The following is a 61,416-nucleotide window of genomic DNA, read 5'->3' on the forward strand; positions in this document are numbered from 1 at the left end:
ATTGAGGGGGAGTGTTAGTTCGGCTGATATTTTGTTATCCTCTTGTAAGGGTTGGGTATTAAGTCTTTAGTTAATAGGCCTTAGTTATTGGGCCTATTTTTATGTAGTGTCTTATTTGACTGGGTGTCCCATCACTAATCAGGGGCATCCTGGTCCTTTTATGTAACTTTATGTACTGTTATTATATAAGTGAACAAGGTTGGCTGATGAACAGTGCCCATTCGAACATTTCTTCCTTTCTCCTCTTCTCTTCCTCTTCTCTTCCTCTTCTCTTCCTCTTCTTCTTCCTCTTCTTCTTCTCTACTCACTTGACAGGTTCAGTTCGGCAAACAAGTTTGACCACAGGGAATGGGTTTGTGTGTAAGCTAGCAGGATTGACCGAAATGGAATCTTTTCGGATGAAGGGGTAAATTAGGGTACTTTCAGTTAAAAATTGGTAGGGTGGGGTTTCCGAATGTTCTGGTCAAATGGTGAGGTCGGATGGGCCCAACTAGGCCCGGATCGGGTAAATTTGTAATCAAGTCAATCAGGTGCCTTAAAATGGAATCTTGGTGTGATTAAAGGGTAAACAGAGGTATTTTGGGATGGGATTCCACATGTAGGGGTTTTCTTGTATTCTGGGGGTGATTGGAAAGGTTTGGTTGGTTTAGAAGTGTTCAGATCAAGTGGATATGGGTTGGGGTACAAGAATGGTTGAAATGGAATCTTTGTTTGATGGACGAGTGAACAGAGGAATCTTGAGTTCAAATTTCATGGGTAGGTGTTTTGGGAGGTCTCGGGTCTGATGGTTGTGTCTGATCTAATGGTTGAGGTGTAAGTAAGGATCAATCAGGGCCATCGAATAGGTATTCGGTAGGTTTAACGATGGATCTGATGCTCTTGGGGTGAAATTCAGGTTTTTTGGGTTTTTTGGTGTTTCGGATAGGTTGGATGGGTTTGATCGGGTGTTTGGGGAATTGGAGGCTTAGGGGGCAAACCGAGCAAAAATCGGGTGTTGACATTCTTGTAATAGAATGACAACATCCTATCTCTAGTTTGCTAATTTCCACTGGCTATAACGGAGGGTTTCTCTTATTGTAGAACAACAGTGTCCTTTCTAGTTCGCCATTCTCTTGAATTAAATTAATCTTTACAATTGAAAAGAACGGTGGACTTCTCTTCTAATAAAACAGTGACTTCCTCTCTCCAGTTCGTTGTTTTTCTTCAAGGTTCGACTATGATGTAGAAAAGATATGATATCTGAAAAACTTTTAACCAGTAAACTGGAATCATAAACATAGTAGCCAATCAAGTGTTATTTATCAAAATTCATGGGTGGATTTTGATTGGTCAAAACTCTTCCCATACCATATCTTTTTCGCATCATAGATTTTCCCATACCATATCTTTTTCGCACCATAGATGCCTGTCAACTAAACCTTGTTTACTTTGAAGTTTTTCGATATCAAATTTAAGAGAGGAGTTAGGATGTGGGTTTGAGTATTTTTTTGTGTTATATGGGTTGGGGGTTAAGTATCAAACTTGACGTAAAGGTTTGAGTGTTTTTTTTTTTTCGTTATTCTAATTTGGTTATGGAAATTTTTGTTTGAAGAACATTGGAGGGATTGGAATGTGGGTTTTTTTCTTTTTCCTTTTTATGTCAGGTGACTCCTTATCACATTTATCGTAGTGTCTTTTTCTTTATTCCAAGTATCAACATTCACCATTAATCGGTTGCTTAAAAGAAATCGGTAGCAATTTTGCAATTTTAAGATTATATTACTTTGTTTTTTTTTCTGTCAAGTTTGACAAAATTTGTATTATATTTCACAATGAATTACCAAAAAAAAGTATTATATTTCACAATTTGATTAAAATTGTGTGATGTTCATGACTAAAAAAGGGTGATTATCCTTTTCTTAAAAGAGCTATATTCCAAATTCTCTTTTTTGCATCACTAAAAAAAAGCTAAAAAGGCCTCGTCAGAAATTGGACCATATCAAGCTATGACTAATACCAATTTTGAGGAAACAGAATAACAAAGCTCTTCTCACATTTTCCAAGGGTTATGCTCCCAATTGTATTCATAAAACTTGCTTGATGAATTTCATTTATGTCTATAGTTAGGGGTGCTTATGGCTCCGTTAATAAATCTGTGGGTTTTTTATAGAACTGAACTGGTATTATTGGTTTTTGGAAAATCGGTAACCGAAATCGAGTTGAAATCAGTCAATTAATCAGTTGACCGGTTCCATTAATCGTCGCTTTTTTGGTTTTTCAATATTATATAAATATATATAAAATATTATATTTTAATTAATAAACAATATGCCATATATTATAAATATATATTTATATATATAATGCATATTTATTAATTTATAATATATATAATATACATAAATATATATAAAATATATGTATACCAGTCGGTTCAGTTAACCACCAGTTTTCTATATTGGTTAAACCAAACCAAACCAATCGGTTCAGTTAACCAATTTTTTTATTTTTATTTTTATTTATTCTTTTACTCACCCCTATCTATAGTGAATGGTACCAATTAGGGAGAGTAGCGTTTCATCGGTTTCCTTTTTTAATGATCTTATACCTTACCTTGAATCAATAGCTTGTGTATTTCTTTTAATCTTTATCGTTTTTGTTTTTTTTTACTCTTAATACTTTGTGCTATTTCAAAGTTTCTATATACTTAACCTTCCATCTCTTTTTTGTTTTCAGGCGGCATGCTTTGGACTTTGGACTTTGGATTTTGTCTAATACTTTGTGCTATTTCAAAGTTTCTATATACTCCATGAAAATTTTGTATATGGATTAATTATAGAATGTCTAATTTATTTTTTGGTTTTCTTGAATACTCTTAAATGGTTTTCACTGTGCTGATGTGCCTTTGGACTCCATAGTTGATGACTGAATTCTATTGATGCAAAAATAAGTCAATCAAGACTTGTTTGAAAGCCGAAAACAAGGAAAATCCATTAGCAATTTCTGTGCAACTTCTTCACTATACAACTAAGGTTGACTTCAGCAAAATCAACAATACGGGGACCTTGCATATTGAAGTTTATCTCCAATCTGTTAGGCCTAACGTAAGTGAACTGAGAATCAAACAGTTTTGCAAAGTCATTGTTTTCTTCTGCATTTAATCAGGATAAAATTTGGATTCACGAATTTGTTAATTTGCTGGTTAGTATAAGAAATCTTATTAAAACCTTTTCGATCAGCCTGAGCTAGGCAACTATGATCCAATTGGCAGTGGACTTGCTGATTAATTTAAACATTTCTCTAAGATCAGAGAGAGAGAGAGACAAACCTTACTCTATTAAAAAAATATTTAGAATGGAAACACTTTACTTACAGAAAAGAGACAATCACATGATGACTATTTGAAAGTTTGTTTGCTGGATTAAACATTGAGAAAGCAGCTGCAATGACAATGGTTTCATGATCAACTTAAGAATCAATATTATACATAACAATATTTAAAAACATTAGGGCTTTTCATAAGAAGACCCAACCCGATCAAACCGACCAACCCAACCCGAGTCGGCCGGGTTTTCTTCAGTACTGGTTGGTTTTGGGTTGTAAAAGGATCTTAGTTTTTATAGTCTTTTACACCAAATAGACAACCAATTACAATTAGAATTAGGTGTCTTTTTTTACTTAGATTAGAAGGTTTCTTGAAATATACAAATTTCATTCTTCTTTCTCTAATACAGTTTGACTTTCTATTTTCTTGATAACTTGATTGGGGGGTGCTCCTGCTTCACAAAGTTATTGGCCTATTTTCTCTTAATTTATGTGTTTTCTTTGTTGGATGATGTTGCTAGCTACTTCTCTGATGCCCAATCTACCAATTTATTACCATGGTTGAACTTAGAGTCGAAACCGACCCAAACCAACCCAACCTGATTCAAACCGACTAGATCGGTTTTGCTTAACACAGAATCGGTTTCGATTTCAATTTCAAGTAACCCGATCAAATCGGATCAATTGGAAAATTCTCAATAAGCCGATCCAACCCGACCCATGAACAGTCCTAAAAGACATGAAGGTCACAAAAAAGAACAAAGTCAAGAGAATCATTGTTCGTTTGGATTGTTGTGCCCGTTGTATGATTGTATCCCGTCCACTACAGCTTCTAATCCCGCACATCATGTCAGCTCATTGTGTCTTGATTTCCTATGAACCATCTCTGGTAGTGAAACAAAGCTTTCTTAATTAAAAGGACCACACCATGCAAAATAGTCACATCCACTAAAACTTGCACCTACTTGTCAGAGAAAAAACAACACAGTTTAAATTATATTCAATGGAATCAATTGTAAGCGTTGGAGATAATGCTGCTTTAGAACAGTCAATGGGTGACATCCACAAGTCTGTCCAATGAACTCTACAATACAATGTCTATTATTCATACAATTTTGTATGTGAAATTTGGAGTGCTTCGAAACAAGGTTTCAACTATCGGAAACATAAGGTGTATTGGAAATATAATTTTAAGAGATGTATCAGGGTATGGTTTGGATATGGACAAAAAATCAAGATACACATAAATATAGTAAAAAATTCAAATAAATATTAAAAAATATATTACTAACTATATTTACATATTTTATATGATTATAAATAAATCATTTATATGTAAAAAAACCATAATTTAATGGTTTATATAAAGTGTGACATATCGAGACACAATTAATAATCGTTGAAAACTAATAGAAAAACTAAAATGTAAAAAAAATTAAAATGTGAATGTTAATTTTCAAAAACCAATATAATTAATCTTAATATTTACTAGTATATAAATTTTAATAATTAATTCTAGCATTTATTAATAGAAACTTCGCACTCATTAAGAAAAGTGAAAAATTACTTAAAATTAAAAATACATAAAATAATAGCAAATAAATATGTGTGGCTCATTGGCGAACTTGTGGTTGTTAAAATCAAGTGACCAAGGTTCAAATATTGCAATATCTAAAATTTGAAGTTTTATACTAACAAAACAAAATTAATGATAGGGGATCATTAATTACAGGAATTAATGAGAGAATTTGAATCAGGCGATAAAATTCAAATTTAAATTTAAATTTGCCTTGGAGTAATTGGCTAATTAATGAAAGAGATATTAGACTTAAATGAACAACATTAATGAGAGATCCGGTATTAAATATGGATTAACGATATAGATTCGAACTATATTAGACTGTTTCAGATACAAAAAGTAACTGAATGAATGATTTATACATGTCCTGAGTCAACTTGACTAAGGATGTTTATTGTAGCCATGGTCCCTCAACATAGTAGGACTAAAGCTCACATTTGAAGCAAATAAAGTTGTGTTAACTAAAAACAATGTATTTGTTGGAAATGGATATAATGTTGGTGGACTGTTTGTACTTCTAATATTATTATGAATAAGAATGCTTCTTCTTCTACTTATATTAGTAGGCTTGCTTCCTCTATGGGTATAGAGCCATAGGAGGAAATCACTATATACCATTACATGCATATGAGGGGGGTTAGGGGTGCTTTTCACACACACGTGCTGAGCTGTGGTAGGGTGTGGGTGTGGATGTGGATGTGTACATGTGCACATCACCTTAACATTTTACCCTTTTGACCATCCGGTTTGTAATCGGTTTGACCGATTAAAATTTAATTTTCCTTTTAAACGTTTTCTTCTTCGTGTCTCTTTGAACAAGTGCTCTATCTGAAAGGACACATTTGTGTCCATTCGAGTGACAGAGTAGGGGTGAGCATTATTTAGTTAAAATCAAAAATTTCAGTTTTGGTTTTCACAATTATAAATCTGATTAACTAAAAAAATCAAATTAAAATTCATTATATAATATAATATGCTATATGTTTATATATTAGTATATTATAATGAAATTCGGTTTTAACTGAAATAACTGAAAAGCGAATTGAAAATTTCAGTTTTCTTGTAATTCATTTTCGGTTCAATTTTAAAAATTTCGATTTATTCAAAAAACCCAATAAACTGAATGCTCACCCCTATGACTATGACTAAGAGCACTCTATAAATAGAGTGTTGGTCAAACAAGTGATACATATATGTGTCCATCCACTCATAGTTTATTAGGTTGTAACTCATAAGACATCTTGGAGGGAGATTCAAAATTTCTAGAATCTCACCTCCCTCCCCTTTGCTTTGGCTTTTTGTTTTTTCCCTCTTCTCTCCTCTTGCATGTAGGTGAAGAGCTCTTATCCCACATTGTCTAGGAAAAAAATAGCTTTGAGTATATTAGTAGACTTGTCTCATTTATGAGTAGGGACCCATACGAAGAAAGCAATATATACCACTACATGCATGTGAGGGGGTTGGGGGGTGTTTTTCTCACATGCGCACTCCAAGTTGGGTTTGGGAAGTGTTGACTAACATTTTTTCAAAAACAGTTCTGCAACTCTTATGCATTTCGGGTATGGAAAGCATTGATTGATAAGTTCCATTCTGACTTCTATTTATTATTTGTGCACCAAGAGATCTTATCATTGTTGGAATCAAATGGCAAATGAATGAAGGTGGGGAAATAAACAAAACCAAATTGTATATTTGACTTTCATGCTCAAGTTTTAAATTCACCTCCAAATCTATGGATCTTAAGATCTTCACAAGTTTGATGAATCCATTGCTTGAGCTTTGAGACACTGAACATGATCAAAGCTAGCATTTTAGCAATGATCAATAGGGGTTACTAGAATTTTATGATATTGTTTATGAAATTGGCATCTCCAACAAAGGCCAATATATCCTGTCAATATATTTTTGGAGATCACATCAGCACCCCACATGCATATCTCAACATGCATTGACATTGGGAGATGTTCTCAACACACAGTTGGAATGTGATGTGGTGTCACAAGTGAACTCTTCATCATGCCCTCAAGTGTTGTCCACCATGTCTGCAACACATTTTCAATGTGTCATGAGTGTGTCTTGGGTGGGGCTGCTATCTATGTATTTTGTAAGAGGGGGAATGACAATGACATTATTGTGATTATGTAGCATAATTTTTCAACATTTTGATGTTTCCTTCTATCACTCCTCCAAAAGCTTAACTTATTCTTTGAGGGAAAGTAAGTTGTCAAATATGCTAAGAACATGTGAAAGTTAAGCATGAGGTCCCCTCAATACTAAATTGTGTACTTGTGCTTGCCACTATTTTAGCAATACAAAAAACCTTTTGACTAATTTGTATGCCTTTTTTGTTGCATTTTTGTGTATTATTGTTTATTTTCGTAAGCTTATTCGACCCAATCAAGCGTTGCACAGGGCCTCGTAACTAGCCCCGTGACACTAGGGCACCAATGGGAAATTATTTTTTTTGGTTCATTATAGTGGTGGAGAGAGAAGTATAGAGGAGTGAAAGAATAGAGAAGGGAGAGAAGGATAATTTTGGAAATTTAAAATGTTTCGAGGTGTACATGCTCAAGATAACTTTTGGACAAGTGTGGATTTTTTAAAGTTGGAGGTATTTGATGGTTACATTTAAAAGTTGAGGTTCTTTTTAAGTGTTGTGTCATGGACCCACTAATGGGCCCACTTATTGAATGTGGTTTGAACTAGAAGAGCAACGTAGTAGGTGTTTTCGGTTAGTTGTTGGGCCATGCATGCAGTGGAGAGCCACGTGGGCCTATTTGTGAAATTTGTTATTAGTTTGTTGCTTATTTTATGGGTCAGTTAGGCTGCGTTTGGAAGGAGTGTAAATGCAAATTTAGGCACGGCAAAATATTGCACCTCTGGTTGAGGTGCATGCAATTGTGGATCAAATTTTACTTTCAATTTACACTCTTCTTGTTGGGCAACCACGATGCAAAACAAGGGTGTTAATTTGTGACTGTTTGGATATTTTATAAGGATGCAAATTAATGTTGCATTATAAGAAGCCAAATAGCCACTATCCCAGAATTTCAAGAACCCAACTCGATGGGTGCATTTTATTGTTCTCGTGATGAATTTATGCATTCAAAATACAAGGAAACAAGTTGAAGTGATCTCCAAAATCTCATAATGTCTCTCAGATGGGCTCCAAAACAGTAAATTAAATTTAATATTATGAACATACATCTTCTTAGTTGCAGTTTCTCTGAATGCTTATCCGTGTAGTCCAGTCTTATTACTGCACAATTAGTAAACAAACGGGAAAACAAGAAAGCAGAGACACACAAAAAGGCAAGATTTGAAATAGTTTCTTAATGCCTCCCTCCATCCATAGATGGACTCTTATCAAAAACTTCATTTTGATCTCAACTGGAATTATGATCCCAGCTTCCCCTGCTAGCTTCTGAAGAACAAAGTTTATCTGATAAACCATAATTTGACCACATGGTCCACATCTATATAAGAAGTATGTATTATGTTTACAGGAAAACTCTTCCTTGGTCTGTATTGGGTTCTCTCCATCTTTGATGAATCATGTTTAAATACACAGCCTGGTCACAGGTTTGGATAACTATATTTCGATGGCAATTTGAATCTGACACATGAGTTACCACCATAAATAAATGAAGCAATCCTGCTGATTAGCTAAAAACCGGCTGAAGCCTCTGGAGAAAGACCAGAGATACGTTGAAGGGAAAAAGACATCAGTTACCACCATAAATAATTTGATTACTGAAAACCAAAAGGAAAAAGAAAGACCAGAAATTAAGAAAATTGGGTCTAGGAGACTTGAGCCAGTAATATGTCAATAGGGTACGCAATTAGTTTTTGAAAGAAATCAGGTACAGGAGAAATCTTGCAGCAGTATTTGAAAAATGAAAATCAGCTACAGGAGAAATCTTACTTTCACTTTTAGAGATACGTTGAAGGGGATCTAAAAACGATGTTGGTCAGGAGCTTTGAACAGGAAAAAAACTAAATAAAAGAACAAAATAACACTAGATCAATATCTGTTCAGTAAATCGGATGGAGAAATGAAAAGGATCGTTGTTCTCTCACTTGCTTAAATGCAGACCTCAATGCAAAATTCAACAGAGAAGAGGTTCATTGTTCAGATCTCAAACGCTGTTCAGATCTCAACGCAGACTTGAACGCTGAGGCTCAAACTCTCAAGGCTGTTGGTGATGTTTTGAACTACTCATATCTCAAATCTGAGAATAACAGTCGTTGCTCAGATCTCAGAGTGCCGTGCTAGTGGAAGAGCATAGATTCCTCTTCTATTTCCCTCGATGAAATAGGGCATGATTTTTTACTTCGAAAAAATCGATGTAGTTTTCCACCACTAAATCGATGTAAATCATCCATCGGGTGTTTACAAATTTCCATCGATAATAGAAGCTTTTTTACACTGTTTTCAAACACACACAATTTTGGACCGAAGTGCAATAATGCACTGAACCGGAATTTACACTCCTTCCAAACGCAGCCTTAATAGTGAAAGAGTGTCAGGATAAATCACGTAAAGGTAATGGATTATGGGTAATTGTACGAGTCTAAGAGTTGATCGGAGGAGGTCTCTTATCACCCTCGAAGTAGATGGAATTTACGTTACATTCCTATTTGGGTATTTAGCACTACTCCCATAGTGTATAGGGTATTTATATATAGTTTATCTATTTAAATATTTTATATTTATATCATGAAGTTTTTCCTGAATTATCAGTCAATTTTATTAAGAGTACCAATACAAATTTAAACTCAATAAAAATTGAGTTTAAAGATATTTTTAAAATAAATTCACAAGATATCCTGTTGGATTTTAATCTTATAAGAGATTAAATTCAATGGGTTTGATTGATCAATTACAAGAGAAATTGTACTTGCACACTTGATTGAAAAATCTGTTTTTCTCTTATAAATATCTGGTTTTGAACTTGTCCCACATTGGATAATTATAAGGTTTGTTTTTAGTATTTCAATAGGAGCTGATTTACACTCCTTAGAATTAGTAGAGGAGAGTATGGGGATTCGATTGCGTGCGCACGCGTGTGCGTGCGTGTTGTGGCGCAATGAGGCGCTTTAGAGGCGCACTTTGCGCGCACCCACGTGGCTCACGATGGGTGGCTTTTGGTTTTGGTGCGTTTCTGACCATTGATCACCGTTGATATCAACGGTCACGATTCAAGCATTGTGACTGTTCAAGGTGCCTTCTCTAAATCATCACCTACCTTTTCCTCATACATCTTCACAAATTATTTAAGGAGCATGAATCAAACACCAAAACACACAATATCGAAGATTTACTATCTTTCTCTCTCTTAATTCGGTCTGCTATAGTCTCACAGAATGTTTCTTTGGAGACTCTTCAACTTTGCTGGTTGCAGATTCTCGCCCAAGGCTCTGTTGTATCCTGGGAACGAGTTTGCTTGTAACTCAACAGCAAACTCAATGAAACTGAATGGGGGCAAATAATGTTCTAAAGACAGTGTCTTCAGACGCGCCTCAGAGCTTCTCCTCCAAACTTATAGTGACCCCATCTAGCCCAACAGTTTTTAGAACGTTATTCTACAATGAAGGCGGAAGCAAGCATGACTTCGATCAAGTTGATGAACCAAGATCTTGTTCAACTAGACCAGTTCGATGGAGCAAATTTTAGCCGATGGCAAGACAAGATGATCTTCTTTCTGACCACACTGAAGCTATACTATCTGCTGGACCCGAATCTGCAATCACTTCCTAAACCCACTGACAAAGACTCAAAGAAACTAAAGAAGGAAAGAGCAAAACGAGAAAATGACTCACTTCTATGTCGATGACACATAATGAATGCTTTATCAGACCGGCTCTACAACTTCTACAAGGAACTTACATCTCCAAAAGAAATATGGAAGGCCCTAGAATTCAAATACAAGGAGCAAGAAGCATATACAAATAAGTATCTTATTGTAGAATACTTTGACTTCACCATGAACGACCATAAACCCATACTAGAGCAAGTTCATGAACTACAGTTGATAGTCAATAAAATTCGATCCCTTAACATCATCCTTCCTGAATCTTTCCAAGTGGGAGCAATCATTGTCAAACTTCCACCATCTTGGAAGGATTACAGGAAGAAGCTTTTGCACAAGGCTGAAAAACTTACCTTGGAGCAAATTCAACAACACCTTCGTATTGAAGAAGAGTCTCGGTTTAGAGATAGTAGGGGTAAGTCCCTGGCCGGTATGCTGAACTCTAAGGTCAATTTTGTGGAAAACGGATCGAAGAAGACTAACCCTACATTATAAATAAAGAAAAATGATGAGAACTTCAAGAAGAGCAACAATAAGAAATGATCCCGCTATGTTTGTGGAAAGAATGGGCACTATGCTCGAGTCTACCGACATCGGAAAGGCGGAACCAAGTCTGCAAACATGGTAGAAGACAATTCTCATGGCCATGATTACTGAAATCAACATGGCAGAATCGTCTTCTGGATAGTAGTTTGATTCAGGCACCACAATTCATTTTTGCAAGGACAAGTCCTTGTTCAAGACATATGAAGAAGTAACTGATGGTCAGGAGGTATAAATGGGAAACCAAATATATGCCAAAGTTGCTGAAAGAGGCAGCGTAGAGTTGAACTTCACCTCCGGAAAGACACTGACTCTCCTAAATGTTCTCCATGTTCTTGACATTAGAAAGAACTTGGTCTCAATAAATCTTGTTTGTAAGAGGGGACTCAAAGTTGTCTTTGAGTCTGACAAACTAATCCTATCCAAGAATATGATGTTTGTTGGAAAAGGATATGATTGTAATGGTATATTCAAATTAAGTATTAATGAAGGAAAAGTTTCTGTTTATATTATTTATTCTTTCTCTTTATGGCATGATAGATTAGTACACTTGAATTTTAAATCCATAAAGAACATGAGCAAACTTGGCATAATTACTTACAGTACTGAATCAACTGAAAAATGTGAAATATGTGTAAAATCTAAAATGGCTAAGAAACATTTCCCTAGTGTTGAGAGAAATTCTCAACTTCTGGAACTAATCCATTCTGACATCTGTGAACTTAATGGTGTACTAAATAGAGAAGGTAAGAGATACTTCATAACATTTATAAATGACTTTTCTAGGTAAATATATGTTTGCCTTATGAGAATTAAGGATGAAGCCTTTGACATGTTTAAACTATATAAGACTGAAGTTGAAAATCAACTAGAAAAAAAAAATTAAAATCCTTAGAAGTGATATGGGTGTTGAATATTTTAAAAATGAGTTTAATTTTTTCTGTGGAGAATTTGGAATAATACATCAGTGTTCTGCTCCCTATACCCCTCAACAGAATGACTTGGCTGAAAGGAAAAGTAGAACACTTACAGAAATTATAAACTGCATATTGTTAAAAGCTAATGCACCCTTAAACCTGTGGGGGGAAGCACTCATAACAGCTTGACATTTACATAACAGAATTGTTTCTAGAGTTAATAACAAATACCCATATGAATTATGGACAGGAAAAAAGCCTAATTTAGCATATCTAAAAGTGTGGGGGTGCTTAGCATATTATAGAGTTCAAGATCTTAAAAGATGTTAGACAGTTTTGTATGCCCTTAGCTTCAATCAAAATTGATGTACTTTATGAGTTTATTGTAAATGAATAAAAGTGCATATTTGATTCATGTTCCCTTGGTATGTTTCTAGAGTTAATAACAAATGCCCATATGAATTATGGACAGGAAAAAAACCTAATTTAGCATATCTAAAAGTGTGGGGGTGCTTAGCATATTATAGAGTTCAAGATCCTAAAAGATGTTAGACAGTTTTGTATGCCCTTAGCTTCAATCAAAATTGATGTACTTTATGAGTTTATTGTAAATGAATAAAAGTGCATATTTGATTCATGTTCACTTGGTATGTTTCTGTGTAATACCCTTAAACTGGACACTTATTAAGAATCGTGTTAGTTTAGAAAGTTCACAGCCAGTGGGTCGGTCTGGGGAGACCTATCCTGACAAGGCTGACACTGTGGTGCCATCAAGTCGGTTGAGGTGGCTTGTCTCAGCTACTGAGGTGAGACCCCAGGCACATACAGTGTGGGATTAATTGAATCTTTGAACTGGACTAGATTTCCAGTATTGCCCTGGACCTTGGAGATTGATGGGCAAAACTGAAAAGTTACACCCAACCCCTATACTCAATTATAATACCAATCAGTGAGATCCTTAGCGGAGGTCAAAACCTGGGTATGTTGGGACAATCCGAGAATTCATCTGAGTGGGTGATCATAGTGACAGGATCAGCCCCTTTATCGGACAAAGGTAATGATCGGGATGCGCTCTCACTGTTGGAAACCAAGACTACCGGCAGCCGATTTCAACCGTTGAGATTTGTTTTGCAAAATATATTTTATATGAGATATAAAAGTATATATATTATGGTTTCTAAAATGTTTGCAAAATGTTTTAATTCTCGGGATCCATATAAGTGGAGAGTGCAACACTATTCCTTGCAGCCGAGGGAGATGTCCTTTCTTGTCGGGCAGTGTATGATCATTAAGGGCTGAGAGGTTAAGTGTAAGACCATTGAGGATAATACCTGATGGGCTAATCTTGCATCTGCTCACAGTCCCTAGGTGTTACAAGGTGGCTTGGCCCAAGGACCACTTAGGGTAAGTGTTGGGCCCATAGAGCCCATTTGATGGGTTTCAGGGGGTGCACTATCTTTAACAGTGTATTCGACCAGGCCTTGTAACAAAGGCTGGGCTAAACCCATGTGACTGATGTGTAGATCAATGCTTGGGTCCCACGCCATACAAGGAAGCCCAACTGGGCAGCAATTAGGAAGGTTGAGTGAGCACATAAGCTTAATGGGCCTAAAGCCCATTTCGAACTGGGCTATTTATTTAGTTAATTAAATGGGCAAATTCTGAGATGGATTAGCAGATAGGATAGGGTCTTAATCCTATCCACTCAGAGAGTCCAGATCTTAATGTGATTCAGATCTAGAAACCTTCTAATGGGATTAGGATAAAGCTAATCTAATCTACAGATAAGATAAGGGTTTATCCTTATCACTAGAAGAGAAGGCTGATCCAAATATGATTTGGATAAGCACCTCCTAATGGGATTATGAGCTGATCTTTTAAGTTAACAAAAGGAAGGAGGGGGTGGCAGCCTTGAGAGAGACCAACAAGAAACACATCAGATCCTCTTTAGTGTTGAAATCAAGAAGAGAGAATTCTGCAGCCTGCGAATACTCTCTTGCCGCCTCCCTGCTCTTGTCACCTTGTTTGCTAGTTCGATCTCCAGCTGTGGGAGAAGTCAATATTGGATCTTGACATTAGTTCTTTGAGAAATGATTGAAAAGGAAGCTGTGCTCACGTTCCATTCTACTGTTTCTTGCGAAGGATAGAGTTCTTGGGGAAGAACACTGCTAATTCTGCTCCATCTTGCACTGCGCCATCTTCAGTGGGAGCAGTCTTTGGATCCTTCCTTGGGTGTGAACACTTTCGTTGGGAGATATTACTTCTCCGTATCAGGTATTATTCTCTCCCATTCCTTTTGGTTCAGATCTGATTCAGTTTAAGGTTCAAGATTTATCATTGAAAATATGATTTTCTAAATAGAGAATGTGATTCCCAGTTGAAGGGAGAGAAAAATTTTTTTAATTCGCCCCTTATTCCACAATCTTTGAGCGTCCATGTGATGGATCTCTCATCCTTTCAAAAGAATCAAATTATGACTTAGAGTTAAGAAAAGTATGTTTGTTGGATATGTAGAACATAGCAAGGTGTATAGGCTTCTAGACTTAGAGTCCAACATAATAATTGAAACTAGAGATGTTGAATTTTTAATAATAAACAGTGTTCTGAACCTACAGAAAATGATACTACAGAAAATGACAGAGAAACTCAGATCTTAATATCTATTGATAATAATGAGATTGAAAGAAGAAATGACACAACTGTAACACCTACAATAGGACTTAGAAGATGTCAAAGACAAAGAACAGAGAAACACTTAGGTTCTGATTTTATCTCTACTCAGTCAATTGTATTTTTGGTTGAGGCTGATAGAGAGAAGATTTTAAATAAGATACCTATTGTCTTAAACATTAAAAATGATCAAAAAACCTACAATGGGGTCATGACCTTTAAAAATGCTGTTTTTTGGAAGGAAGCTATAAATGATGAAATTGATTCAATAATGTCAAATAACACATGGGTACTAGTAGATCTGCCTCCATGATCAAAACCAATAAAATATAAATGGGTGTTTAGAAGAAAATACAACATTGATGGAACTGTACAAACTTTTAAGGCTAGATTGGTAGCCAAAAGGGTTTAGTCAAAAGGAAGGAATTGATTACTTTGACACCTTTGCACCAGTGGCTAAAACAACTTCTATTAGAGCACTCATAGTAGCATCCATTTATCACTTACCTATTCACCAAATGGATGTTAAAACTGCTTTCTTAAATGGTGATTTAAATGAAGAGGTTTACATGGAACAACCAGAAGGATTTGTTCTTCTTGGAAACGAGAAGAAAGTCTGTAAACTGGTTAAATCACTATATGGATTAAAACAAGCACCTAAATAGTGGCATGAGAAATTTGATTTTTGCATAATAGCTTTTGGTTTTAAGCATAATAGTGCTGATAGATGCATTTACTCAAAACTCACTAAAAATTATGGAGTAATTGTATGTCTTTATGTTGATGATATGCTTATTGTGGGTACAAATATGGTTGGCATAAATGAAACTAAAAACTATTTATCCTCTGTCTTCAAGATGAAAGATTTAGGAGAAGTAGATATCATCTTGGGAATAAAAGTTAAAAAGCACAGTAGGGGCTATACAATAAGCTAATCACATTATATTGAGAAAGTATTTGAGAAATTTAAGCATTTAGGGCTTAAAGAATATAGCATGCCATATGATTCTACTATAAAGCTAGTAGAAAATACTAGTAGAGCAATTGCACAAGTTGAGTATGCTAGTGCAGTAGGAAGCTTGATGTATGCTATGTTTTGTACCAGACCTGATATTGCATTTGCAATAAGTAAACTCAGTCGGTTTACAAGTAATCCCGGTGCCGAGCACTGGAAGGCAATTGGGAGAGTTCTTGAGTATCTCAAGAGAACTTTGGAACTTGGCTTGTTTTATTGTGATTATCCAGTTGTACTAGAAGGGTACACTGATGCAAGTTGGATTACCAGTAATGGAGATAACAAGTCCACATCTGGATGGATTTTCGTCCTTGGTGGGGGGTGCAATATCTTGGGCATCCATGGGACAAACTTGTATATCTCATTCGACCATGGAATCCGAATTCATAGCCCTAGCGGTTGTTGGAAAAGAGGCTGAGTGGATTAGGAATTTATTATTGGGTATAAAACTTTGGCCTAGTCCTATGCCTCCAATTTCCATTTACTGTGATAGTGAGACAACTCTGTTAAGGGCCTACAGTGGTACTTATAATGGTAAGTCCAGACATATAAGTCTGAGACATGAATTTGTTAGGCAACTGGTTCAAGATGGAATCATCACTATAACCTATGTGATGTTAAGTAAAAACTTGGTTGATCCTCTTACCAATGGCTTGGCCAGAGAATTGGTAAGAATGACAACCAAAGAGATGAGATTAAAACCCTTTACTTAGTCACCCGTAATGGTAACCCAACCTAAACTAGAAAACCATCAGTCTTGGGTTTAATGGGTAACAACAAGTTACAGCAATGTGACTGTTAGCACTGACATTGAGAAATTTCCCATTACAACATAAACAGTGTTGTCCGTTATGATGAGAGGTTGAGATAAACTCTTAATGAAGTTCTGAAATGTGTTAAATAACGGAACACATAGTGGAACTTCACCTATGTGAACATAGAAGTGGTGCCGCTTCTCATGAGGGTTTGGGTTTGCTCTCGGGATTGTTCATGAAACCAGGAAAGAAGCACATGGCCATAACAGTGCTGAGCAAAACTTGAAACTTTTGTAGAGACTGGACATTTTTATGTGTATAGGTGTCTTCGATCTGTCTTGAGAGTAATTGGTTTAAGGTCTTACCACCAATAACTTTGACAAGGCTCTGAGATGACTATACTAACAAGAAGTTTAAATTGATAAACACCTTTTGTATGCATAATTGTGTCATATTAGTTTGGATTGAGAGAGAACTATGTAATTGATCAATCAATGTGGGGAATTGTTGGATTTTAATCTCATAAGAGATTAAATCTAATGGGTTTGATTGATCAATTACAAGAGAAATTGCACTTGCACACTTGATTGAAAAATCTGTTTTTCTCTTACAAAAACCTGGTTTTGAACTTGTCCCACATTGGATAATTATAAGGTTTGTTTTCAATATTTCAATAGGAGCTGATTTACACTCCTAGAATTAGTAGAGGAGAGTATGGGGATTTGATACCGCACAACGCGCACGCACGCGTGTGTGCAGCGCAATGAGGCGCTTTAGAGGTGCACTTTGCATGCACCCGCGTGGCTCGTGATGGGCGGCTTTGGTTTTGGTGCGTTTTTTACAGTTGATCACCGTTGATGAGATCAACGGTCACGATTCAATTGGGTGTGATTAAGAGACACAATTCAAAGTTAACAGTCATCAACTGTTAACTACTTTTTAAATAGTCACAATGCTTGAAATTGTGACTGTTCAAGGTGCCTTTTCTAAACTAGCACCTACATTTTCCTCATACATCTTTACAAATTATTTAAGGAGCATGAATCATACTCTAAAGCACACAATATCGAAATTCACTATCTCTCTCTCTTAGTTCGGTCTGTTACAGTCTCACAGAAGGTTTCTTTGGAGACTCTTCAACTTTACTGGTTGTAGATTCTCGCCCAAGGCTCTGTTGTATTCTGAGAACGAATTATTTGTAACCCAACAACAAACTCAGTGAAATTGAGTGGGGGCAAATAACATTTTAAAAATAATGTTTTCAAACACGCCTCAAGCTTCTCCTCCAAATTTAATGGATCGAATGGGGTGTCACATGAGATGGGGTGTCACATGAGATGTGAGGAGAGACGGTATGAACAAGTATGAATCTTTATAAAATTTTATTTTTGAATATAAAATATTAAAAATAAAATAAAATAAAATAAAGCACATGAACATATTCTCAACTAATCATTTCATTTTCAGCACTCCTCAGTCCTCTATGTAATAGACCAGAGACCACCAAACGAGGAACGACGAAAAATCACGCTCTTACTAGTTTAATACAGAGTCAAGTGCTTTCTGATCATTGAGAGAGAGGGAGGGGGTTTGAAACAGAGAGAAGAAAGAGAGGGAGAGTGAAGTTTGGGGATCTCTCTCTTCCGTCTCCTTTCCTCTCTCGACAACAAAGGCAATGGCGGAGGAGCCTTCTCTCACTCGCTGGTCATTCCTGGTAATGAATCTCCTCTTGGTTTCCTCCCCTTTTTTCAGTTTCGATGGTTTCTTGCTCTCTATTAATTCGAGATTATGAGTTTTCTGGGTTTCTTGCTTTCTTTCTTCTGTTGATGTCGATCTTGTCTTCGATAAGTTCATAGACTTTCCCCTTAAGTGTCATCTGGCCTTTCTCAGTTCTTCCGAATTACGGCTAGCTCTTCTCTTTTACTGTTTTATAATGTATGTCATCACTCTTCTCTGTTTGAATTTTCATTGACTTCGGCTTGTGCATGTGTGGATAACCGAATCGAGCGAAGTAGAATCTTGCTGGAATCTCTTTCTTTATTTAGTTAATATTCTTTTCCCTTCTTTTAAGGATTTTAAGATGTTTTATGATGCAAAGTTTGGGAGAAAAAGGGAGCCTGAGAAGAAGGAGGCTGCAGGGGCTGATCAAACTGCTGCTTGTAATGGGAGTTCTTCAAATGGATCAATCAATGGGACTGGGCACGTCAAGAACACATCTGATATGGCGATCTATGAGCAGTTCCGGCGTCAGGTTAGTTGCCTCTATTGCATTGAATGAAGGGGGTTATGCCGTTCTTATCATTGATGCAGTATTTTAATGCTTACTCTTTTTTTTTTTTTGTTTTTCCTTTTTTTTTCCAGGAGAAAAAAAGCCCATCACAACTTAATGGAATTCCTTCCGAAAGACCGTACGCCCACTTCATGGATCACTAATTCACTATTTCCAATGCTGAAATTCATTATGCGCGTTTTCTAATTGTAAATACCAATTTTATGATTTCACAGTGTTTATCAGGCCTATCAAGGGTGAAGTTCTGCAAGTTGTATTGATTGACTTATAATATTTGCGTCAGCTAACTGTTGCATGCCTTTATAGGTTTACAACATGAATCCGTTTGAAAACTCAGAATGACAAATGTGAGTAGTTGAATTCCAGTCATTGAGGCTGGATAGGGGTTTTCCTGGTAGACAACCAACGTTTCCCATTTTCTTGTAGAGAAAGATGCTGATCTCTGAAATGAATCATGTATCTAAGCATCTAAACAATTGTGTGTGAGCTGACTTTTTGTCATTTTCAGACTTAGGAACCTGTCCGGAAAATCTGAATTCTGGTTCCAGTGCAATTTTATTTGAACTAGTACAAATGCATGGAAATGCAATTGAACAGAATGTAAATTCTGGTTTAATTTTGTTTTAGGCTTTACTTTATTCTGTTCCAGGTCTTATTTTACTCCGTTTGTACTGCAATTAAACAAAATAATATAAAATTTGAAATAAAAATAAATCAGAACTTACACTGCAACCAAACACAGCCTTTCCTTCTTTTCTTTTTGTTTTTTTTTTTCCTTCTCCTTCTTCCTTTTCTTTTCTTTCCATCTTTTTGTATGAGGTGTACACCTATAACACGTCTCATGCACTTGAGGCGTATGCCTCATAGGCATCAATGTCTCTGGCATGCACTTTAGGACTTTTTGGGGTCACCTCCAGGTATACACCTTCCATGCTTTTCAAAACATTGCTTTCTTCTGATATTTAAATATTTGTAAGATATATTTTAAATAGAAGAATTTATGTGTAGATCAAGCAATAAGGATGAAAATAAGAATTGGAGAAAACCAATTACTTGTAATTACATTTTTTGTATTATTTTACATATTTTTGGGACTATTTTTGAAAATGATTAGAACTTCTTGTGCATATTGATTTTTACACTTAATTAAACCTTATTCCAACTATATGGGGTTAACAACTATATGATGTTCTGCCATTCCACTAGTGTTGCATGAACACAGGCATGGGGGTTGGGGAGTCAGAATCTGATACGTTTTCAAGAGTCTGACTCAGCAAGATGATAAAACATGGAGTTGTGCACATGTCTATGGAAAAGCATATACTATTAGATTCATACTTCTTTTTATTTTTTTGAATTCTAGCATTACATATCTGCAAAAAAAGGGTCTTAAATGCTGCCTCTGTTACTGAGTAATGGTTGATATGAAAAATGGCATTCATCCTTTACTATCATTTATGTCAAATAATCTAGGAGATGAAAGGGAAATGTTCCATGGAAATGTCCTCAAGAACTCATGATGTTTTGGATTCTGATGCCTGTTCGACGTTGGCACATCGTCCATTTAGGGGAGTCCATGCAACAGTTCATTCTGCTTTGTTCAATACTCTATCCATTGTTATGTTAAGGTCATCATTTCTCACTATTTCAACCCATGCTCCTCTTTTCTTTTGGAAAAGGAACCCATGCCCTTTTTGGTAGGGCTGATTATTCATAGTCTGTTTTAAAAGGCTGTCTCAGCCCATGGTTACTCCTACACTTAGCTCTTCTAGATTCTTCAACTTGTAACAGATCATTTCTTCTCATTATGCAGTAGTACTGTATTGTAGCTGGTCTTCTCAAAACATGGCCAAACCATCTGAGGGGCGGTTCTTTAACAGATGAAATGACTAAACTGAAAAGTTTATTACTTTGTTTTTTAGTGAATAAGTTTTTAAGGAGGCTGTGGACTCCTTTATGGCTGAAGCTGAAATTGGGTAGATTACTCTACCTTTGAATATTTTATCATGTAATTATTTTATCCACTAAAAGATAAAGCAATAAATTTATATCAACAACTTCAGTCACTATCAAAAGGCCCCTTAGTCGACTTTCCCTCATTTTATTAGCTGTTGGAACTACTCCTAGGTTCTTTCAAATAAGTTCATTTAGGATTCTACCATTTCTGGTTTTCCCACTCACCCATTTCAAGATTCACATTTCATCTACACATTCTTTTTGGAGATGTTGCTTCTTGACTGGCCAAAATTTAGTTTTATGCAATAACACTAGCCTTATAACCATTTATAGGACTCTAGAATCTAGATGCACCCTATTTCCCATCTATCTCTGATTCTATGGGTGTCCTTCGCTTCAATCTCTTCCTTGTTATGGGTTGTAGTCCATCTCATGGCAATATTAAATTAGCTAGTGAGAAGGTTGTTTGTAATGGTGGGTTACATGTTGGTTCTAAGGAATTTGGGCCAGATGTTGAGTTAGGGTCGAAAAGATTTGAAGAGGGGGATGACTTGTCATAGGCTTGGTTCTACTAGGATGGGTCGGAATGGCTCGTCGATGCTTTTAGTGGTCATGTGGGAGGTATTAAGGAGGGGAATGAGTCAAGGTACCCCTTTTTTTCCATGAGAACTTGACCGGCTTGGGACAAAGTGAGAAGCTGTTAGGTCTGAATGAGGCCCCTCTCCTTTTCTTCATTGAAGTTGGGGGAAAAGGAAGCTGCCGATGCTGTGGAGAAAGTTTCAGCAGGTGGATGAAGATAACAGGAAAAGAACTTGACTGATTGTTATAAGTGGTAGGGAAGAAGCTTCAGAGAATTTGGAAGGAGAGGAAGATGAAGATGAGGAGAGGATTTAAGGATAGGTGCAAACTCAGTTAAGATTTGCTTGGGGAAGGAGCAGGGAAAGAATGGTTTAATGGAGGAGCGGATGGAAGGGAAGAGAATGAAGTGAATGGGGTTAAAGGTTCTTAGGTCAACCATAGGAAAAGGATGTACAGAACAAAACCTATAGATGAAGATTTGGAAGCTGAAATTGATGTGGAGGAAGATGCGATTCTGATTGGTGAAACACATGAAGTTGAAAGCACAGTAGATTTGGAAATAATTATTAGCAAAGACATTTATCAAAAAAAAAAACAATTATTAGCAAAGAGGTGGAGGTGAGTAAAACACTAGGTTTATTTTTCTTGGGCGGAGAGAAGCTGTCAAGATTTAAAGGAGTGTGTGCTGAATAGGGTAATACATTGGTTAAAGACTTTGGAGTTATTTCACTATTTCTCCTTCAACGATATTTGGAGGAATTGACCAGCAGTAGCTAGGCGTTCAGCTTTAAAGAATAGGGTATTGACAAGTTGGGTACCCACTCCTGGAGTTTCTTTGAAGCTAAATTTTGATGGGATCAGTCAAGGCAACCCAGGTCCCTTTGGAATGGGGGGTGCCTTGAGAAATGAATTTGGAGAGGTTGTATTTTTTTTAGTTGGGTCTTTTGGGGATTGGGGACTCTACTAGGGTAGAATTACTAGCTGCCCTACAAGGGGTGCAGTTTGCAAGTCAATTAGGTGTGGAGCAACTATTGATTGAAGGGGATTCCAAAGTGGTGGTGGGGTGGTTGAAGAACCTGGAGCAAGCTATGTGGTGGTATAAGAATGAAATCAAGAAATTTAAGTGGCTGACACAAAATATGTTTGTGACAATATAGTGGGTGAGAAGATTGACAAATGCATTGGCTGATTGGTTATCCAAGCAGGGGCCAAGTAGGGAACATTTGTTTTGGGCTAAGTTGTAATTTGATTGACTTTTGCTCCTTTTTGCAATCTGTTTGGGAGAGGCTGCAGCTCCTGCCTCTCAAAAGGATGCTTGTATCAGTTTGAATCTCTGAATTAATAAAATTTTCCATTACTCATCAAAAGAAAGTGGAAGAAAATATTGGTGGGCTTTTCAAGAGTAGAGTGAAGGTTTTTTTTGACTCATACTAGAGTCTTTACAACAACAGAGGTGGAGAAGCAAGACAGTTTACCAAGTGAAGCAGAACAAGTGTTTGAGAAGACCACGATCTTAGAGTTAGATAGGATTAATGATAATCTTGGGGAAAGGAAGAATGTTGAGATCCATCCTCGTGTAGTTAGACTATTTAGACACCAAAGAAATTCTCGAGCTGTTCCTGTTTCAGTTTAGGTTGAAGGGGGTTTATTTTGGGATTGGAATTACAAAGAGAGTAAAGAAGACAAAAAGATTAAAAAAATTGTGGCTGATGTAAAGGTGCCCTTGGAGGCTCGCCTCGCCTAATCACCAAGCAGTCTTGTATATTGTGTTATAATCTCGATATATTTTCTTCTTTATTTACCTTAAAACAAAAGGTAAAAAATTGGTCATATTGATATATCGCTTAGTCCCCAATTCTTAATATTCCCATATTTCTATTCATACTATTACTAAGTTTACATTGCATATATTCTATTTTGGTCGTACTTATTTTAAGACCTCTTTTTTTATTGGAAATGGTAACTTTCATTTATAAGTTATATTAAGGAGTACAAATGTCAAGCACCCACAACAAGAGTGTTGACCCTAGAGTTTATCTCAAAGATTACAACACATTCCATAAAAGATTACCCCTAAGGGTCCCCTGCTTTGCCAAGTTATCAGCTAAACCATTGGCTGATCTCCTGGTCCATTTAAATAGAGCCCCAACTTCCCTTGTTAGGCAAGAAGTTTCCCTCATTTGCTGTCTTATAAGTCCAAACTCCCAAACATTTTGTCTGCAGCCATCCTATCAGTAACTCGGAGTCTCCTTCCACCTCAAGATTGTGGAGTCCCCATTACTTCCTAGCTATCCTCAAACCTTGAAGCAGGACTAACCTCAAACCTTGTGAGTCTCCCATCTATTGGACCAGAATATAATGCGACCAGTCCACCCTCCACATCTCTGAATGCTCCCCCAACTCCAGAGGGCCCTGGGTTACCTAATGAGCACTTATTTTAAGACCTCTTGTTTATAAGACATTTATTCATACTTCATAGATCCACTTTTGTGTTTAATCCCTCTCTAGTTCCATCAGTTAATACCATGCCATCAATAAAGCATGCAATCCCCTCCTGAACATGTTTAGTCAATTCATCCATGGTTAGTGCAAACAAATAAGGGCTAAGTTTTGAGCCTTGCTGATTACCATCAGAATTGCAACTCTGATGCCCCCATAGGAGTTCTAACATTGGTTGTTTTACCCTCATACATGTCTTGATTAGGTCTACATATTGATTTTAAGCTAAACCCCTTGGCCTCAATTTGAATTTATGTAGATATGAATACACTAACCACCTCCATGAGCCATGGGAATGAAGAAAATGGGGAAAATGTCAACTTCTGAATACAGCAATTTTGTTAACCGTGTAAAATGTATAATATAAGTAACCGTAATAATCCTTTCTATGAGACTATGATGCATTCCAAAATTCATTTTCCTAAGGCTTTATTGTTGGAGTTTTTTATGGTTATTTCCTTCTAGATCATTTTTCTGACATGAAGTTTTATGAAGGGTTTAATTTTGTGATGACACAATAAGATATTTTATCTTTAATAGTATAAAACTGTACCAACATAGCCTCTCTTGGAGAAGCCTGCTGAGCTTTCTCATGTTTAAATTTGCAGGCAGAAGCCTTTGCTCCCACCATTGGAGTCTGCAGAAACACGTGCACTGGCTGAGAGTTTATGTAGGTAATATATATTTTTTGGCTTAGCAGTATGTAGGTAATTGAAAATGCCAAAGCTTTATACCTTCATAATATTCACCTTTAAGTTGGTATTGGTTACATTTTGTGTTTCCCAATTACAATCTATATAATCTACTAATGCTGTTTCTCATTTCTTGCTTTTATACCAGGGACATTATCCGTGGAAGTCCAGATGTGAAGTGGGAAAGCATCAAGGGGTTAGAGAATGCCAAAAGACTTCTAAAGGAAGCAGTTGTCATGCCTATTAAGTACCCCAAGTAGGTCTTTTCACTTATGTGGATCAAGCCATTGAAATAGCTCAATATTCTTTTATACTTCTCTTTAGTAATTTTTTAATTTTTCTTTATAAAATGATTAATTTAGTATCCAAAACCAAAATGAAGTCAATTTCTGTTGAAGATACTTCCTTATATTACTGAAATTGAAAGTTCTGAACAAAGATACATGATTGTAAATTAGTCAAGTTCCACCTAAAACAGAAACAGGAAAAGCAAAAGGTAAGTACAAGTCTTGGGATCATCTTGAATGATCTAGCAAGTCTAGTTGATTAAGAGCCTAAAGGGGCTTTAGCAAAAAAAGGCGGTACTTTATGGAACTTAATTTCCAGTCTCATATGGAATAACAGAATTTTTGAAGGAAACGATGTCTAGGCCAAGTTGTGAATGGAAAGATCGACTTTGGAAGCTTCCAATTTTCAAATTTTCTTCTAGGCTTCTATTTTGTCTGGCTTCAAATTTGAAGGAAACAATGTCTTTCAAATTTTTGTAATGAGTGGGAATCTATTCTGTTTGATACATAGAAGGGGTAAGCAGTTATAAATTCTTTACCTGGACTAATAGTATACACTTGTATTATAAGTGGATTTTTTTTGCTTCTATTCTCTCTTTTTTATTTATTTTATATATTATACAAATATACCTAATGAAAAAATTGAAAAAGACTAGATCACTTGTTTAGTGATATTGAATGGTCAAAACAATTATAAATTTCCTTTTTTTACAAGTGACAATAGATTTTATTAATAAAACAACAATTTTTGATGAATAATGGTAAATTTATTAATTCAGAAGCTAATTTAGAGTTGTGAATTTTTTTTTGATGAATGATAATAAATTTATTAATTCAGAAGCTAATTTAGAGTTGTGAAATTTTTTTTTGATGAATGATAATAAATTTATTAATTCAGAAGCAGATTTAGAGTGAGTTCATACAACATCCCAGGGAGAGGCGCGAGCTGCAGCCCCTCCTTGAATCTTACAAGTAAACTAGGAAAGAAAAGCAAGAATCACAACTGAGCCGAAAACAATTCTTCCCTATTTACCCCTTGCTTGGCTAACACATCTGACAAAGTATTTGTTGATCTCCCCACCCACTGTACAGTGACCAACATATTCCTTGTCAACCAACTAAATTTCTTCATTTCATTCTCGTAATGCCACATAGCCTCTTCAGGATTTTTCAACCAACCCACCACCACTTTGGAATCCCCCACAATCGTTAGGTGTTGTACCCTCAGCTGGTTTGCAAATTGCACCCCTTGTACAACAGCTAAAAGTTCTGCCCTGATGGAGTCCCCAATTCCCAAGGGACCTGAGTAGAGCAACAAAATCTCTCCCTTCTCATTTCTCAAAGCACCCCCCATTTCGGATAATCCTGGATTACCAAAGCTACTTCCATCAAAGTTCAACTTCAGTGAGCCTTCGGATGGAGGAGATCAGCTTTCCAAGGTCTTCAGCCAAGGTATTGCCCTATTCAACAAACAATCTTTCAATTCCTGATTGCTCCTTTCCTTTTCTTGAAAAATTCTAGCATTCCTTTCTTCCCAAAGAGTCCAAATCAAGGCAGCACGAGCACATCTCCACATAATTCTCCCTATTTTTGTAGGCCAATAAAAGGTAGAATGGTTGAAGAGCATGTGAACTTCCGCTGGTAGATTCCAACTGCTCCCAAACAACGAAAGTAGCCAAGCCCAAAGGTCTGTAGAAAAGGGACAAGATATTAATTGGTGGTAACAATCCTCATCGTGAGCTCTACAGAGGATACACCAATTAGGAGAAATACAAAGGAAATGTCTTCTTTTTTGTAGGTTATCTAGAGTGTTTACTTTCCCATGGAATACTTCCCAACTAAATGCCATAATTTTTTTGGGAGCTGGCCTGCACCAAATTTCTTTTGACGGAAAGGGTTGGTGAGTTGAAAGTTGAAAGAGGCACTTGAGGAAAGAAGCACAAGTGAATGTTCCATTGGGTCTAGGAGTCCATACCCTCTTATTGGCTTGGAGGGATCCAAACAAACCTGATTAAGACAACCAAGCAAGACAGAAAGAGATTCAATTTCATCTTCCCTAAGTCCTCTACAAAACCCAAAATCCCAAGTAGGATCTAAGGGTGTTCCCAAAGGTGGGACAAATTTTGAGACCACCTCTTTTTTGTACAAAGAAATAGAAAATAGCGAAGGGAACAAATCCTTTAAAGGTGTGTCTCCTACCCAAATATCCTCCAAAAAATGAACAATGTTGCCAGAACAAACTTCATACTTGATAAAATTGAGGAATTGAGGAAGGGTGTTGTGAATGGCCTTCCAAGGTGCTGCTAGTTTAGCTTGCCTTGATACACCAACATCCCATCCATTCTCTGACCTCTCATGAATGTTTCCCAGCACCTCATGCCACAATCTCTCTCTTTCCAATGGCCATCGCCATAACCATTTCCCTAACAGAGCTTGATTTTTTCTAGTTACCCTCCCAAGTCCCAAACCCCCCTCTTCTTTACTTCTGCACACAATTTCCTAATTAACCAAGTGATTCTTTTTTCCTTGTCCCGACTCCCATAAGAAATCTCTCATCAACTTCTCCAGTTTCCTAGCTTCCCTAACTGGTATCCTAAATACAGACAAAAAATAGGTAGGTAAGTTAGCCAAGGTAGCTCTTATTAGGGTAATTCTCCATCTTAAAGAGACATAATTCCTCTTCCATGAGGCTAATCTCTTCTCAAACTTTTCTATCACTGGGGTCCAAAATCTACTCTCCCTAGGATTTGCCCCTAAAGGAAGCCTTGAATATGACATAGGCCAAGCAGAGGTGAAACACTCAAGACACTCCGCAATAGCCTCGACCTCCCCTACCTCCAAATTTATACCCGCTATGCAGCTCTTTTCCAAATTAATTCTCAAATTAGAAATACTTTCAAATCCTTTGATTAGCTCCTTTAGGTTTGCTACCTTTTCGCTAAAACCTCCTTCACAAAAGATCATTAGGTCATCTGCAAACTGAAGGTGGGTGACGGGGACTTGGTGTCTCCCTATTCTCCAACCCCTAATGGCATCTTCACCGTCAGCCTTAGTAATGATCCTACTAATCACATTAGCTACTAAGGTAAAAAGGAAGGGTGAGAGTGGATCCCCTTGCTTGACACCCCTGCAAGCTGGAAAAAAGTCCCTCACCATACCATTTACCAGAATAGAGTAGTGATAAGTACTAATACACCCAAAAATCCAACTACACCACTTGTCCCCAAATCCACAGTTTCGCATAACCTCTAATAGAAACTCCCAGTCCACCAAATCATAGGCCTTTTCAAGATCCAATTTACAAATGAAATCTCTCTTCCTAGACCTTTTCATTTCCTCCGCACACTCATTTGCAATTAAGATTTGATCTGTTATTTGTTGCCCTTGAATGAAAGCCCCTTGGGTTTCACTAATGATAGAAGGGAGGACTGTTTTGATCCTCAACGAGAGCACTTTAGCCAGCATTTTATAGATGCTTGTCACTAGACTAATAGGCCTATAATCTTTTGGGTGGTTGGCATCATTCTTCTTCGGTATCAAGGCCAAAAAGGTGGCATTGATTCCATGGCTTATAATGTGATTGTTTGCAAATTCCTTAAAGACTTCAACTAAACCCTCTTTCAACACCTCCCAACAGTCTTGATAAAAACCCATTATAAAGCCATCTGAACCTGGAGCCTTGGATCTATCCATTAGAAAGATGGCTTTCTTAATCTCTTCTTCATCGAAATCCCTTTCCAGCTACCTTGCCACTCCGTCATCAATTCTTGACCATTCCACCCCTTCCATGACTGCTCTCTCACTCAAAGGTCTTCTATAAATCAATTTGAAGTGGTCCACAAATTTTCTGGCTATGTCATCCTGGTTGGTAATCACCTCCTCTCCTATCTCTAGCTTTGTCACAAGATTCTTTCTTCGTCTCCCATTTGCCAAATCATGGAAAAATCTAGTATTTCCATCGCCTTCCTTAATCCACTTGTGTCTAGATTTTTGTCTCCAATTGATTTCTTCTCTCAGTAACACTTCTTCTTATTCCTTTTTCAATTGTCTCCTTAACACTCTGTCCTCCTCGGTCAACCCATTTTGAGATTCCTTTACATCCAAGTTTTCTATTCGAGAGATTAGGCACAAATTTTTCTCCTTAATTCTACCAAAATGATCTCTATTCCACTCTTTTATTTTGGCTCTCAACCTTTTTAATTTCTTATGAAACTTGATCCCCTTCCATCGTAACCCCCTCTCCTCCTCACCCCACCATTCCTTCACATTTTTTACAAAATCTGGATGGGTAAGCCACATATTTTCGAATCTAAAGGGTTTGGGTCCTGTAGGAAAAAACTTAGTACCTATCTGGATAGGACAGTGATCGGAGATCACACTGGGTAACGCTTTAGCAACCAAGTTTTCCAAACTATTCTCCCAGGCAAGGTTAAATAAGAACCTGCCCAACTTCGAACACAAAGGGGTTTCCTGAAGGTTGGACCAAGTGTAACTGACTTGTAGTAGAGGTATTTCGTTCAATTCACATTCTTCAATAAAACCATTAAATTTCTTCATGCTTGTTGTAATTACCTGTTGGGGATTACTGGTTTCATCAGAGAATCTAATGACATTAAAATCTTCGCCCAGGCACCAAGGGCCATCCCATAGCCCCTTGATTGCATATAGTTCCTCTCACATCTCATTCCTCTCTCTATAGGAATTAGGGCCATAAACATTGGTTAAGACCCATACACACCCATCCTCTACATTCTTACACTTAATGGAAACTGAGAATCTGCCTATCAATTCTTCCACTACTTCCACCACATCCTCCCTCCACAGTGTTACGATCCCCCGAGACTCCCCAAGAAGGAGACGAGCTCCAACCTAAACCTCTAGACCTCAAAAAACTCCTCACCCATCTCCCATCTAATTCCATCATTTTGGATTCTTGTAACAACACAATATCGGGTTTTTCTCTTCGGAGTAGGTCTTTGATCATCCTTCTCTTTCTTGCACTCCCTAACCCTCTTACATTCTAGCTAATAATTTTCATTGAGACAAAATAGCAAAAACACCCATGAAAAGGCCATAATCTCCTCATTTTAGGCCCTTCCTCCTATCCCCTCTACCACTAAATTCTAAATCTCCCTCAATGTCTGAGATTAGCCTTTCCACTTCAGATCTTTTTTTCTTCTTTGTTCCTTCCCCCCCCCCCCCCCCCCTTTCCTAATACAACAATCATCCTCTTTCTTTTCTCCATCCTTTCCAACCAATGTCTGAGGAAGAATTTTACCCTGCGCACACTTATTTTGGCTACATCATCTCTCTAAGAATCCTTCCTTTTTTTTAGTTCCTCCATCATTGTACAAATCAATTCCCAAATTCTGTTCACCTCCTCCTTACTACTTCCTTCCATCACCCTCTCTCCTCCTTCCACTATCACCCTCTCTCTTGCATCAGAACCTCTTGGATGGGAAGCTGGAATATTTGTTACAGGCATAGCACACAAGTCAGTACCTAAAAAAGAATTGACACCCATACCTGGTAAGACGGGAGTGGGACTAGAATCACTGGAATTGAGTTGTTGATAGGCGACAAATGGTTTTAAAGCCTTTCCCCTTTTTGGACAAAGTTGTGAAGTAGACATAGTGAAAGAATCAATTCCTGAAGAGGAGTTTTCACAACTTTAGGACCATTTTCTTTGCCATTTCTAGTTTTCCCGCCACCTGCCTCTTCAATCTCTTCCTCTAAAAACAACAGCTCTGTATGCAAACTTTCTATTTCAAGTAAATCATTATTGCTTTTCGGAAACAGACTTCCCAAACTTACAGTTTCGTCTCTATCAGAATCGTCACTGCTGTTTTGTTCACTCAACCAATCTTCAAACCCTGTTCTGTTCAAATCACTAGGCTTCAGGTATCTCGGGTTGCGCCTATTTGGTGAGAGACGATTCGCCAGGTTGGATGGGACCCATTGTAGAGAGCCATGAGACATTGAGTCTTGAGATTTAGAGTTGTGAATTCATGCAACATCCCAAGGAGAGGTGTAGGCTGCAGCCCCTCCTTGAATCTTACAAGTAAACTAGGAAAGAAATTCAAGAATCACAGCTGAGCCCAAAACAATTCTTCCCTATTTATCCCATACTTGGCTAACACATTTGACAGAGTATTTGCTGATCTCCCCACCCACTGTACAGAGACCAACATATTCCTTGTCAACCAACTGAATTTCTTCATTTCATTTTTGTAGCGCCATATAGCATCATCAGGATTTTTCAACCAGCCCACCACCACTTTTGAATCCCCTTCAATTATTAGGTGCTGTACCTCCAGCTGGTTTGCAAATTGCACCCCTTGTACAGAAGCTAATAGCTCTGCCCTGATAGAGTCCCCAACTCCTAAAGGACCTAAGTAGAACAACAGAATCTCTCCCTTCTCATTTCTCAAAACACTCCTCATTCCGGATAATCCTGGATTACCCATGCTACTTCCACCGAAGTTCAGCTTCAGTGAGCCTTCAGATGGAGGAGACCAGCTTGTATTTGATTTGTCCTTTAGGGGTGAACACCTCGCTACTGCTGACCAATTTTTCCAAAGATCATTAAAAGAGAACTGATGAAAGATTTCCAAATTCTTCAGCCAAAGTATTGCCCTAATCACCACACAGTTTTTCAAATCCTGACTGCTCCTTTCCTTTTCTTGAAAGATTTTAGCATTCCTTTCTTCCCAAAGAGTCCAAATCAGGGCAGCGTGTGACATGTCCACATAAGTCTCCCTCTTTTCGTAGGCCAAAAGAAAGTAGAATGGTTGAAGAGCATGCAAACTTCTGCTGGTGGACTCCAACTACTCCCAAACAACGAAAGTAGCCAAGCCCAAAGGTCAAGCATCCCTTAGAGAGGTGCAAGGTGCACCCCCACCCAAAAAATACAAATATAAAGACTAAACTACAACTGAGCTCAATACAAATGATTTAACCCCTTGCTTGGCTAGTGTGTCCCCCATCCCATTAACTAATTTTCTGATCCATTGTATTAAGGTCATGGTGCTGGTTAGCCATTTGAACTTCTTCATTTCATCCCTATAAGCCCATATGGAAGTCTACAATTATAAATTTCTTAAGTTGCTCATCATCTTTTAACTTTAGTCCAAAATCATGTACAAATGTAGCAAACCCAATTATAAGATGAAATTGAAGTCTTCATTTCAAATTCTGAAATTAATCTCAAAACCTTATTTATGTGTATTTTAGGTACTTTACTGGTCTTCTATCACCGTGGAAAGGTATCCTGCTTTTTGGGCCCCCAGGAACAGGAAAGGTCTGTTATGCAATTCTTTATTTTTATGTTGGTTGATATTTCTAATACTTGTTGATTTTTTCTCTTTGCATTTTCCAATAAGTTATGAATGCTTCAGGTATAGTATAGAGTTCCTATTTGTCCTTTTAATTGTGCCTTTTGAAGTATCAATTAGCAAAAAAAATATGTCTTCTGAAATAAATTGTATTTATTGTAGAGAAAGAAAGATCTACAATGTTGTAGCTACTATGCAACAGGAATGCCTTATACTATTTGACTCTCAGCATTTCTCTTTTACCACTAGCACTACCAAGCACAAGGTGTGCATGCCGTTAGCCCAGGATTCTTATTTAACCAGAAGAAATCACTGTTTCCTTGTTATATGTGTATGTTCATATTTTATTTGATATTTACTGTCATCCAGATCCATTATATTTACAGATATACGGTAAACATTTTCTCCATGGATCCTTATATAACAGTGCATTCGGGATATAGCAAATCAGTTTATAAATTTATCAGTCTATTAATTTACTGCATTAACGTATCTTTTGCGTTGTAACTTCGTCCATTACCTGCATGCTGTGTTGCATTGCCTCGGCTACTAGCATCAGAACCCAACATATGGGTTTTAGTTTGCAAAACCTGGAAACTTGGGCATATTTCTGCAAAGGTTCTTTTCTGAATGTTACAAAGAAAATGAATCATTTTTATAACATACTGTTAGTTGTATCATATTTTACTAGCTTAATTGCATCATATGTTCATAATGGTTGTGCTGGGGATAATTGTGATTATATGTCAAATGTACTAGGAAGTATGCAACTTCATAATTTCCACATTGACATTTTTGAGGGAAGAGATAGATTCATAATATGCAATACCAAATAATTTCATGCAATGTGTAAGAGAAAATGGGAAATAAGCAAACATTCTATCTGAATCCAGTGGAATGTCAAAGATTGATACGTAATAAATTTGGCAAGAGTTGCTTTTATCCAAGAAAATGCAACATAACTAGGAAGTAGAGTTTCTTTTATTTGCTTGTAAAATATAAAATGTTTTTTTCTTTTGATAATTGAAAGATAATTTCATTTACCAAAGAAGATAAGCTGTTACATGCATGAGGCGCCACGTGCAGTCTCTCCCAAACATTACAGAAAAGCAAGAAAAAAGTTACAAACTTGTCCAAAACAGCTCTTCCCTAGATATGCTTTGTTTGGCAAGAGAGTCTGCTAAAGCATTTGCTGACCTACCCACCCATTGGACTCTAATTGTAGTGTATCTTGTTAACCATTTACTTTTTTTATGAGACCCCTATAGCTTCAAATAACTGAATCTGGGTTCAGCAACCAACCCACAATCACCTTAGAGTCTCCTTCAATCAGTAATTTCTCCACCCCAAGTTGGTTGGCAATCTGAATTCCTTGTACTGCAGCCAGCAACTCATACCCCACCCCTTGTAGAATCACCTACTCCCACCAGACCTGAAAACATTGATAAGAGTTTGCTCCCTCAGTTCTCAAGACCCCTCCAATGCTTGACAATCCCGGATTGCCTTGACTTTTTCCTTCAAATTTCAATTTAATAAAACCTTTTGGAGGAGGTGCCCAAACTGCTACAGATTGCCAAGTTGGTTGGCAATCTGAATTCCTTGTACTGCAGCCAGCAACTCATCTCTTGTAGAATCACCTACTCCCACCGGGCCTGACAACAGTGATAAGAGTTTGCTCTCCTCAGTTCTCAAGACCCCTCCAATGCTTGACAATCCCGGATTGCCTTGACTGTTTCCATCAAAATTCAATTTAATAAAACTTTTAGGAGGAGGTGCCCAAACTGCTACAGATTTATTTTTCTTAGAGGATATATTAGCTATTCAGCCCAACTTCTCCATAAGTCAACAAAGGAAAAGGGAATAAAGGAGTCTAGGGTTATCAACCAGTGTATAGCTCTAGTGAAAATATACTCCTTCACTACTGAAAGAGTCCTCTCGTTGTCATGAAAGATTCTAGCATTCCTTTATTCCCAAATAGACCAAAGCGTGGCTGCTGTGATGCATCTATACATGCATCTCCCTCTTTTTGTTGGCCAAGCAAAGGTAGACAGGCTAAACAACAGTTTTACTTCTGATGGAAGATTCCACTTACAATCAAACAAAGGCCTCTTCTTTTGGGTTTTGCACTTTTGCACAAGATACACCAGTTTGGGGATAAACACAAAAAAGGCCTCTTCTTTTGATAGTTTTTCAAGGTATTAATTTTACCATGGTACACCTCTCAACAAAAAAACAACAATTTTGGGTGGGGGGAATAGACTTAGTCCAAACTTCTTGTATTGGGAAAGACTTAGTAACATCACTAGAACATAGGGATTCAAAAAAGGAAGCACAAGTAAAAGAGCCTTGAGAAGTAGGGGCCCACACTCTCATCAAAAGAAGGGTCTAAACAAACATTGCCAAGAGAAGAAAGCAACACAGTGGCACAAGGAAATTCAGCCTCCTGCAAGCCTCTATGGAATCCAAAATCCTAATTCAAAGAAAGAGGGAGGACAGAAGGGGAGAGAAAAGAGGAAATAAGCTCTTTTTTATAAAAGGGAAAGAAAGTAAAGAGAGGGGAAAATATCTTTGAGAGGTAAATTACCCACCCAACTATCTTCCCAGAAAAGAACTAGGTCACCAAGACAAACATCATACCTTACAAATTGGAGAAATTTGGAAAGAATGCCATGTATTGCATTCCAAATAATTGATAGTGTAGCCCTACGAGATACTTCAGCATCCTAGCCCAAATTAGAAAAACCATGAATACTAACCACCACCCTATGCCACACAAACTCTCTCTCCACTGGTCATCTCCACTACCACTTCCCCAATAAGGCTTCACTTTTAAGAACCAAATTCCTAAACCTAGCCCTCCTCCCTCTTTGCCGCGACTAACTATCGCCCAAGGCCCAACTAAGTAAATGGTCCTTTTTTTACCCCCTGGTTCCCACAAAAAATCCCTCATCAACTTTTCCAAATTTCTAGCCTTCTTAGAGGGGATCCTGAAAACAGAAAGGAAATACACCGAAAGATTGGTAAGTGTATCCCTAGTGAAAGTTACCCTTTCCCCCAAGGAAATGTAATTATTTTCCATGTTGCCAATGTTTTTTCAAATTTGTCCACATCTGGATTCCACAAACTACTTTCCTTAGGATTCCCACCCGAAGGTAAACCCAAATAAGTCAAGGGCTAGGAGGCATTAGAGCATTCCAAGCAAAGCTGCAATGGACTCAACCTCACTATCTTCCAAATTGACACCTACCACACAATGCTTTTCAAAGTTGACTTTAAGGTTGGAGGCACTCTCAAAACCAATTATTAGATCCTTAAGGTTTCTCACTATCCTTAGATTGCTTTCCTCACAAAAAATGATAATATCATCTCCAAATTGAAGATGAGTCATTGAAACACTACTTCTATCGATCTTCCAGCCACTTATTACCTCCTCCCAATCTTCTTTGGAAATCCATCTACTAAGCACATCTGCCACTAGTGTAAAGAGTGGATCACCTTGTCTGAAAAAAAGTACTCCATTGACTAGCATAGAGTAATGAACTGAAGTGAGGCATCCCGAGATCCAGTTACACAATCTTTTCTTGAAGCCACAGATCCTAAGCACCTCTAAGAGAAAACTCTAGTCCACCAAATCATACACCCCTTCTCAAGGTCCAATTTACAAGCAAAACCTCGACTCCTAGATCTCCTCATACCACACACTCATTTGCTATTAGTATTTGATTAATAATTTTCCTGTCTTGTACAAAAGCTCCTTGAGCTTGGCTAATGAGAGAGGGTAAAACCAAGGACAAAAAAATCGCAACGTATCGGGACATATCGACCGATACATATCGTATCAGGGGCTTCTTGATATGCCCCTACAGGGGGAGTTTTGGGGTTTGGTCTAGTTCAGGGGGTAAACCAGCCTTAAATTGACCTCTCTGAACCAGTTTCAAAGAAAAAAAAATAAAAAGGTGACCAAAGATACAGGCCAATACGCCCCTACTGGGGTATTGGCCTGTATTGATATTTTGAACCTTGGGTAAAACATCCTCAAAGATAACACCTTTGCCAAAATTTTGTAAATGCTAGTCACCAAACTAATGGGCCTGTAATCTTTAGGTTGCTTAGCATCAATCTTTTTAGGAATAAGATCTAGGAAAGTGGCATTAGCTCCAGGGTTGATTATATGTCTTTTTCAAATTCCTTGAATACTGAAAGTCCTCCTTAACTATTTCCCAACAATCCCGATAGAAAGCCATGGTGAAACCATCTGGTCCTAGGGCTTGTGATCTATCCATAGAAAAGACCACTTGTTTTATTTTCTCTTCCTTAAAATTCCTTTCTAGCTAGCTCAAGTGGCTCTCCTCCAGCCTAGTTTAGCCACAAATTTTCCTCCTCCCATTAGCTATTGCATGAAAATATTTGGTATTTCCATCTCCTTCCTTAATCCATTTATTCCTAGACTTTTGCCTCCAGGAAATTTCCTCTCTATTAGAGGACACTTTCCAACTCCTTCAGCTTCCACCTTAACTCTCTCCTGCTCATTCATGATTCTTTGGGATTCCTTCTCGTCCAATTCCTTAATACAAGAAAGTAAGGTGGTTTTCTGCTCCTCTAGTCTCCCAAAATGATCTTTGTTCCAGTCTTTTATTTTGCACGTCAACATTTTCAGTTTCTTGTGGAACCAGACTCCTTTCCACTTCACACCCCTCAACTCCTCTTACCACCATTCTCCAACCTTATATATAAAGTCCGTGTGTGTCAGCTACATTCTCAAATCTAAAAGGCCTTGATGCACCACCTAAAGGTTCCTTGCCTAGCATAATAGGACAATAATCATAGGTAACTCTAGGTAGGTCTTTTGTCACCAGACCCCTCCAAAGATTCTCCCACCCTTCATTGAAGAGAAATCTGTCCAGTTTGGAGCAGGTTGGGTTTTCCTGGAAGTTAGATAACGTAAACATGGTTTGCAACAAGGGAGATTCCTTTAATTGGCAATTATTGATAATGTTATTGAGCTTCCTCATACTGGTGATGATGGTCTGTTGAGGATTATTTAATTCCCTTGTGGATCTAGTTACATTGAAATCCTCACCCAAACACCAAGGTCCCTCCCACAAACCATGAATTGCATAAAACTCATCCCGTAACTCATTTCTCTCTCTACATCTGTTGGGCCCATATACATTGGTTAATACCCAAACTGCTCCATCCTCCCATGTTTCTAAATTTCATAGAATCTGAAAAATTGCCTATCAATTCCTCCAAAACTTCCACCACATCTTTCCAAAAGGTTGTTATTCCCCCCCGAAGCACCCCAAGAGGGAGCTGGAATCCAGCTCACACCTCTTGATTTCCACACACTTCTTGCCCATCTTCTGTCTAGCGCTGGCAATTTTTCTGTATCATCACAACGTCAGGCTTTTCTCTTCTTACTATGCCCTTTATACTTCTTTTCCTAGAACTCCCAAGCCCCCTTACATTCCAACTCACTATTTAGGTGCTTTCCTCCTCTTCCTTCTCCCACTAAATTCAATATCTGAAATTAATCTCTCCACTTCTGATCTTTTTGTTTTTTCTTTCCCTTCTTTCCCTTCTTTTCCCTTGCTGTCCTAGAATGTGCTTCAATAGCACAATATATAGAAATACTATTTCCAGGCCTTTCTAGGAAGAGAGATATATTTTAGTTGAAATCTTGATGAAAGTAAAATGGCTTTTAGCACTGACCCAATTCCCAAAGGAAACAATTATCTTATAACAGAATAGAGGTTAGGGAGTTGCCCTTTCATAATTTTTTTTCATTTTTTTATAATAAGTAACAGATCATGCAGGTCTGCTTAGATCACAAGGAAAATTCTATAAAATAGTTGTAAAGCCAGCTATGTTCTATGGCATTAAACAGAATGGACTGGCAAAACAAGATTCATATAGCTGACCCCATATAGTTGGAATAAAGCTTGGATGATGATGATGAACAGTCAACTGAGCATGCATGTTTTATTCATACTTGAGAAAAAAATTAGTGGTCAAAGAAGAAAGATAGTGCATATACACTCCTAAATGAAATAAAAAAAGGGAATAGTTTTACCATGGCCAGTGGTCAGCCAATTGACTCTTTCCTTTCCTTCACCTAATTCCCCACCTTATGTAAAAGATCCTCACTGACTACTGACTAGCAAGCAAGGCTGGACCCCCACACTACCTCAAATCTATGGACTTCTTCCCAGACAGAAAATTAGCTACTGAATTAGCTGATCATAATAGTCATACAAAGGAGGCATTTCCATTCCTGTCTAAAAATTTTCCTTCATGATTTTCATCTATACTGGCCTAACCTGAAGCCTTGAATTAATGAGAAAAGTTAAGTTCTTATCGAATCACCATATCTTATTGGTTGGGAAATTTGGGAATAGGTTAATAATCTCTAGCCAGTACAGATTCTGAATATGCATTGAACTGGGGTATTTTCCTCAAACCTTGTGAACAGTGGCTATATGAGGTCATATAAACTCATGTGAACAGAGGGAAGTCAAATCTTTTCCTTATTATTAAGTATGACTAATTGCTTATTGAATTATGTAGTCCGATAGGACAGCATAATAATTGAATTATTCTTCACATTTGCAGACTATGCTGGCCAAGGCTGTTGCAACCGAGTGTAAAACCACATTTTTCAATATTTCAGCTTCATCTGTTGTTAGCAAATGGCGCGGTATGCTACAATCCCTTTTGACATTATTTTTCCTCTTTTTGTGATGAATGGTCAAAAAAGTTATTTAAGTAGTATGCACATAAAGATGTAGAATGAAGAGAGTATTACAGTGTGCCACCCTCCGTCCTAGATGGGAACCTGGTTGAAGACAGTGTTTTAAAGTGAGAGGCGAAAGAAAGGTGCCAACTGCCAAGGCCTTTTAATGCCCAAGGCACAAGGTGCAAGGTGGGGCAAATAGTCAGAAAAGCAAGGCACAACTTTGGAAAAAAAATTGATAAATACTTGACATACAAAAGTATGGTCCTAGACTGGGTATGGTCCTAACCTTTGGGATTTTTGATCCTCAGGCTAGGCCTGGGCCCACAAGTTTGGGCATTTTAATTTTTTAGGCTGGGCTCGGGCCTATGCCCATATCCCAATCTGAGCCTGGCCCAATTATATACATGTACAGTAATATATGCATATATAGACAAATATTTGCATGTATGTATATTGTATGCATACATGCATACATATACCCACACTAGAAATTGGTATACGTGTATGGGTATATGTATGCATGTATGCATATATGCATATATGTATGGTTTAATCTGGCCTGTGCCTAAGTCCAACCTGAGTGCATTAAGTTTTAATCTGGGCTGGGCTTGTTTGGGCTTGACCCCAGGCTTCGATTTTAGGCCGAACTCTTAGGTTGAGCTAAAACCCAGTCTAGTCTGTCTGACTTGCACCTCTAAGTGGAAGGAGATTCCTGAGCTGTTGTTGTTGGATGACTTAGAAATGGGAGTGAAGGACCATGGAAGTAAGTATATATGCATAATGAAAGGAATCATGACTCTTGTTAGGGAATTGGGGGCTACCTTAAGCTGGGTTTAGAGATCTAGTAATTGCTTGGTAGATGGCATAGCCAAACTAGGGATTAGCATATCCCATATGTGCTTTGGGATTATCCATGGTAGGGACAAATGATATGTAATATAATCTTAATCAAATGGTATGAACAAATATCCATGGTAGGTCCCTAAATTCTGGAGTTTGATATTATATTGTACATATTACATAATTCTGTTTATAAATTAATAAATTTCTACAGTTACTGATGAAAAATATTTCATTCTCAAGAAGAAGAGAAGGGGAGTAGCCCCTGTTTTAGGGAAGAAAAGATGAAAGAAAGAAAATGGTAATATAAGGAAAAAAGAAGGGACGGATTGGAAGCTCCCTTTTATCTGTATAATTAGGATAGTTTTATTGAAAAAAGAAGAAAAGACATCAAGAGATTTTTTTGTGGGAGCCAAGGGAAGGTAAGAGGGACCATAGGATAAGGTGGCAAGTGGTTTGTAGGGATAAAAATAAAGGGGGAGTGAGAATAGGGAACATACAGATGAGAACACTGCTCTGTTAGAAAAAAGGTATCTATCCTTAGGTTGAAGGATAACCTTGATAAAATCTATCTTTTCAAACCTACTGGTCTATTACTTGTCAATGTTCAAGATCCCAGTAGGTGTGGAAAGGAGATTAGAGAAGATAATAAGCGATTTTTTGTGGGAACTTGGAAGTGGTTTGTAGGGATAAAAATAAAGGGGGATTGGGAATGGGGAATGTACAAAGGAGGAAAACTGCTTTGTTAAGGAAGTGGTTGTGGAAAATGCCTCAAGAGAGAGATAAGTTATGGGCAAGGGTGATTGTGAGTATTCATGGGTTCTTGGATAATGAATGGGATGCTGGAGCATTGGCAAGGGCAAATCAAGCATCTCCTTGGAAGGCCATCAATGAAGTCTTACCCCTTTGGGAATGGTTTCTCTCTTTGTTTGGGTGCAAGTAGGCTCCTCCCACTGATGTGCAAAGCCTTTTTGCTCCAACTTCCTTTTCGTGGGCAAATAAGTGGGGAAGGCTAATGTGGAGATGCACTAGAGCAGCAAGATTATGGACAATCTGGGAAGAAAGGAATTCAAGGATATTTTTGGAAAAGGAAAGAGGCAAGGAAGGATTAATTGAAACGATAATGGTTAGGGTGGCCCACTGGCTCAAGTCTCTAGAAATCTTTTCTAATGATTTTTGATGAATAAAGATAGTTTCATTACTTCAATACAAGGAGGAAATTTGTCACAATACAAGGACTCCAGATTGGCACCTAGTTTTGCTAAACCATCTGCAGTAGCATTTAGCTCCCTTGGAATCCAGTACAGAGAAGAATTCATAAGAGCCAATAGATCTCTTGCCTCTGATAAGAAGTGACTAAGTCTCCACGGTCCAGCTTCCTGTTGTCCTAACCATTTTATGGTGTTTACTGAGTTGCCTTCAATGGAGAAGTTCTGAATACCCAGTTTGCTGACTAGGCGAATCCCTGTAAGGGCTGCTAATAATTCGGCCTTTGCAGAGTCAGCTAATCCAATCGGTCCACTGTAAACCCAGCAAACGAGTCCATTTTCATCTATTAGGATTCCCCCTATACCGGAAACTCCAGGGTTACCCAGGGCACTGCCATCAAAATTTAGAGTCCAAGTTCTTGCCCTTCTTGTTGAGGGGACTCTAGGGGTGTGAGGAGGTGGAGTGCAGAAAGTGGACCACATTCCTGTTGAGGTTGTTGATATCGACTCCTTTGAATTCTTTTAAGCTGGAAGCCCACTGATTACAGTGATAAACAATGTGATTGAGCAGCTCACCTTTAGATTTTGCCTTATTTTCAAACAGACAATTGTTCTTTTCCTCTCAGATTCCCCAGAATACTGCTTGAAGCACTATCAGCCAGTAAGCCTTCCCTCTCTTGCTCAGGCCTCTTCCATGCCCCATTGAGAAATCCAATCCTGAAGGTGGTTGGCAGCCACCCAACTATACCCAGCTAGCTGAAGGAAGTAGTTTCAAATGTTTCTGGTTACCTGGCAGTGTATGAAGAGGTGATCAGCTGTCTCACCCTCACAAAGACAGAGGATACAAACATGGGGGGAGATATAAAGCCTTCCAAGGTTCTTCTGAAGTAACTCACAAGTATTAACTCGATTCAGACACGCCTCCCATACGAAGAAACTCACTCTTGAGGGGACAAGCTTGCACCAGATTTTCTTGAAGGGGAAACCAGTCTCGGTTTTCTGCTATATGAGCTTCGAAAAAAGTCTTCGACGAGAACTCACCTCCTGGGTGTGGTTTCCAGATTCGGGAATCTTGGGAGTTTGGGGAAATGTAAACTTCTTTGAGGGAGAGGAGGAGGTCAGATAACTCGCTTATCTCCGGTTCCCTTAAGGGTCTCTGAGGCACAAGTTAATGTTGCTTTCATTGGAGGAATAGGGGAGGCACTGAGAAATGGTTGCATCATTGTTTAGGGTAAGGCTGTAAATCCTAGGATAGGAGTCTGCCAAGGTGGAACCACTCCACCACAGATCAGTCCAGAATTTTATTCTATTTCCATTACCCACCCTAAATCTTGTGAAAGAAAAGAAGAGGTTATGAATGGAGGTTGCTTTCACTGTAGCTACTGTAGCTACTATAGCTACAGTAGTCCGAACCAGTAAGGAGAAGAGGAAAGAGAAAAGAAGAAGATGAAAGAACTGTCGAACTTGATAGCTAAACCCTATCAGTCGACCTCTTAATAGTGATTAGGCTTCTAATTAAATGTACAAGGACTAAACTGCCCCTACTTAAGTATGGGACAAAGAACCTCTAATAAGACTGCCACATAAGCTCATAAGTTAACCAAGGTGAGATGACTAATCTACCCTTATTCGGCTAACTCTAACACTCCCCCTCAAGCTGGAGAATATATATCATATAATCCCAGCTTGTTACATATATGGTTCACTCTCCCTGAGCTTAAGGCTTTTGTAAACAAATTTGCCCACTGATCACCTGAGCTTACATGTTCTGTGCTTATCTCTCTAGTAAGAACCTTCTCCCTCACAAAGTGGCAATCAATCTCTATGTGCTTTGTTCTCTCATGAAAAACAGGGTTGGATGAGATATGGAGCGCAGCTTGATTGTCACAGTACAACTTCATAGGTTTATCCATGTGGAACCCGATTTCTTGTAGGAGATTCTTCAACCACACTAATTCACATGTAGTGTGTGCCATGGCTCTGTATTCGGCTTCAGCACTGCTTCTAGCCACGACCGTCTGCTTTTTACTCTTCCACGTCACAAGATTTCCTCCAAGAAATGTGCAGTAACCTGTAGTAGATCTTCTATCAGACACAGAGCCCGCCCAATCTGCATCCGTGTACCCAACTACTTCAAGTTTTCCTCCTAGTTTATACAATAGCCCACGACCTGGAGCTCCCTTCAAATATCTTACAATTCTAAGAACTGCATCCCAGTGAGATATACGAGGGTTTTGCATAAATTGGCTCACCACACTGACTGCAAAGGAGATGTCTGGTCTCGTGATAGTCAAATAGTTCAGCTTCCCCACTAGTCGTCTATACCTTCCAGGATCATCAAATATTCCCCCTGTATCACCACCCAACTTAACATTTGGTTCCATAGGAGTCTCAGCCGGTTTTGCACCTAACAGTCCTGTTTCGTCCAATAGATCGAGAACATATTTTCTTTGGCACAGGTTTACACCTTGTCTTGATCTAGCAACTTCTATACCCAAGAAATACTTCAATGTCCCAAGGTCTTTTGTTTGAAAATGATTTTGCAGAAAGACCTTGAGTTTGTTGATCCCCAATTTGTCACTGCCAGTTATGACAATATCATCCACATAGACCACTAATAAAATCTTTTCAGCTTCTGAGTCATAGCTGAACACTGAGTGATCAACCTGGCATTGTTTCATTCCAAAATTCTTCACCACTTCACTAAACTTCCCGAACCAAGCACGGGGCGATTGTTTCAACCCATAAATTGCCTTTTTTCAGTCTGCACACCTTACCAGCCTCCCCCTGAGCAACAAGCCCATGTGGTTGCTCCATATTTACCTCCTCTATAAGGTCACCATGAAGGAAGGCATTTTTTATGTCAAGTTGAAATAAGGGCCAATCATACATAACTGCAAGGGAAATTAACACACGGACAGAGCTAATCTTAGCCACTGGAGAGAAGGTCTCCATATAGTCCACTCCATACAACTGTGAATACCCTTTAGCAACAAGTCTGGCTTTCAGACGCTCCACACTACCATCTGGCAAGTATTTAACAGTATACACCCATTTACAACCCACAACATGCTTACCAGGGGGAAGAGTAGTGAGCTCCCACGTGTGAGTATGTTGAAGAGCAGAGAGTTCCTCCTCCATTGCCTGCCTCCACCCAGGTGAACTAAGAGCCTCTTGGACATTGTTAGGTATGGAAATAGATGACAATAGTGAAACAAACTGGCGATGTGAGGCGGAAAGGCGAGATACTGAAACAAAATTGGAAATGGGATGGAGAGTAGAACTACGTTTACCTTTCCGTAAGGCAATGGGTAGGTCAAGTCCTGAAGGTTCAGCAACAGGAGCAACGACAAGATCCACGGACAAGGTAGAAGTTGGAGGAGGGGCCGGTGTTGTTCGACGTGTATACACTTGCCGAATTGGTGGTCGTTCAGTAGGGATTTGCACTGGATGAGATGACGAGTCAACTCCAATAGGAACACCCGGAACGGGATCACTGGCCGGAAGAGGAAGAGGAAGTAAAGGTGGAGACGAAGATGCTTCAGTTCCTGAGAAGAAGGGAACAGACTCAAAAAAGGTGACATCAGGACAGACATAGCACTTCCGAGTAATGGGATTGTAACACTTGTACCCTTTTTGAGTCCGAGAGTAGCTAAGAAAGACACTTAATGGAGCGTGCATCCAACTTGTCTATTCCAGGACTCAGATTATGAACAAAGCACACACAGCCAAAGATATGAGGTGTTAATGAAAAGGGAGACAAGGTGGGAAACAAGATAGAGAAGGGATACCGACCATGAAGAATAAAGGAGGGCATCCGATTAATGAGGAAACACGCAGTAAGTACAACATCACTCCAAAACCGTTTAGGAACACTCATATGATGAAGAATAGACCGAGCTGTTTCAAGGAGATGATGGCTCTTCCGTTCAGCCACCCCATTTTGTTGAGGAGTGGATGCACAAGAAGTTTGATGAATGATGCCATGCTGTTCTAAATACTGTTGAAAGGAAGTTAGAAAATATTCACGACCATTATCTGAACGAAGAACTTTGATTGGAACACCAAATTGTGTACGTATTTCAGCATGGAATTTTTGAAAAATGGAAAATAATTCACTCATTTCTTTCATTAAATAAATCCACGTCATTCTTGAACAATCATCAATAAAAGTGACAAAATACTTGTAACCATTATAAGACTCTATTTTGACGGGCCCCAAACATCTGAATGAACCAAAGCAAAAGAACTCAGCATACGACTTTCAGCTCTAGGACTGAAGGAAACACGACAATGTTTCCCAAACTGACACGACTCACACTGTAACACTGACAAATGACTCAAAGACGGAACTAGTATCTTGAGTGCCTTGAGAGAAGGATGTCCCAGTTGACAATGCCACTGTAGAGGAGTGAGTGAAGTCTGAAGTGCAACTGACGATCCACCACCGTCAAGGTAATACAATCCACCAGCTTCATGCCCCCCACCAATCTTCTTCCCCGTCCTGAGATCCTGAAAAACACAAGAGGAAGGGAAAAAAGTAACAGAGCAGTTAAGAGTCTTGGTTAATTTACTAACAGACATAAGATTGAATGGAAACTTAGGAACATATAGAACAGATGATAAAGAAAGAGAAGTCATGTCAACATTGCCAACACCACAGATGGGAGAGGAGGAACCATTGGCAAGGGTAACAGTTTGAGATGTGGAAGTTTCAGAGAGAGAAGAGAACACACCTGGAGTCGGTCATGTGATCAGAGGCTCCAAAGTCAATAATCCAAGGAGAGGTTTTAGATGACAGACAAGCTATACCTGAGTGGGCAAGAGTAGCAGTAGTGTGTTGTGAAGTGGACTGAAGGAACCGCTCATACTCATCACGCGGTACACTCACCATCTCCCTTCCGGAAACAGATGTAGATGTGGAAGGAGTTAGGTCTACCTGTTGATTATCACTGACATCAACCCCACCAGCAATAGCATGATTGGCCCATTTAGAGGGAGGGCGGCCATGAAGATCATAACAGAAATTTACAGAATGTCCTTCCCTGCCACAGTGGGTACACTTCCTTGTAGAGCTGCCTTTTTCTTTGCCACGACCTCCCCCTGAGTCACGACCACCACCACGGCCAAATATGGAACCACCACGACCTCCTCGGGAGGCATGTCCTCCCCCTTTCGTACCACGTCCACCTCCTCTGGCTGTTACAAAAGCTGATCTATCAGACTGTGTGGGATTCTCTATCTGTCCCAAAGAAATCCTGCGGAGCCGAGCAAACACTTCCTCAAGAGTAGGAAGGGTAGAGCCCCCCAATATTTGGGCTCTAACTGGTTCATACTCTGATTTCAACCCCACTAAGAACCTTGTGACATCTAGTTGTTCCCTCTGTTGTTGCTGAACTTTAACATCTGGAGTGAGAGGATGATAGACATTGAGTTCATTTCTGAGGTTCTTCATACTGTCATAGTACTCTTCTAGGGTTTTATTTCCTTGTTGCAGACCAAAGTACTCCTGATAGAGCTGATATACCCTTGTAGTATTATCTTGCCTAGAATACAATTTCTTGGCATGTTCCCATATGTCCTTAGCTGTATCTAAGAACATGAAGTTGGCACTTATTTTGGGTTCCATACTGTTCCATAGCCATGTCATGATTTGAGCATCCTCCTGTTCCCAATCATCAAACCCTGGAGAGTCAGCCGGTGGTTTATCTTCTTTCACATGCTTCACTTTTCTCTTTGCCTTGAGAAAAACTTCCACCGACTTGGCCCATGGAACATAGTTCTCACCATTCAGTTTAATTGAGGTCATCTGTACACTTAGATAGTCAGAGGAAACCACCACACTAGGTTTCTGATCACTACAGCCATCTCCCATTGCTGCCATGATACTCTTTCAATGCTGCCTCTAATCTGAATTCCCAATCACCAACTAAGTGCTATTGTCAAGAGTTTGATGTTCCAGAACCTACAGCAGTCCCTAAACACAATGATAGATACACACGCCTTTGTTCTTATCCACACCACTACTGATTTCACAAAAAAAAAAAAAAAAACACAGACTACACCGACATTAACTCAGCACTTACTAACCACATGTAAACTCATTTACAACTACTCAACAAAAACTCAACTAGCTGTCACACCACTACTGCTGTCAAGAGTTTCACCACCACAACTACTCAACAAAAACTCAACTAGCTGTCACACCACTGCTGCTGTCATGAGTTCGTGCATTACAAGCACCACCACACAGCCATAGCTGTCACACACAATACAGACCTGTTTTAACGCTTTTAAGAGGGCACCACAAGACCAACAAAAAAAACTCAATTAGTACCATTGCATTACACCTTGCACCATTCGGCCACCTACAGTAGCAGCCCTTACACCATTTGGTCACTGTAAACACAGCCTGTTCTTGGGATTTTTCCAAGAACCAGGGCAACAACCAACTTAGTTTTCTAGGTTCTGATTAGTCCTCTCAAGTTCTTGAAGATTTTCAACCCAGAAATACTAACAGCACACAGAGGAGAGAGAACCAACCTTCGTTAGAGAGCTTCAGCCAACCATTCACTGCTGAAGTTGTTTTCTTAGGAAAGAAGGTTCTGTGCACCAGAAAAAAACTGTGATGTTTCAGGCCTGGGACGAATCACTTTTCTCCATTGACAGCCCAGAGAAGAAAAGGAGAGAACTGAAGCACGAACTGAAGTTGTCACAAACTGAAACAGGTCACGAACTGAAGTTGTCACGCTCTGATACCATGTTTTCACTGTAGCTACTGTAGCTACTGTAGCTACTGTAGTCCGAACCAGTAAGGAGAAGAGGAAAGAGAAGAGAAGAAGAAGAAGATGAAAGAACTGTCGAACTTGATAGCTAAACCCTATCAGTCGACCTCTTAATAGTGATTAGGCTTCTAATTAAATGTACAAGGACTAAACTGCCCCTACTTAAGTATGGGACAGAGAACCTCTAATAAGACTGCCACATAAGCTCATAACTTAACCAAGGTGAGATGACTAATCTACCCTTATTTGGCTAACTCTAACAGAGGTGATACCTTTCCAAGGGGCTGAGGAGACTAGCCGGTTTGAGCGGAGATTGCAGTCCCAACCGTTGGCATTTAACCCATACTTGCTAGTGATGATAACTGCCCATAGGGAGTTTGAATCAATGGGGAATCTCCACAGCCATTTTCCGAATAGGGCATTGTTCTTTTCTTTTAGGTGTCCGATTCCCAACCCTCCAGCCTCTTTTGTCTTGCAAACCTGACTCCAATTTACTAGATGCCTTTTTCTATCATTTCCACCTTCCCATAGGAAGTCTCTTTGGAGCTTCTCGATCTGTGATTTGATTTTGGTTGGGATCTGAAATACTGAAAGGAAATAGACAGGCATGTTTGCAAGAGAAGCCTTTATAAGGGTGCCTCCTTTTGAGAGATAGCAACGTTTCCAAGTAGCTAATTTCTTTTCACATTTTTCCACCACTGGCTCCCAAAAGTTTGGACATTTTGGATTCCCACTAAGGGGCAATCCCAAATAAGAAAGGGAAAAGTTTTCCACTTGGCAATTCAGTGTTTCCTTGAAACTTCCCAGAAGAGAATCTTCAATTTGGTTTATAGTTGCTAGGCTGCTCTTTGAGTAATTAACCGTCAACCCGTAGACTAATTCAAAGCATTGAAGCACTCTTTTCATACTTCTGATGTTCTCCAAATCTGCTTCTAGGAACCGAATGACATCATCTGCAAATAGGAGGTGGGAGATATTTATGGCATCTCTTCCTACCTCAAACCCCTTATTAAGTTTAGGATTTTGGCTTTTTCCATGAGCTGGCTAAAGATATCCATTACCAAAGTGAAAAGGAAAGGGGAGAGAGGACAGCACTGTTGAAGACCCCTACTTGCTTTAATGTAACCTTTGGGCTCTCCATTGATCAAGATTGAGAATTTGGAGGAGGCAGTCCCAGTCTACTTTGTCGTAAGCTTTTTCCAAATCTAGCTTCACAAGAAAGCCCTTCCTTCCACTCTTTCTTCTATCTTCAACAACTTCATTTGCAATTAGGATGCTGTCTACAAGTTGTCTTCCTTTCACGAATGCAAACTGATTTGGAGAGACCAGCACTTTTAAGACCTCTCTAAATCTTTTTGCTAGGACCTTTGCTAGGATTTTGTACACACTCCCTACTAGACTTATTGGTCTGAAGTATTTCACTTCCATGACACCATTTTTCTTTGGGATTAGGCAGATAAATGTAGAGTTATTTCCTTTGTTTATAACTGCCATGGAGTGGAATTCCTTAAAGACCTCCAAAAGATCCACCCTTACGATTTCCCAGCATATCTGAAAAAAGATGGGGAAGCCATTGGGCCTGGGGCTCTATCTCCATTCATCTCGAAAACTGCTTCTCTTATTTCTTGCTCCTCAAAATCCATTTCGAGCCATTCTCTCTTATCTTCTGCTAGAGTCCGTCCATAACTTCCTACCACTTCCCTTGGAGTAGAGATTTTTGAAGTGATTAAGAAATGCTTCTGTGATTTCTTCAGCATCTTCCACTTCCCTCTGGTCCACCTTGATTTTTGAGATAAGGTTCTTTCTACACCTTCCCATCGCGTAGCTGTGGAAAAATTTTGTGTTATTATCACGTTCCTTTAACCATTTGACTCTTGACCTTTGCCTCTAGAAGATTTCTTCTTTTCTGATTACCTTTTCCCGAAGATTCCTTAAATCATCTCTCCTCCTCCTTCTATCTTTGTCCAGAACTCCTGATTGTTCCTTGTTATCCAGATCTTCCAACTCCAAAAGGATGGCACTTTTTTCCTCTGCAAATTTAAATTCTTTTTTCCCCCAAGCTTTCAGTTTTCTTTTCAGGAATTTCAATTTTTGCAGCAATCTATGCCCAGCCGAGCCTTCAGCTTTACATTCCTCCCATCAGGAAGCTATCTTTTAGTGAAAGTCTTTATGTAACGTCCACATTTTCTCCAGTCTAAAGGGGGGTTTACATTTCTTGACCGTATCTGTTGTCAGGACTAGAGGCCAATGATCTGAGATGCAGCGAGGTCTGATTTCTTGGAGGAGATTTGGGAATTTTTCCATCCAATCTGAAGTTACCAGAAACCTGTCTAGTCTGCAGCTTGTTGGGTTTTCTTGCTGATTTGACCAAGTGAACTGGCCATTGTGGAGGGGGAGATCACAGAGGTTATGTCTTGAGATAAAACTGGAGAAGTCCCTCATGCTTCTAGTTACTTTTCTTCTGTTGGAGTTTTCTTTAGAGAATCTTGTGACATTAAAGTCTCCTCCTACTACCCAAGGGATATCCTCAAATTCATGTAGAGCATCCAACTCTTCCCAGAGTCATTGCCTATCTGTTGGAGTGTTTGGTCCGTATACTCCAGTCAAAATCCAGTTAAAGCCATCATTGTTATTGGTGAAAAGAACTGAGATTGAGAACTCTCCTTTGTCAATTTCAGTGCCCGAGACCTCCTCTTCATTCCAAGCAATGATAATTCCCCCTGAAGTGCCTACAGCAGGAAGAACAACCCATTTCTTTCCATGGAACTCCTAAATTGCTCTCAGAAGCTCTTCCTGTCCACTTCTTTTTTTGTTTCTTGGAGAATGACTATATCTGGGTTTTCTCTTCTCAGTGATTCTTTTACCAAACTTCTTTTTATTTAGCCTCCCAACCCTCTAACGTTTCAACTTAACAATTTCATTGAGCTCTGATCACTGATTTTCCCTTATCCGCCCTAGGCTTTGTTGTCTTTTGCTCTTTCAAATCCCATTGAAGTCTCTTTAGCTCCCTTTTAGAAATCTGCTTGCCACTCTTCACGAACTCTACCTTCACTAACTACTACTACTACTACACATTTTCTGTTCTTCTTTTCCTATAACAAGAGTAAGGGTTCAACCCCTATATTTTTTGAATTTTCTTTTCCTTCATTTTTCTCATGAATATGTTGATTTCTATACTTTAACATGAACTCTATACTTTTCTTATGAAAATTATGAATAATTTATTAAGGAAATATGGTTCTGGTACCTAGGGAACTACCCTAGGTTCTATGTTTTCTACATAAAAAAATCCATTGCCTAGGGGTGACTAGGCGACAAGGTGCCCCCCTGTCACCTAGCCTCGCCTTGGCGCCTTGAAAACTATGATTGAGACTGAAAATTCAAAAGAGTGATGATTCCCCGGTCCCCCTGAGGCTCTCCATGAGGGAGACGAGGTCCAACCTATATTCCTAGATCTCCAAAAGCTCCTAATCCACCTTTCATCCGATTCTGATAGTTATGTTTCTTGCAACATCACAATTTCAGGCTTTTCCCTTTTTAGTAAATCCTTAATCACCCTCCTCTTCCTCACACTTCCTAAGCCTCTCAAGTTCCAGCTAATGATTTTCATGAGAGCAACTGAAGAGGACCCCCAAAACTCCAAGTCTCCCTCAACATCAGAGATTAACCTTTCCGCACCTGTTCTCTTTTTCTTTTTCTTTTCCTATTTACCTTCATTCTCCCTAGTATCATTTTTCATCTCTTCTTCCCCCCCTCCTCAGTTTCTCAGCCTTTTGCTCCCCCTTCTCACTTTCTGAAATTAACTTAGTTCCTTCACTTTCATGTTGGCCATTCTTCTCCACTGTATCTTCCTTCCGTTGCAAAATCTCAAATTCTGTGCAAATCATATTCCAGATTTTGTTCGCCTTCACTTTCATATTCCCTCTAAACTTTTCTCTGTGCAGTCTTTTGTTTGTGGGTGGGCTGTTGGTGCACCTGTTTCAGGCACAAAACACAAGTCAGCCACTAAAAACGAATTTACAGTTGTACCTGGGTAGACAGAGGGAGCACAAGAAGCAAACGGACTAGAATGCAAAGATCAAATTTTATGGTAGTGGTGTTACATCTTTTCTAATGTTACAACTGATGACATTCTCAGAAATTGGAAGGAAGTGGTGATTTCTGCTTCAAACAAGACTATTATTATTCATACTTGGTCTCCACTAGAAACATGGTTTGCCAAACTCAAATTTGATGGTAGTAGCATGGGGAACCCAGGACTATCAGGAATTGGAGGTGTATTTAGGGATGAAGAGGGGAAACAATTGTGCTTTACATTCAGGACCAGCAGGGAAGGGGGAGACTCTCTTAGAGTGGAGGTTTCAGCAATGATGGGGAGTGCAAAGGGCAAGGGACTTGAACATAAGGAAGTTAATAATGGAAGGGGACTCAATTGGTTGTAAATTGGCTTCAAAGTGAGGAAATGAAGATGTGATATGCAATAGAAGAAAAAATTCTAGTGGCTAACAAGAAACATGGAGGTATACTTAAATTGGTGTAAGCGCAGTTCTAATTTCTTTGCAAATACTTCAGCCAAGCAAGGGGTCTGTGTTTTGGGGCGAGATAAGAGTTTTTTTCTCTCAATGACTTTATGTTGTATTCTTACTCATTGTACTATACCATCTTCTTAAATTTACTGAAAGCTTGAAGTTATTGATAAAAAAGGCATCAAGAAGCTTCATTCTAGGCCTATTGGAGAGTGTCTTTTAGTAAGAAGTTCATTGAAATAAATAAGGTATACAATCTGTACCCAGGCCTTACAGCCCAAGCACTCAATAGAAAACCCTACAAACCTGTAAAAAAATAAAAAATAAAAGGCACTAAAGCAAATCCAAACACCCAAAGCCAAAACCATCTGGCACCTTTCTGACTACTGAAAAAACCACTCCCAAACAGACAACATTCAGATCCCTATTCTCTATTCTAAAGAAAATGAAGGGACATCATGTGGGGGTGCAACTTGAGTAGGCTCGAGTTGGGATTTTGTCAAAATTTCAATGGACTGGCCTGAAGGCCTGAGCCTGAAGCAGCGTAAGATGCTAGCTTGGGCCAACCTGAGTTGCATGCCTAGACATTGGTAACCAGGACAAAAGCTCAGGAAATACAGGAAAAACAATCAAAGCCACAGACAGCACACCCAAACTCATGAAACCCCACCATATTTTTTTTTATCAGCAGAAAATATATTTTATTTTTATTAGGCTTGATTAGAGAAGTAGGTACAACTTGGTGACAAGAATGCCAATCCCAACTTTCAAACTCAAATCACATAGAAGCCTAAAACAATTTCTGCCTCATAGCCCCTTATTTGATTAGGGAATCAGCTAACCCATTTGCAGTTAGCACTTCTTCTAACCCACTTAAATTCAGCCTCTATGTCCTTCGCAATCTTTTGCATTTCTCTTATCACATGTTCAAGAGTCAAAAGAGTACCAATATTGCAATTTGCCCATGAAATAACTACTTTTGAATTGACACTATCCTACCATATCATTCTAAATCTCCTAAAAGAAAAACAAACCAGCACCCAACAATCATTTTTTTTTGATAAATAGCACCCAACAATCATTCATCTACAGAAGTTACTCTCCATCCTAAAAGAACAAACCCAAACTCTTACTAACTTGGACATCCTTGTCGACCACCTTCTTAAGATCTCTAATCTTCTTTGCCTGATGAACCTCACCTTGTCACCTTCCTGAAATGTAGATACGAGTTACATACATCCCTCTTACATCCTTATCCGGCTACCTATTGGAGAGTTGCTATTAGAAGTAACAGCTATATTGTGGAAATCATGAAATATTTTGGTTAACATCTGAGTGATGAAAACTCTATAGTCTATAATCACTATGAAAAATGTGTATTGGTATTTAGAAAATGTTAGACATTATTCTCATTAACTTATTATACTAGATATCACTCAACGTGATGTCCAAAAATGGATATGAATACAGATACTACTCAACATGCAATTTTGATGTTATGCAATGGAGATGTAACTTCACTTTTATGCAACATTGCAGGTGATTCAGAGAAGTTGGTGAAAGTTCTTTTTGAGCTTGCTAGGCATCATGCACCATCAACCATATTTCTTGATGAGATTGATGCAATCATTAGTCAACGAGGTGAAGGGCGCAGTGAACATGAAGCAAGCCGCCGCTTGAAAACTGAACTACTGATTCAGGTGATTTCTATTTTCTCAAGTTCATGAAACCGTAAAAAAATCAATGCTGATGCCAAGTACAGGTTGAGAGACATTTCTTTATTTAGAGAAAAAGCTAGTAAGTTCATTTGGTGATAAGCACCTGATTTTTAGATTAAAGTTTTACAAGTCTGGGGCATTGTGAAAGTAAAAGTTGCTCATTAGGCATCCATGGCAGTTCCTTCTATTCCTGAAAGAAGATAATGTTAAGAATTCATTATTCCTGAAGTTCTTTTTATTGTTAACCATGTACTGTAAAGGAATTATTCTTGAAAATAGTAAACTTACTGGAGGAAATTCCCTGAACTGGAAAATTCCAATAATATTATAAGTCCTAGAGGCGTTTTCTGGTTCACAACAAATAAACGAATTCCAAATACCAAACTCATGCCTTGAAACTCGAGATATTAGAGACTTATTACCTATTTTCCCTTGCATATAAGAAATCTTTCATCTTAGCCACCTACATGGCAAACCCTCTATGATGCCCAGATATGGACATGGACATGTCCAAAAATTCTGGACATGGATGTGGGTACAGGTATCCCATCTAACATGTGTATGTAATACATACATACATATACAAGTCATTTCTCAAGACTTATGTCTTACCAAATTTAATTACCTTCTAACATGTGCAGATATTTTTGTAGTGTAATTTGTTAAAGCATACCAAAGAAGACCAAAAAGACCATTACACAATGTTGGTCCCAGCAATCTTTAGTCTTGGATGGGGCAGACTGGGTATGGTCCTACCTTTGGCATTTTTTTTTCACACAATACACGAAGTAATGCCAGCCCCCCCTCCCCCCAGTACTCTACATATTTTAAAAATGTTAATGCTATAGAGTAAATCTAGAATTATCCATGCAGTTTCCACTATTTTATCCGATAAGTATTGGATATGATACCAGTATACTAGGCATGTACAATTATCCTTGTATCACAGAATATCCTTTTATACTTTGAGTCCAAAATGCAGTTATGGCTGTAATTGGGTTGGATTTGGATTTGGGTCCAGCCACATTTCAATTGGAATCTGATCCAAAATTCAATATATAATTTAACTTACACATATAATAAATCTATATAAATATAAAATATTTAAAATTATTAATTACAAACTTTATATAGTTATGTATAATTATAAATATATAACAAATTTTAGTCATAATTGGATTGAATGTGGTGAAATCTGCAACTGTTTAATAACAGATGCAGGTTCTAAGAACCAAATCCAAACTAGTAAGACTGAATGTTGGATTGGGGTTCAGACTGTCAGAGTCCATTGACAGCCCTAGATGCAGAACCTTAACAACCAGATGCTATATGCCATATTTAGAGTAAGTGACAAAAAACTTCCTGTTTTCTTTCACTGAAATCATACTAGATAGTCTTACTAAAATCCAATGCTGCGTTACATTAAGTTGAACATAAAATTTTCATTGTAGTGTTGCCTCTTTGCCCATTGTATCCTGTTAATATAATACTAATATACCTTGGAGCCACTGAAGCTGTTGTTCTGTGCTTGCATACAATTAAAAAATTATTCTCTAGATGATAGTGATTAGACTTATCTGTTTGTGGATGAACCGTGAACTACCTACTACTTTTCTCTTTTTTGTTCTTCTTTGATTACCTTTTTCTTTTTATGTCATATTATTATTATTATTCAATTACATCTCTTACCTCTTATTTTAGCAATACTTCTTTCTTAACAAGTAAAATCAGTATTTTTTCTTTATCATGTTAGTATTTTAGACATGAAGTTCAGTATAGTTTGTATTTGTTTTCTCAAATTTGATGACTTGGGCAGATGGATGGTTTGATGCGGACAGATGAACTTGTTTTTGTTTTGGCTGCAACAAATCTTCCTTGGGAACTAGATGCAGCTATGCTCCGGCGTCTGGAGAAACGTGTATCCTTTTAATTAGCCACTTCATGGTGTCACAATTAAAACTTCTGTCAGCAAATTATTATTGTAATGGAAAACTAAAATGTCTTGATGTCTTTTTTTTTTCCTCTTGATAATTACATCTTGTACTAAGATAAAGAAGGGACAGGATGGCTGATTAGCTAGTCCATCATGGATGGATGCAGTAACCAGATGCGGTAGGACTATGGTCTACTCCCTCTTTCCTACTTTCTACACACTCAGCTGATAGTCACTTAAGCATAGGGTTGGGAGTAGATCTTCTGATCTTGCAAGTATAGAGCTCTATGTATTTAACCATTCATGTATGTCTATGCATTTATCTATACTATCCTATATATTTACCATATAGTTGGGATATGGATGATGATCCTATACATTTACTATGTATACAAAGTTCTCCATTGACTTTATAAAAAACAAGATCCTTGTACCTCTTCCGGAACCAGAAGCAAGAAGAGCAATGTTTGAAGAACTCTTGCCATCAGTGGTTGGTGAAGACGAGTTGTCATATGATTTGCTGGTGGAGAGGACAGAAGGCTATTCTGGTTCAGATATCCGATTAGTCTGCAAAGAGGCTGCAATGCAGCCACTGAGACGGTTAATGATACAATTGGAGGACAGGCAAGAAGTGGTGCCTGAGGAAGGTATATAACTGGATGATCTATTTTTGTAGATTGAACATATCTAATGCAGTGAACTTAAATTAATCAAACAAAGCTCTATCAGTTTTATTCAGATAGGATATAATTGCACTTAAGATAATGCTCTTTTCAGTTCACATCTGTGAAATCTGTAACTCTTAGCATCTATTTTACCTTTCCATTTTCTTTCCTTTTTTGTGAGTTTACTTCTGCATAGCTAAATGGTATATGGTCCATGACATGTGCAGTGTTTCATAGAGATGTAATAATGATATCTGGAACATTTTTATTTGTGGATCTCAGAGTTGCCAAAGGTTGGTCCAGTCACACAAGACGACATTGAGATTGCTTTGAAGAACACCAGACCATCGGCTCATCTCCATGCTCATCGCTACGAGAAATTCAATGCTGACTATGGTAGCCAGATTCTCCAATGAAGGCCAGGTTCAATCCCCTTTCAAATTGTCAGCTGTCGCATTCTGTTTCCATATTTGTGTTGTAGCAATTATTCTTAAACCATATAACTTTTCATATGATTTTTTTTCTTTGTGGGACTCATTTTCAATAGTTTACACTGTAGCAATCAAATTTTTTAAAATAGATTTGTTGTTTTAACCTTGCAAGTAGAGTTCATATTTGTCATTTGTCTAATATGGAAAAGATTAATATAACTTTTAACCATTTGATTGATGATTTGCAAATTATTTTAGTAATTGTAATAGTAGATTATTTTCTAATAGAGTATATTAATCTGATCAAATATGTAGCTGGAGTCCTCTAGGGTTGTTTGGATAAAAGAGGGTTGTATTAGGTTGGCAGTTGATTCTAGTCAGGTAGAAAGAAGAGAGAAGAGAGAAGACAAGACAGGAAAATGTTTGTCTACCTCATTGTACTTGTTTCTATCATGGAGAACTGGATTGGCTGCAATATTGATAGCCAGCTATATTGTCACAAAAGAGTGACATAGGATCATCAAAGTGAAAGCCCAATTCACCCAATAGGTTTTTTGTCCACAGTATTTCAGTAACTCCATGTGACATGGCCCTATATTCCGCCTCTACCCTCATATGTCCATGCTTCTTAAAGAGAAGGCTTGTCCTGGGGATTTCTTTAAGTATCTGAGAACCCTGTTTTCTCCCTCTAGGTTTGCTCCATTGGGTGCATGCATTAACTGATTGAGGACATCCACGACATATGTAACGTTGGGCCTAGTAATAGATAAATAGAGAAGCCTGCCCACAAGTCTTTGGTATTGCCTTTGGATCTTTTAAAGGCTCACTACAGTCCCCCAAGTTTGTGATTGACATCTATAGGGGTGTTAGTGGGTTTTTCTCCTAGTTTTCCTCTATCCTTTAGAAGATCCAAGGTGTACTTTGAGAAATGAAGATACCTTGCTAAGAGCGGGCAACTTCATTTCCAATGAAGTAGCATAAAGGCCCTACATCCTTCACTTTAAATTGTGTAGCCAAGAACTCTTTAACCTTTGTAACTTTGAGACCCAATTTCCAGTGATAACAATGTCATCCACAGACAATCAAGGTTGTCGTTTTTCTTGTTCCTTCTTTACAAAGAGTGTGTGATTAGTTTGACACTGCTTAAAACCCACCTGTTTTTGCAACTAGCCAAGCCTTGTATCTCTCCAATAGTGCCATTTGTCTTATGTTTCATAGAGAACACCCATTTGCACCTCATTGGCTCCTTTTCCTTGGGAAGATCTACCGATTCCCATATGTCGTTTTTTGTGTAGGGCATTGCTTTTCTTCCTTCATTGCATTTGTCCACTTAGGAACAAGTAAAGCCTCTACAATGCTCTTAGGGAGAGGAACACTATCAATGACAGATGGAAAAAGCACAAAATGATGATGAGCTATTTTCATAGGATAGGAAATGAGTTATGGGGTGGTGTGTGGTGCATGATTTGACACCCTTTTTGCAATAGGGAAATCCATATCATAGTTTGAAGTGTCAATATCAATAGGTTCATGGGTATCAACTGGAACAATGGTACTTGGGTGTGGTGAAGGATCCAACCCTTGAGAGTCCGATGGCATTGGTTGCATAGCTTCTAGCGGCTCTATGGCAATTGAACTCTGTTGGCTTTAACTTTTGTAATGTTGTTTTCAGAAGACACGAAATGGAGGATGATTAGGAAGAGAAGGTAATAAAACATGTATCTATTTTTGTCTTTCCTCAACTGGACTCTCCCCCTGAGGGGAAATAAGAAAATAGGGAACATCTTCAAAGAAAGAAACATCTATAAAGAAAATATTTTTTTTAATACGGGATTAAACTAATGATAGTTTTTCTGAGGAAGATAACCAAGGAAAACACACACAATAGCTTTGGAATCAAGTTTACCACTAGTAGGAGAGAGATCAAGAATGAAACACGGACACCCAAAGACACGCATAGGTATAGGAAACATTCGGGCCTTGGTGAAGAAGAGATGATGAGGAGACTTATATTCTAGTAACCGAGATGGCACCCTATTGAAATAACATAAGTAGTAGTCAGAACAATATCCATCCAAAATTGTTTTGGGACATTCATTTGTAACAACAGTCCCCAAACAACTTCTAGAAGATGGCAATTTTTTCTCTTTGCCATTCCATTTTGTTAAGGGGTTTTGTCATAGGAGCTCCTGTGATGGGAACCACAAAATGCAAAGAAATCTGTGAGGTCACCATGAAAGTACTCATTGGTATTATTTGATTGAAAAAAATTGAATCCCTATCTGAAATTAGGTGTAGACCATACGCTAAAAGTCTTTCACAATTTTAGGGACTTCTTCTTGGAAATGCATAGGATAGATCTAAGTGTATCATGAGAAGTCATCAATAAAGGAGATGAAATATTTGTATCCATTCTCACTTGGAATGTTAATAGGTTCCCAAATATTAGAATAGATAATATAAAGAGGAAAATATGATTTTTTATTATGTGAAGTGTTGAGTTTTGGGCTGATATAACATGTTTTTTATTTACATAGCATAGTTAGGGAGTTATTGGGCTTTAGGCCCATTAATTTATGTTTTAAGTTAAGAGTATTTTTATGTTCTCACAAGTAGCCGACTTACTAAGGGCATACTTGTCTTTGTACTTTCTTTTATTTATGAGTATATAATCTAATGAAAGGGGCGGCTAGACATAATTCTGAACTTTTTCCATTCTCTTCTATCTCTCTTCTCTCTCTTTCTTATCTAAAAGCTTTTCTTTTCTTTCTTTTCTTCTTTTTTTTTACAATTTTTATATCAAAACAGGTTGTCCAAACTTTTCTACTTGATATCAGAGCAAGTTTAAAGATTTCTTGAGCTGTTCCATCATGCAGCCCTAGATTGACCGGTTGCATGATAAGGTAAAGGGCTGATCAAAGACTGTAGGTAAGCCCAGTTTTTAGATTCTTTTTGTGGAATTGCAATCCCTTGTAGCTGGTCTAGGGTTTTACACCAAAATCAGGAAGAACTAGAGAAAGTGGGAGAGTCCTGATATAGTAGGACTCTTTAATTTTGACCTAGGAAGTGGCGCTCTAGTTTTCTAGGGTTCCTTTAGGTTTTCTAAAGGGGATGATTCAAGTCCCGACCTTTTTGGAAGTCTTTGGAGAGAGTGCAACCTCTTATCTCTCTTCTCCTCGCTCCCACAAAAAATGGAATCTTTGGAGTGAGGTGCTTTTAGGGTTCCAAGAGGGTGCTTGAGGTTTCTCAAGGAGATAAATACCTTTCTTTTCATCTCAAATTGATTTCCTAATCTATTCTGGGAGTTATGGAGGGCTATGGAGTTGAAAACAAATTTACAGGAGAAATGAGATCCAAGAGAGGAGGTGTTGGAGACCTATTCGGGGCTGAAACCATCACTACAGTCAAGTTGGATGGTACAAACTACTTAGAATGGTCACAATCTGCAAGGATGGCTATTGGTGCTCATGGGAAATTGGGGTATGTCACCAATGAGGAAAAGAAACCTGAAACTAACAATTCCCGGTGGGTAAAGGAGAACTACATGGTGATGACTTGGCTGTGCAATCCATGTTGCCCCATATAAGTAATGTTTCTAGAAGCCTATTCATAGAATGAGAATGTTGCGAGAACCTATCAGTTGAGAAACTAGGTGATTGCTACTAGGTAGGGATATTAGTCTATTGCTATATATTTTTCAGCCCTCAAAACCTTATGGCAGGAGATGGATCATTTGGAGACTGTGGTTTGGGAAAGTAGAAAAGATGCAACAACTTATCAGAAGCTGGTAGAGAAGAATAGGGGTTTTGAGTTTTTAGCTGGACTTAACCCTGAGTATGATATTGCATAGAAACATATTCTTTCTCGAGACAATGTAACTCTCTCCCAGGCATATGCCTTTGTGTCTGGAGAGAAGAGTAGGAGGAATGTGATGATGAGGAACCCGGGCCTTAGCAGTCAGTTATGGTTAGTACAGTTATGCCTAAACCAAGTGGGGACAAGGGTGGAAATGAACTGAGGAAGGAGGACAAAAGGGATCTAATCAATGACTTTTATAAGAAACCCAAACATACCAGAGATACCTGCTGGAAGCTTTACCCACACCTTGTACCGAGTTGAATCAGAAATAAGAAGGGAAATGCAAATATGGCAATGACTAGTGATTTATCAAGGCCACCTACTACAACCTCTCTAGAGTCTGTTGTAGCAGTTGTAGTGAGGGTCAGATTGGAGAGATATGGGTAGTTTCTGAATCAGAAGGGTACAACCATCTCCAACTCATTATTCAGTGGACAGCAAGGTGTAGGTGGATCAGGAGGTAGTCATTTTACCTCGTTTGCAC

General features: G+C 38.3%; 1 protein-coding gene across 6 annotated transcripts; it reads left to right on the forward strand.

The window, feature by feature from the left end:
• The first annotated feature begins 18,041 nt into the window (after window positions 1-18,041).
• Window positions 18,042-57,323, forward strand: LOC148866690 (uncharacterized). 6 transcript variants are annotated; one of them, XM_088981351.1, is made up of 11 exons: window positions 18,042-18,309; window positions 18,667-18,846; window positions 18,957-19,003; window positions 24,528-24,593; window positions 24,760-24,867; window positions 32,132-32,198; window positions 38,845-38,929; window positions 53,867-54,027; window positions 55,862-55,963; window positions 56,376-56,625; window positions 56,926-57,323. In XM_088981351.1, the coding sequence occupies exons 1-11, from the start codon at window positions 18,271-18,273 to the stop codon at window positions 57,057-57,059; spliced, it is 1,239 nt and encodes a 412-aa protein (XP_088837477.1). In that variant the 5' UTR covers window positions 18,042-18,270; the 3' UTR covers window positions 57,060-57,323. The 6 variants fall into 6 exon arrangements, with proteins under 6 accessions (XP_088837477.1, XP_088837479.1, XP_088837483.1 ...); XM_088981353.1 differs by having other exon boundaries at window positions 56,403-56,625; XM_088981357.1 differs by having other exon boundaries at window positions 18,694-18,846; window positions 56,403-56,625.
• The last annotated feature ends 4,093 nt before the right edge of the window (window positions 57,324-61,416 follow it).

Source organism: Nelumbo lutea, chromosome 3 (genome assembly GCF_056320005.1).
Source record: "Nelumbo lutea isolate HS-2025 chromosome 3, American lotus-T2T, whole genome shotgun sequence".
In the NCBI taxonomy this organism is placed as follows: Eukaryota; Viridiplantae; Streptophyta; class Magnoliopsida; order Proteales; family Nelumbonaceae; genus Nelumbo; species Nelumbo lutea.

What these genes read in the sequence shown, in the direction of transcription:
- LOC148866690 (XM_088981351.1), top strand. Translation starts at nt 18,271, where the DNA reads ATGGCGGAGGAGCCTTCTCTCACTCGCTGGTCATTCCTG. An exon ending in GGAATTCCTTCCGAAAGACC is followed by an intron (nt 19,004 to 24,527) that starts GTACGCCCACTT and finishes TTAAATTTGCAG; the next exon opens with GCAGAAGCCTTTGCTCCCAC. An exon ending in TGTTGTTAGCAAATGGCGCG is followed by an intron (nt 38,930 to 53,866) that starts GTATGCTACAAT and finishes GCAACATTGCAG; the next exon opens with GTGATTCAGAGAAGTTGGTG.